Raw genomic sequence first — 71,053 nt, 5'->3', positions numbered from 1 at the left:
TACTTCGACAGCCTCCCACATCGAGGAATGTGTATGATGCTCTATCTGTCGGATAGTATTTAATGTACCACAGGTGGCTGTTTATAACAGTCCTGTACGTACATGAGCATTTACAGGAAGTAGATCTTGTTTTGATATTGATGATCTTTTTCCTTTGACTTTCATTGTCAGATTTGTCACCTTGTGCCGTTTTGCTTTGGCAATAACTGTGCTGATTTCTTGTTTTCATTGTTATTTTGGCTACTCAGGAAAACCTTAGAGGATTAAACCTGTTCACCGTAGTGATTGTTGTTGCTATCGTTTTAGTTATACGAATTTGTAGCAGCTACCTCAGGGAAACCTTTAATTTTAAGGATCAAAACCTGTTCGCTGAATTGTTGCTGTTATCGTTTTAGCTTTACGAATTTGTAGAAGCTACCTCAGGAAAACCTTTAATTTTAAGGATCAAAACCTGTTCGCTCTGTTGTTGGCTACTCAGGAAACCTTTGAGGATACACCTGATCACCGTATTTATCTTTATATATTTTGTGTAAGCGTTTTAGCTTTGTTCATTTCTTAAACTGCCATTGTTTTGCTCTTTCATATGTGGATATTTCTTCACACTGTGTGGTTTGTTTTTTGTTTTTCGCTGCTGAGGTCTTATAGACTTGCCTCCCAATTTCATGAAATGGTTGATATAGGTGCTGCAGTCATTTTCAATTTGTTCTGACTATTGTTATTGAGAGCTTATAGTTTTCACATATTTTTGAAGAAAGGCTATAGCTTTTAAAAGCATAAATAACATCAAACAGTGTCATCGGTAGCGTACGCATCATATTTGCAGTAAGTGTGCAGGCTCTCGTCGTTGGGGTTATTTTTCTCCCTAGAGGCTCATCGAGTTGTTTCTCGTTTGGAAGTTTATAATTTTATTTTTACTTCGCAAGCGCTAGCGATAGATTTTGCAAACTATCGAATTCATTGTAGATGGAATTGATGCAGTAAATCTATAGTTTGCTTTCTGTAGACAGAGGCTTCTGTAGGCTTGTCTTGTAGTCATAAAGTGTTGAATTTTTTTTCTCATTCTTTTGGTACTGTTATGCTGGAAATATTTGAAACTTTTGCCAGTGACAATAAATGTTAAAGTTTGGCGAATGCATGAATAGTTTTTGGCGTTGATGCCTCCCAGTTTCATACATTTCATTAAGTATTTCTCTCTCAACGTTTGGGGTATATATTTTTTTTCTTCGTACAAGCTAGGCAGCCTTTGTGAAATTTGCAATTTTATTTTTGCATCTTGCAAATTGCATGTATGATTTTATTTAAATTTCTTTTGTGAATGTGGCATAAATATGTTTTGAGCAGCTAGGTAACAATGCTTGCACCAAAAATATTAGGAGCACACTTCACTCACATTTTATCTAGCTCACAGCTTTGAGGTAATTTTCTCCCTGGTGGCTCTTCGGATTGTATTCCGGATTTTATTATACTTCGAAGTAGTGAGAAGCATGCACACTATTTAGTCAATTGACAGAGACATTGCTCATGCAAAAAAGTGTTATTGCTTCGTAGGCTCAATACGCAGTGCGTATGGTACGGAGTCCAGGGAGATTCTCTTCTGGCTCGATACCGCGTGGCAGACGTGCTGCTCACCGCGTGCAGCTCGTTTGCTGGCGTAGAGGGCAACATGGCCTCCCAGCATGGCGATCTATTGCACATGCAGCGCTACAGCTTAGTGGCTGGCGCAAAGTTGGCAACGTGGCCTAACGCAGGCAAGTGTCCGTCCAGCGATTTCTCACTCAGGTCTCCTTCACCTCCTTGTGCCCCTGGTCATTCATGCGGCTTGGAGGTGTGTTGTCTTGCAGCGTCCAGCTCGCCCCTGGAGAAACGTTGGGCTTATAACCTGTTGGAGGGATGATTTGCGCAGAGTTGTTAGGGCAGTACAGTACGGAGTGAGGACAAAAGTAGAGTGGTCTAGGCGGCCGTAGTGGAGAGGAAGTCTTGAGTGTAGAAGGAGAAGACGCTTGTGGTGGACTTGGTAAAAGAAGAAGTGATGAATTATAGAGTCTGGTGTTCTGGTGGGGGGGGGTACTCTCCACCAACCAGTCCAGTTATGTACGATTTCTCTATATGAAATAGTACAGTTATATTCCACTAGATAGTCATCATCACATCGGAGATGCTTACTTCGACAGCCTCCCACATCGAGGAATGTGTATGATGCTCTATCTGTCGGATAGTATTTAATGTACCACAGGTGGCTGTTTATAACAGTCCTGTACGTACATGAGCATTTACAGGAAGTAGATCTTGTTTTGATATTGATGATCTTTTCCTTTGACTTTCATTGTCAGATTTGTCACCTTGTGCCGTTTTGCTTTGGCAATAACTGTGCTGATTTCTTGTTTTCATTGTTATTTTGGCTACTCAGGAAAACCTTAGAGGATTAAACCTGTTCACCGTAGTGATTGTTGTTGCTATCGTTTTAGTTATACGAATTTGTAGCAGCTACCTCAGGGAACCCCTAATTTTAAGGATCAAAACCTGTTCGCTGAATTGTTGCTGTTATCGTTTTAGCTTTACGAATTTGTAGAAGCTACCTCAGGAAAACCTTTAATTTTAAGGATCAAAACCTGTTCGCTCTGTTGTTGGCTACTCAGGAAACCTTTGAGGATACACCTGATCACCGAATTTATCTTTATATATTTTGTGTAAGCGTTTTAGCTTTGTTCATTTCTTAAACTGCCATTGTTTTGCTCTTTCATATGTGGATATTTCTTCACACTGTGTGGTTTGTTTTTTGTTTTTCGCTGCTGAGGTCTTATAGACTTGCCTCCCAATTTCATGAAATGGTTGATATAGGTGCTGCAGTCATTTTCAATTTGTTCTGACTATTGTTATTGAGAGCTTATAGTTTTCACATATTTTTGAAGAAAGGCTATAGCTTTTAAAAGCATAAATAACATCAAACAGTGTCATCGGTAGCGTACGCATCATATTTGCAGTAAGTGTGCAGGCTCTCGTCGTTGGGGTTATTTTTCTCCCTAGAGGCTCATCGAGTTGTTTCTCGTTTGGAAGTTTATAATTTTATTTTTACTTCGCGAGCGCTAGCGATAGATTTTGCAAACTATCGAATTCATTGTAGATGGAATTGATGCAGTAAATCTATAGTTTGCTTTCTGTAGACAGAGGCTTCTGTAGGCTTGTCTTGTAGTCATAAAGTGTTGAATTTTTTTCTCTCATTCTTTTGGTACTGTTATGCTGGAAATATTTGAAACTTTTGCCAGTGACAATAAATGTTAAAGTTTGGCGAATGCATGAATAGTTTTTGGCGTTGATGCCTCCCAGTTTCATACATTTCATTAAGTATTTCTCTCTCAACGTTTGGGGTATATTTTTTTTTTCTTCGTACAAGCTAGGCAGCCTTTGTGAAATTTGCAATTTTATTTTTGCATCTTGCAAATTGCATGTATGATTTTATTTAAATTTCTTTTGTGAATGTGGCATAAATATGTTTTGAGCAGCTAGGTAGCAATGCTTGCACCAAAGCAATATTAGGAGCACACTTCACTCACATTTTATCTAGCTCACAGCTTTGGGGTAATTTTCTCCCTGGTGGCTCTTCGGATTGTATTCCGGATTTTATTATACTTCGAAGTAGTGAGAAGCATGCACACTATTTAGTCAATTGACAGAGACATTGCTCATGCAAAAAAGTGTTATTGCTTCGTAGGCTCAATACGCAGTGCGTATGGTACGGAGTCCAGGGAGATTCTCCTCTGGCTCAATACGCAGTGCGTATGGCACGGAGTCCAGGGAGATTCTCCTCTGGCTCGATACCGCGTGGCAGACGTGCTGCTCACCGCGTGCAGCTCGTTTGCTGGCGTAGAGGGCAACATGGCCTCCCAGCATGGCGATCTATTGCTCATGCAGCGCTACAGCTCAGTGGCTGGCGCAAAGTTGGCAACGTGGCCTAACGCAGGCAAGTGTCCGTCCAGCGATTTCTCACTCAGGTCTCCTTCACCTCCTTGTGCCCCTGGTCATTCATGCGGCTTGGAGGTGTGTTGTCTTGCAGCGTCCAGCTCGCCCCTGGAGAAACGTTGGGCTTATAACCTGTTGGAGGGATGATTTGCGCAGAGTTGTTAGGGCAGTACAGTACGGAGTGAGGACAAAAGTAGAGTGGTCTAGGCGGCCGTAGTGGAGAGGAAGTCTTGAGTGTAGAAGGAGAAGACGCTTGTGGTGGACTTGGTAAAAGAAGAAGTGATGGCTGGTGGGGGGGGTTACTCTCCCTTAACCAGTCCAGTTATGTACGATTTCTCTATATGAAATAGTACAGTTATATTCTACTAGATAGTCACTATCACATCGGAGATGCTTACTTCGACACAGACAGCCTCTGCCTGCTGGTGCACTCTATCCAAGTGCTCGTAGGATCTGTTTTACTCTAGTACTCACTATTGCTTTAATGAAAGTAAGTCTTTTATTGTGTTGACACACTTAATTCTGTCCAGCATCTGTCTGGCCTCTACCGACTCTCGCCGACTCGGCGTCTGATCGCCATGCTGGCCAATAGATATTCCCGAACTAGACGTCAACACTTCTAAATCAGTCTAAACGGACGGACATGATGATTTCCAAGAGCCCCAAGACGGACAAGCGTCGCCAGTACCTCTGGATCGCGTACAACGTCGTGCTCTATGCTGTCATCGTGGTCTCAGGCGCCATTCTGTTCATGGTAATGGTTGGTATGGTGAAGGTCGGAGGTGGCGACAAAGACGTTAAGGACGACTGGATCGAGGTCAACTCGCAGATTCTCAATGGCGTTTTCACGTGGATGGCGATCACTAATCACCCGTTCTTCATCTACCGATTGGTCAAAATCCTGCAAGTTTTGGGTAGTCGGTGCTGGAACTGGGTCCCTGTCCTGGACAAGCGCGTTCGAGCGGCTCGGTACTTGAGTCGCCACTTCCCGCTCGTATTCGTCGACACAGAAGCTGTCTACAGCCACAAAGTCGAGAGCACGGAGGCACAGGGTGCTGCAGCGGACGATGGCGAAGTGTATCTGCTGACCGAGCACGAGGAGACGGAGACGCTCGAGGAGATCTCGTACAACCGGCGAGACGCCGAAAACCTGCGCAACACGTTCGTGATGCTCAACTGGAATTGTCTGTTCCAGTACCCGATCACTGCAGTCATGTGGGCATACGACGCCGACACGCGCCCTGGATTCGTCATTGGCGTCTTCCTGCCGCTTTCGTTCCTGTGCAACTTCGGGGGTCAGTACCGCATCTTCAAGCTCAACAAGGATATCAAGGCACGACGCAGTAGGAGAAGCAGTCTCTGCCCATAACTAGTGCCTTGTAGCTTATGACACGTGATCGGACATCATTATCAACAAAACGCTTGCAAAAAGCAATTGTAAATCTCACGCGCATTGGCTGGAAGAATTTTACTGCTTCGCGACTTCAATTATTTAATTAGCAGAAAGCCACTTGTCTGGTCATATGGATCCTGTCCTCGCTAGGAAATCGTGCTGTTAGTAGAAAGTAATCAAACGGCTTTGTCGGTGCTGTGTACTCAAACTGCCAGCTTCAGTATATAAAGCACTCCATCACCGATTTCTAGTCTCACAAGGCTAATAGATGCTGCATTTCCTTGCCTACCTCGCACTTCCGTTTCCGAATTCAAGCTGACAATGGCTTCCCCCGAGCCGGCTACTCCAATCCTCGGTGACACGTACGAGACAGTACGAGAGCAAAATCGATGCAAGAATGCCGCGTTGGCCGTGTATACATGTAACACAGTCCTGGAAGCCGTGCTTGTCGTCGCTCTTGGGATTCTCCTGGGCGTGAAAGCTGGCCTCCTCGATGTGGGCGACCAAGCTGCCCAGGATGACTGGACAGAAGTGTCATCGCAAGTTCTGAATGGAGTCTTCACGTGGATGGCCATCTCTGATCAGCCTTCCTATATCTATCGCTTGACCATGACATTGCGCGTGTTGAGGGCAAACCAGACGGAGTCGGGTATTCGAGCAGCTCGGTACCTGAGCAAACATTTCCCCGCAGCTTTTCAGTGTAATGTCGGCAGTCTTGAAGCTCAGAGCGCGAACATGAACTCGGTCAGAATAGAAAATGTTGAGTGCATCAACAACATTTCATTTCTTCGCAGCGATGCCAAGTACCTGCGAACGGCTTACATTTACCTCAACTGCGGGTGCTTTTTCCAGTATGTTATGTCGGGCTTTATGTGGGGCTACGAAGCTTCTTCGCGTCCTGGATTTGTGCTGCCTGCTCTGCTTCCACCAGTCGCACTTTGCAATGCCGTTGGCCAGTATCGATTGTATACACTCAACAAGCGAACCGAAAAAAAAGGTGCACCATTTCCTGGAAACCTGTCAAGTACGCGCAGCTCAGTGACATCTCCTCGGTCATCTCTTTAGGCGATCCGCCCGTAATTATTGGTCTCAGTTCGACACAGCCTGTGTTCGTTCTGTTGCTGTAGTTCCGGCTATTTAGTGTATACCGCTAATAGTTTGCTTCCAATCGAATGAAAAAACTGCAATACCGGTATTTATTGCGTTTGTACTCAATCAATTCCCTATTTTAAAACTACTGCTTTAGCTAAAACAAATACTGTAGTACCTCAAAGTTTAATACTTCGAAGTATTAATACTAGTAGTACTAATACATAGTGACGAAATACTATATATACAGATTAGACCGCACAAGCATGTATATACCGTAGTTTCGGAAAGAAAACAGGCAGCATCCCGGTCTTTCTTTTCGATTTACTACCGACAGGACTAAGGACAAATAGCTATTACAGCGCTTATTGCGGTATTTTTTGGCCTAATTTTTTAATACAGAGCACGATAATTGTACCCCATTATTTAAGGTGCCGCGCTAAATACAAGAACTTCAACGAGAATCACCTAGTGAGCTACAAAACTATTTAGAAGCCATTCACAAATTAGTACATGTATTATAATTGTTCATGCACCCACTTCAAAACTGATGCGGGAAAAACTCTTTACTTCACTGTAAATAAATAATATTTTAAACCTTGATGTCGATCCAGAAATTGCAAATCGTTGGTACTGTAAACAGCATCTCGAACACTACAATCGGCAAACTTGCTCGATGAACAATATCCAGCGTGTGCATGTTTCTCAAATGAGACTGCGTAAAACAAAATGTTACTTATGAGCCTAAGTACGAATCGCGATTTAAGCACTCTAAACGAAAGCGGGGCGTCTCCTCTATCTTTTGAGCCCTTATAAGCTGCAGAAGGCTTAAAACGGAAGAAGTTGTGGTCGCTCAAAAATATTATCTTCATTTATGGGCCCTCGAAATGACGATACATTTAGGAGTGTTGCGAGCTCAATATTTTTTCAATTTTAGAGATTTAAGTGTTATTTAAAAGCTCCTGTTAAAAGCAATTGAATAAGGGTAGTTCTACAGTTTCTTCGAAGGAAGTTTACAATAAATGTCACTGTTTCGGTTAAGTGCGAAAATCAATTGGCCAACTTTAAGCTCGATTATCTCTTGTTTGACGCAGTCTCAAATGCGTCAGTACTTAGATAAATGACTTCACTTCCAAACAAGCGACCAACAACTGACACTTACTGCGTCATCCGCAAGCCACTGAAATGGTCTCTCGCGTTGATTCGCCACCAGCACCAGTTCTAGAATGTGGATACGAGCCCATTGCCGACTCAAAACAGCGCTGGAAAGTGGCGTCGATGATCTACCACGGTGTGCTCATAGGTGTCATCGTCGTCGCTATTTTGACTCTCGGCATGGTCCAAGCTGGAATTGTAGACGTGGGAGACAGCGACGACAAGGACGATTGGGTAGAAGTGTGTTCGCAGATCATCAACGCTGCATTTACGTGGCTGGCAGTCACGAACCAGCCGTTTTATATTTACCGATTTGTGATGACAACGATTGTGTTGAAAGCCAGTGGTGGAGATCAGAACGTGGGCATGGAGTCGGACATTCGCGCTGTCGGCTATTTAAGCAGGGTATTCCCACATGTATTTGTAAGCAAACGTGCTATTGCCTGCGAGATCAACGCAGAGCTTGACGAAATCCAGACTTTGTCGGACGAGAGCGATATCCGGGAGGTCGTGGATTTTGTATTCTTTCGCAACGACGTCAAGTACTTGCAGAATACGTTCAGCATCTTGAATTGTGGCTGCGTGTTCCAGTACGTCATGTCGGGATACATGTGGGGCTACGATGAATCCTCGCGTCCTGGATTCGCTCTACCAGTGTTGCTCCGCCAGCGATTCTCTGCAATATCGCTGGCCAGTATCGACTCTACCAACTCAAAAAGAAGTGCGAAGGTCGACAACTCAGATCTGCTACGGTTACCGATGAGCTGTCAAGTGCTTAATTAGGTACGCAAGATACATCGTGTAGTAAAAGATCCTGCTTTACGATCAGGATCAAAGCGAGCGTTGCTGACCTGCGAATATCAAGACTTCTCTCAAACATGTTGTTAGTAGGTTATATAGTATTGTACGTTTCATGCATTTTGGCGGAGACCTTGCTTATCTCAACGACTTATCAAAGTTGGAACAGCGATTTAGTCACTTGACGAGTAGCATATTTAAGGGGGTTGACGACTTTGAGGACGAGTTGGGCTCAGATAATAACGAATGGCGGACATTCGAACCGCCATTCGCTGTCTAAACTCATTAAAGTCTCTGATATCAACTGCTCAAGGCTCTGACAAGCATGACCAAGTCAAGTGATCTTCGTTGGCGGGCGGTATCATTGATACATGTTTACGACGTTGATATCGCGCATGTTGCAAGCATTCTCGGTGTATCGAAAAGGTCCATAGAGAGGTGGTATGGGTGGTTTCTCAATCGAGGTACTGTCGAAGGAAAGGGTCGGAAGCAACGCACGTCAAGATGGCCGCAAAACGTGTGCCATTTTGTTCGTGAATATGCTCAGTCTCACCCGTGTTTCTACATCGACGAGCTGCGGTCAGCACTGAGAGCTCGCTTCCCTACACTGAGAAATACATCCGAAGCTACTATCTGTAGAGCCCTCCGCTTCGACCTGCACCTCACGCGCAAGTTGCTCAGCAAACGGGCAAGGGAGGCAGCTCCGACGGAAATTGCGGTGTACTACAATAAGCTACTTCCATTTTACAATGGACCAGAGCAGCTCGTCTTCTTGGACGAGACAGCGAAAGCCGGTCGTGACTGTATGCGTCGGTACGCGTGGTCGCCGAGGGGTACCCCTGCCGTGGTGGACCTGCCGTTTAGACGGGGTGAGCGTGACTCCGTGCTGGCTGCAATGGATACAACAGGGTTTTTTGCTTGGGAAATGACGTGGGGGACGTTCTCGCGCAGAGAGTTCCACAAGGCTTTTAGTGAAAAGATTGCACCATTGCTAAATCGGTGGCCTCTTCCTAGAAGCATTGTAGTTCTTGATAACGCAAAGATACACATGTATCGTGAACTGGAGGAATTAGTACACTCAACGGGTGCTCTACTCTTCTTTCTACCTCCGTATTGCCCACAATTAAATCCTATAGAGGTGTCATTCTCTCTACTCAAGCGATGGATCATCAACCACGCCAATATGGCATTCCAAACTAACCCCGAGGCCGTATTAGAGGTTGCATTACGAGATTGCACTCGTTCTAACGATTCTATAGGTAAAAATTTGTATCGAAAATGCGGATATTCAATAGATTTAGTTAGGTATGTATTTGACGATAGAGCAGATAGTACTAGATAAGTTATACTACAGCTTGCCTTCCATCATCGTCTACTCCGTCTTCTTCTATGTCTTCAGTGAAGTCGTCCGCTCTGTCATCTTCTAAGTCAGCATGATCTAAATCAACTGCGTCTTCGGGTACGGCAACGGTACGTACTGCTCGTTTGCGAAACGGCGGCCGGAGATCATATCCTGGTAAACCCAAAACTGACCGAACCTCTTGGATGTTTAGGTCGATAGGTACTAGCACGCCGTTAATCATGATATGGATACGACGAGTCTCCGCATTTGCTGCGCTTGTCGCCGCCGCAACTTCGTGCTGGTGTTGTCGAGCGCGAGCGTCAATGTAGTTTAGCTGACGGAAGGTCTCGTTGTTCGGTTGAACAACTGGAGCATCGTCATGTTGCCGCGCTTGTACAGTTGCCCAGTACTCGAGCGATGCTGGCCCTGGGGCCTCTCGGTTTTCACTTCTCAAGGTCTCCGCTATATTGCGAGAGGCCTGGGCCATACGGACAGCTGTTGCCCGATGGATTGGGTTTGATTTTTTGACCCGGTTGACGTACATGAACAGAGCTAGCCGCTGGCTTGGACTCTTTCTTCTACCCCACACCTTCCGCAATAGCTGTGAGAACGCTTCTGCGTCCTCGGGTAGACGCTTGTAGTCACTTTGTCGGGCGTTCACAGTGGCTTTAATGTAGACGCCAGCATCCGCTGGCCAAGTCACAGCCGAGTCGTCCTTCACCAAGAGTCGCAGCTTCTCCTTAAGTACTGCGTACCCTTCTTCAACCGAAAAAGTCATAGCACGTCGCGATCCGTGAACCGCTCTACAGTCTGTTAGAGGCTCTCCGATCTTAAAAGTCACCTCTGTGTCGCACTCGTGGCGAAGCTCGCGTAGAGCAGCCTCCATTCTCTAGTTGCTCTCGATGATGAAACTTTTCGTCTGAATAAAAAAACAACGAGTTGGTCGTTTTATGGAAAGCGATTTATGTAAATAGCAACAACGACTTAGACAGCGAATAGAGCGCGCAAAATCAATGAAGTGGACAATACTTAAGTACTGTATACCAATGACTACGCAAGTGTCAGACCGTTAAACATTGCTGTTAGCATTGATACAGCTGAAAGCTCAGTTTGAGAAGTTCAAAAGAAGCAGTGTTTTAATTATAAAAAAACTAAGTACATTGTAACATAGCTTAACAGCATATATATATGTATTTTACTAAACCTAGTTTTTCTAAAAACAATTATACGTTGTAACACATGTATTTTACAGTACTACGTAGTACTTTGTAAAACAAACAATGCTTATGCTCTTTTACCATTTAAGGTTAACAACTTTTGTAATTTAAATGTAATCTAGCGAATTCGACGGGGTAAGCAGCAAAATCTAAATATACATTGTGAGAAAATATGCATTCTTAAATGCAAATCTGAACTACATAGCACAACACGAGGGATATATCTTACTTAACAATTGGAGGTGAGCACAAAATAAATCGTGTTTGAATAATTCGAGATCAAGTTGCGGAGGACATCGTTGGGTTACTAATGAAAGAGAAATGATACTATAACAGTAGGTTGACGCCTCACTCGCTGTTCGTCTGGACGTGATCCAGAACATGACCGGGTTCCAAACTAATAATGTAAATTAATGTCTCTTTTAAATGATGAAATGCCCCGATACGCTGTGCCACAACGATCCTTTGTTAATTAACTGTATAAACAGCCTCAACTCTCACTTCATTTCCAAAAAAACAGACAGAAGCTCACATCGAAATACCAATGTACCAGCCGAATCGAGCGCCGGCATCAGCTACGCCAATCCTCGGTGATACTAATGGACATTCCACCAACCCGGGTTGGGAGCGGAAACTCGCAACGAAAATATACAACACAATTCTGGAAGCCATAATCGCTATCGCAGGCGTAATTCTCTTGCTAGTCCAAACAGGATTGCTACCGGTGGGTGATAAAAGAGCCCAAGGTAGGTGGGTGGAAATTGCAACTCAAGTCAGTCTTCATGTGGAGGTCCATTACAAGTCATCCGTACTACATCGTCCGTCTGGTCATGACGTCGCGTGTGCTGAATGCAAGCGGAGAGCATGGTGACCAAAAACTGGGATTGGGTATTCGTGCTGCCCGCTATTTGTGCTCGAAATTCCCGGTCGTGTTTGTCCACAGAGAAGCCGTTTTTGACCACGACGTTGCCTGCATTGAGTCCCAACGTAGTGACACGAAGAACATGAAACCGTCTTTCGAAACCAAAGAAATTAGTCGCCTCGGGAACTTCCTGTTCATTCGCGACGAAGTCAACTACATACAGAACTCGCTAGTCATCTTGAACTGCGGTTGTCTACTTCAGTACCTCATGACGGCTTACCTGTGGAGCTACAATGCACTGACGCGTCCTGCGTTCGTGATGCCCGTGCTGCTACCACCGACGATTCTATGCAGTGTCATTGGCCAGCATCGCCTGAAAAAGCTCAACAAGAGGGGCGAATGCCGACGAATGATTCTTACTGACGGTGTTCCAGTATTTCGGGAACTCTCGACTACGCGAAAGTCAGAATCGCCACTTTAATTGTAGCCCCGCGTGCGTATTGTGTATATTCATGACTTTTTTTAAAATAAAAGTTTGAATACAGCAGATAATTTATCATCGCCGCGTCCCAACTCTTCTCTCATATTCTCTTTCAGAAGCAAGATGGCCAACGTCCGCGAGTCAAGCCTCGAGCTACTGTGTATCTGAGTATCCTCGTATCTTTGCTCCAGCCATTTCAAAGCGGTTGGTCCACCTCGCAGCTGAATTTGGCTCAGTTCCACGATACTACAGAGTGCAACTCCCGCCCTGTGGCTGCAAACACTTGTCTTATGTTTCCTGGCCATTCGAAGCTGGAATGGACTTTTGCAGTCAACGCGTGGATTTTCGGTGCGATGGTGGGCAGTCTATCGTGTGGCCGATTCAGCGATATGTGGGGCCGCAAGAAGCTGCTGTTAGGTAACTGTAGCTTTATCATTGTGGGAGCGGTAGTCCAGATGAGTGTGTCGGACATTTGGCTGTTCACTGTGGGTCGTCTCATTGCTGGCATTGCTTCTGGAGTGGCCACGGGGACAATCGGAGCCTACGTGAACGAGTTGTCGCCGCCATATCTTCGCAATGTTCTTGGACTGGGTCTCCAGATCTCAGTGACGTTCGGTATCATGATGCCAGCCGTGGCGTTCTTCTTCGCCAATACCAGCACTGGCTGGAGATTTATTGCCGGGTTTCCGCTGGTACTAGCAGCATTGTTTTTACTTTTAGCTCCGTCTCTTTGTGTGGAGAGTCCTGCGTGGTTGTTGATGCAGAACCGCCAAGAAGAGGCCGAGCATGTGATTGCTCGATTGTATGGAGTGGAGAAGGTTCGTGCAGTGTTAGAGTGGCTTGAGACAGAGGACAGTGAGGAGGCTCTGATCAGCGGGAAGCAAATGGAGGAATCCATGTTTGACACGAAATATCGACGACAACTCGCTGGAGCGATGCTACTGTCGTGTTCACAGCAACTCTCGGGAATTAACGCTGTATTCTATTATTCGAGCAGCATTTTTGCAGATGCTGGCATCTCCGATCCACGAGTGGGAACGCTAATTATCGATTTTATCAACATCTGGCCGGCATTCTTTACGGGATTTTTGGCTGTTCGTTTCGGGAATCGCACTATGATTTTGTGGGGATTGGCTGGTATGTTTGCCATGGCTGTTGGTATGACGCTGGCGTTTCTAGTACATGTGCCAGCATTGTCCGTGTTTTTCACGGCATTGTATGTGATCATATTTGGCGTAACGTTGGGCCCACTAGTGTGGGTCATGACGGCAGACATTTTTCCAGATTCTATCCGTGCGAGCGCTTCCTCGTTGTGTATTGGCATCAACTGGCTCTGCAATCTTGTTGTGGGGGTGTCGTATCCTTACTTGGCTGACGCTCTGAAGGACTACAGCTTCGTACCGTTTGTCGGATTGTTGGCTCTGTTTTACTGCATGGCACTACAGCTCGTGCCCGAGACGTCGGGCAAAACGAGTGCAGAGATTCAGGTGGAGTATGAGCGACGTCATCACCAGTGACACCAAACATGTGCCAACAAAAGCTTCTCAAATCAACAAACAATATAAAAGGTGTCAATTATGCAGCAGCAAGAAGGTTTTTTTTGCAACAAGATTTTTTTGCAACAAGATTTTTTTCGTGGTGGTTCAAACGGCCTTCTATTTGGGATATTTTATCCTTTAGAAGCCTTACTATAAAACGCTATTAACCCCTTCAAACCGGAGGATTTTGTTGCCTTTTTTCTAACCTACGCTGTATATACATGGTACGTTTATATGAGTTTCAGTATACCCTAGTGGAACGGAGTACTGTAGGATGGGACGTGTGAGAGTCCGTACCAGAAGGGGTTGGCTGTTTCCTTTTCTCCATACATAGGTGCCTCTATCCGGTATATCTACAGCTACGCATTAGCTATGTACGCTGTTACAGATGCGTCAGAGAGAGTGTTTTGCTCACATAACGGTTTTGGTTGCAGAGCCCCTTGTGGAGTCGGGCGAGACCAGCGGATCTGTAGAGAAATTATCTCTAAAATTTAAGAAAGCGTGCAGCAGAAAGGGGAATGATTTATGCATACTTTAATCAAGTATCTTGTTATCATCCATGCAGCAATCAATGATGACGATCGCAATTTTGAACCAAATCGAAGCTGCCAAATTTGGGATGACCTGTCTAATGGTTGTCAAGTGTCTAGTCTACTCCCTGTCATCAATGAAGCGTGAGCAAGTGAGGACAGTCAACTTGCTTGCACATAAAAAGAATGACCATAGATCGCACAGAAGTCAGCAACAAATTCACTTATACAAATTACTGCTTCACTTACTCAGAATCCGAAGAATCTTCAGAGACTTCAGAGGCCCTGGTGTCCACGCTTGGCTGGTGACTTCCCTGGAGATCCCGTCGTCTTTGATCCACGCACGCGGAACTTGCCCTTCATGTTCTTCGAGATTGCCTTGCCATTCTTGTAAACCTTGTGTCAAATATCCCAGCAATTCTGGACTCCATCCACTTCGGCCTCACGCACAAGTAGATCGGCCCCACAAAGTCACCGCTGTCACAGAAGTAGGTCGTAGTCGCCCCACGTTCGCCTTCCGTCCTCATAGCGCACACCTTGCAGTTCTTCCGCACCCTCTTTCTCTGTCCAGAGTGGTCACGCCAGTCCTAATTCTGCTTTGAACTGTGGCCTGTAGGCTCTGCGTCGGGAGCGACTTCTTCTTCTGCGGACACGTCTTCATCTGTATGTTCAGGTTAGACTAACTGTATATACACCGTAAGATATACAGCATACACCCTTACCTGGATTGAAAGTGTTTTCTTCGTACATGTCCTCCATGGTGAGCTCAATGAGCTGCTGATGCAGTCTGCACATGTACTGGACATGCGTCATGCCCTTCACCTTTTTAGTCTTGGAGTAAGCACGATGTATGATATACCCATTTGTGATAGCCATATCTACAAGTCCCAGAAACAACGACTTGTAGTACTTGCGGTAAGTTATAGACTGCTGGACCGAGTAACGCTGGAGCCGGAGTTAAGCATGGACGTCAACTCCGCCCATGAAGCGATGGTAATCCTTGATTACCTTGGGGCACGCAACTTCATTCTGCACACCACGCCTCTCTCTGCGTGCCACACAATCAAGCGTGAGGTTTCCACCAACAGAGAGAAAGCGAACAGGCTTGCTGTCCCACCAGCAAATTGCAGCCAAATTATTCATATGCTTTGAGCGAGCAAATGTCACTGACCCACGCGGAGTGTCCTTTGGTCTTGTTTTTTTATTCTTAGCCACCACTGCTTTACCAAATCCGCCGCGATTCGTCATAATTGTCCCAATTGTATAGAATCCCATGATCAACAGCTGTACCGCCAGAACGATAGAGGTATAGAACCACAAGTCTCATCGTCTTGTCACCAGGTTTGCTTCCAAAAACAGCTCGCAAATTCCTCACAACCGTGTCGCGATGCGCATTTTCCTCGTCAACACCACTTCCATATAAATCAATCACTGACGCATAATATACAGTATATGATACAGGTTAGGTGTAACATGTATGCATAATATACAGCATAAAAAACAACGTACGATCCTTAGCGGCGTGCCTCGTGTCGCTTCCTCCCTCTATTCTTGATGAATCCACTTGCTCTTGTCCATCGTCACCTAACATCGCCGGACTTTGTTTCTTCTTATTACTAGGCGCAGGGTCTTCTCCACTTGTATGAGAAGACGAGGCCTGGCTTTTATCGGGCTCTACATATTTCAGCACAGCAAATACGAAGCATTGTAGCATATACAGATTAGCATGAATCGACAGAAGGTTAAATATTCCTTGTAGCATACCTTCTGGTGACACCAGACTTGGTGCCGCAAGTTTTGGAGGTGGTGGAATTTTGGAAGCGCTTGCAGAAGATGCACTTGTTTTCAACGCTGTATCACACTAAAGTAAAATATACAGAATTACACATACAGGTTAATGATAAATTGATGGAGTGTACCCAAGCACCCGTACCTTTCGGACTTTCATGCGCTGCTGACTGGGATGAAGGTGTTCGCACTGGCGACGTGGCCGTCGCCATTTTAGTAGGGGACTAGACCTTCTAGCTGGGGACTTAGACGACGATCTCGTCTTCGTGGGCGGCTTGCGCCCAGGCGATTGACGCCCAACAGTCGATGCAAGTTGTGCAGTAGCCGCTTTAGCGGCTTCAGCTGCTGCTGTAGCGCGGACTCGGTCGATAGCTGACTGCTGACGCATTGTACATGCGATATAAGCCATTAGAATACAGATAGCATGACAATACACAAATCACTTACTTTTCAAAGCGTAGTCCACCACGGCTTGATCCCCAAGGACGTAGTCGAGGCCATCAGTGTCATTAGCACTACCACCTGGCACGATGTACTTCCATCGCGTCTCAATCCCGCGAGAAGGCGGTGCCTTGGGCGTCCATTCCAGTTTCTTAAACTCCGGCCAGATAAGACGGATGTGATTTGTCCCACGCTCTTCCTCGGGTACTGCCGCTGCGTCTTCACGTGGAGCGGTGTCACGCGTCCCCACCATCACTTTTCTCCTCCCCGCGCAAAATTTCAACTGACTGGCCTGGGTGATTTGGCGCGAAAGGTTCCTCTAAAATTCAATATTTTATCTGAATGATTGTTTCAAGCTGTCAGATCGCATTCCAAAAATCGAGAAACTGGAGAGTAGTAATGTAACCCCTACCCTATGTAGAAAGGCGATTTACCTCTTTTTTAGCTCCAAACCGTTATATAAAATTTGTAGACCGAAGGATGTGCAAACACCAGGGCCATAGTGAAAGCAATATTTCCTTATACTGTATATACAGCATAAGCCCTCATAACCAGGGCATCTTTCCGAATTCTAACGCAACTTATACAGCTACCAGTTTAAAGGGGTTTACGGTTCTCAATGTAGTCCGTCTTTCTGCTTGACAGAGGGTTTCCCTTTTGTTGAATTTGTTCCTCCGTCCGTTGAAGATACTCTTCGAATACACTTCGGTGGGTCATCCTGTTTGTAATGTCGAATACGTATGTTGCATTTTGGCTCATTGTAGCCAGTTTCTTGGCTGCTGTGAAGGCCGCCAGCTTCGATATTCTCCACGGTATCCTGAAGAAGGAGGCTAGTGCACTGGGATTACAGCAGTCGCTGTCATCGGCCTTATCTTCTGAGTCTTTTCTGAGCATGCTGGAGGCTCGTGAATTGATGGTATCGATCATTCTCTAAGGCTCATCTTGACGACAGATGGCTTGTCCTGCTTGTTCGAGGACGAAAGATCAAGCTTTGAGCGGGATTGCCGGTGGTTAAATGTGTTGCTACCAGCTACATGGAGCTTCCACACGTCTTCTCTTTCTTAAATGGTATACTATCCATCCTCCTTGGGACTCTCTTCCGGGAGGATTTTGCGCGTGGTAACGAATACGGCAGGTTTCCATATGTTCCATATCCCTTTCAGGATGAACAGATATCATGATTCTATGGCATAGTTCCAGGCACACACCCCAATTTCCGCTTTGATGGTTGCGCCTTCCATGGCTAGCTACCGCCATGACTTAATACGGGCTAGCTCCCCAGACTATGGAGACTGTTTCACTTTTCGATGTGTGTATTTCGTTGAAAATATGACGAATTCTTTGTCTTCATAGTATGACTGGGGTTGTTGTTGTCCATATTAACAATAATATCTCCAGTTCTTTGTCGTGACATTTTGTCCATCGAGTTATGCATTGCTGAGCTACTGACAGGAATTAATGCTGTCGCTGTTGGTTACTTCCTTGACGCAACGTGTTGCAGTAATGCCTTCGTTTGCTTAAGGTACAGTGGTCACGGTAATGAATCTCATTGAAATTGTTTTGTGTGGAGTAATTGTTTTATTTCACACAGCATTTGATCTCCGTGAGAGTATTAATGAAATCCCATTAAAAAGTGTTTGGTAAAATAAATCTCATTGCTATTATTTCATGTAGCCCTATAATTAACCTCACATCTACATGTCGGCATAAATTATTCCAGAATTTACAGTTACAGTTAGAACCGAGGGTTGGAATGTCACCGGACTGTGCAGTGGCAGAGAGAATTATTAAAAAAAACATCATGAAATGAAGAAGGCTTAGACACAAGTACATGCAATCATATAATTTAGAGCCACAGCCAATTGGTACTTTTGTTGGTATTATAAAAAAGATACAGTGAAACTAATCTGAAGTACGAACATCAGTGTTTACAGCCGAGCAACCAACGGATGCCAATTATTGGGACAGAACATTCCACAGAACATACATCACCACAGACCTAACTCTAAAAGGGACAATTGACACCCGATGCACTGTTGCTGTGGGACTTAAACTCACAATGCAGCGATTGGCTAGGGCGATCATTAACCACTGCACCATAAGCAAGCCCGATAGTGAGTACAAGATATCACCCACAACTGAGATTAATAATGAACTCTTAAAAATTTTGTTCACGTCAATTATTCTCAACAAACTTGAGTGAGAATATTTAGTGTATGAGATTATTTATCAACTCAGATTAATTACCGTGACCACTGTAGTCGGAGCTCCAAGCCATTGATCAAGCCATCTTTTCCAAGCATGCTGTGCTTTATCGCAGCTCCATACTGTGTGGTCTATCGTTTCAGTGGTGCAAGGACATGTAGTTGAGGACATTCACGGTGGTCAGGCCATTTATCCTGGCGCAAGTTGAGAAACCCAAGAGCGATACGATACATTGTCCAGTTTTTGAAGTCTGTAAAAATACCTGGGTGGACCACAGTTGGTAAACAGTTTGTTGAAGCGCTGCAATTTGCCAGGCTGATGCACTTTTTTTCTTTTTATTCTTTCGAGAGTGGGCTGAAGGTTGTATCGGAGTTGTGTTTTTAACACCTTGGTTCGCTGTTTACGGATCGTGATTCCCAAGATGGCTGATTTCGCGAGCTCTGGTGCTGACCAAGGATATAGATCAGTTCGTGGTGTTTGTTTAAAAGCGAGACCTTCTCGGTTTATCCAAGTCACTAGTTCTTTGTAGTCGTAAGTCTTTTGGTACGATGCTGACGCTTTCATAATGCTCCAGGTCCACCCGTCTTGGTTGCGTTGTAGTTGTATGTCCAGATTGCTGCTCTCTCCGCTCTTTACTTTAGCTGTTATAATGTCGTCAGCTTCCCCATAAGCCCATTCTGAATCATGTTGCATACGTGGGAGACTGCTAGGTTGTAGTGTTTGGGGCTTCACTGTCCAGTTTTTCAAAGGTAGGCTGAGCATGACACATGAGCACCGTCTCACTATTTGGCGTGAATGTCTCTGTGTATATGGTTGTCGGTGCAGTGGTGGTTGTAACACGGCGGCCTTATCGCTCTGCAGTGGGTTCAAATTCTCGATAGTAAAGGCTATATCTCTGATTCGTGCTGGTCGCAAAGATGGATAGCTCTGTAAGCGGAGAGGGTGGCCTTTTTCGTCAGTCACATTTGCGTTATCATGCCATGGTGATTCAAGAAGGACGTTCGCGTAATCATCTGGGCTCCTACCACCCGACATCATCTTAGTCCAAGACACATCGATTAATCAACAGCAAACGGTAATAGAGATGACATAACAGTGGGAAACATCGTGGCAAACGCTAACCACGGAACACCCACTCAACTACTGGACGGTGACGAACGCTAAAACAGCTGGGATGGGGATTTTAGTATCACCAACTATGAATTCACACGTAAAGCCGTGGAATAAAAGTGGATGGACATTAAGGTTGATGGCAGTTAAATACCACGACTGGTAAATTATCAGCGTATACGCTCCAGCAAAATGAGCAGACCAAACGCAATTTTTCGAAGATCTAAAGCCATGGCTATCCCACCACCAATCCATCATAATAGGGGGGCTCTAATTGCGTAATGAGACCAAGCAAGGACCGAGTGGAGCAACAACGAAAAAGTACCGGTTCCTGCAAGAGCGAAACATTATTTCGCATTTTAGATGCTCAAGATATGACGGACACAGTAGACCTCCAGTTTGACCTTGACGGGAACGATGAAATACAAGACCCGCTCCATCATTTTACCTTCTAAAAAAACAGCGCTAGTAGCCTAGATCGATTCTACGTCACAGGAGAGCCTTTCCATATACTGCAAAGCATGAATGTTCTTGGCCCTGCTCATGCCTCGGACCATCAGGAAGGCCGCATTAACATTAGCACAAGAAAGACTGAAACAGAACTCAGAGCTGGAAAAGTGTATCCAATATCGAGTGGCCGACCTCATCGGGTTCGGGAAGCCATCGAACGAGGATTGATCCCGCTTTTGGACGATTACGAACGAACAACAGACCCAGTTGGCAAATTTGACGCTCTGATAGGAGATATTCAGTCATTGCTCAAACAAACTTGAATAGACGACAGAAAACAGGCGTTCAGATACTTCCGAAAACTTTAAGCTGACACACATGTTCCAAAAGCAACGCGGCCAAAGACGATAGCACAAAAACAAAAATTCTTCGCTGCCAAAGAGTTGCAAGATCGTTTGGGAAACGACTAGAAAACTCGTCAGAGGAGGTGCGGCGTTTATTTAAGAGGAACTCGGATTGGCAACGGGATCAGTTCATATCGCACATTGATCCTTCGCCAGGCCACTTCTACGACGACTGCTATCCAATTAAAGAAAGAATGGCTTCCGAATGGAGCCACGTGTTTAGGAAATCCCATGCATCAACATCACGGGAAAAAATAAAACAGCTTTGAATTTTGTTTTGCTAATATTCCCCAACAACGAACCTTATCAGACCAAGAAGCAAGATCGATGACGAATCTCACATCGGAGGAAGAAACGGAGCGGGCTATTGCAAATTTAAAGCGCCACAAAACAGGAGGGACGACGGGTCTAAGTAACGACTTCTATAAGGACTTTGCTCCATTGCTTCTTCCGAGTCTCACCAAGCTTTTTAATGCCATCCTCGAAGGACAAGGAATACCAGCTTCATTTTGGAAGGCGACAGTGACACTGCTTCGCAAAATGGAGGCTCTGCCGACGCGATGGACTATCGTCCGATTGCTATCCTGAATACAGCATATAAATTGTTCGGCGGACTCTTGGCTGAGCGATCACATGCACTACTGCCCAAACTTATTGGCGATTCTCAGCAAGGCTTTATACAAGGACGCAATATTGGCAAAACAGTGACAATTTTGCGTTTTATTCTTGCCGCGAGTGAAGACATGGACGCAGCAGACTGGGCAAATGCAGCAGCGATCCTGTGTGTCGACCTTCGGAAAGCGTACGACACCCTTGGCAGACAGTATAAGCTGCAAGTACTACGAGGATATGGATTTACTGACCAGTTTATTGAAGTAATTTGGACTCTTCACGAGGGTACAATTGCCAAATTTTTGGTTAACGGTAAATTATCATCTAAGTGGGAGGTGGCATTCGACAAGGATGCCCGCTAACCCCTCTGCTATTTCTTTTAGCAATGGATCTCCTAAGTCACGCGATAAACAACCACCCTAAACTGCAGGGGATTGCAATTTGAGGAAACCCCTCCTGCCGCCATTTATTTTCAGCGTTCGTAGACGACAGCACTGTCTTTTTGAGCTCGTTGCACGAACTAGAATTCGCTAAACAAGTGCTCGACGAATTTGGTGATCTATCTGGACTGAAAGTGGAACCAAACAAAAGAATTCTGATAGGTCTTAATCGATGCGGCACTCCAACTAAATGGAACAGATTTCCAGTACTCTCGCCAACTGCTTGCACACGACAGCTGGGGTATTGGATTGGCAACAGAAATACTAATAGTGAGAATTGGAGTATACGCATTGAAAAAAATCAACGACGACTACGGATATCAACAACCATTACCAACTATGTGGCTCAACGAGTAACACTGCTCAACGCCATAGCACTACCAGCAATTTTTTTCACAGGAAAGCATTTTATTCCGTCCAGAAATAATTTACGCAAACTAGTAAATCTCCAAAAGCAATTCGTCTGGAACGGAAAAGCTAGCGCGGAAACATCAACCACAACTGCACAACTGAACCCAGCTCTAGTCTATACACCACCAGATCAAGGAGGTCTTGGATTACAAGATATCTCTCTGGCACTGCGGGTGACGTGAAATAATCTAGCAGAAAGATGGCTGCAAGCCAAGCCAGATATTTACTTCGTGGCATGACATGCTATGGCCCACCCAGGCGAAGAACCATCACAACTGTGTTGCCAGTTCCGCCCAACATCAGCAAGTATGTTATCATTATGTGCTAGGAATCCCGTGGTCAGCCACAAATTTCTGCTCAGCTTCTAGGTAAACTGGCATTATGGAATTCGCAGTCGATCAAAATGATACTCAAGAACGATCAACTTAAGAAAATGCAACAAATGAATATATCAGCTCCGGCAACACGATCATTTTACTGGATATCTGGCACACAACTACGATTTATAACAGCATCCTGTCTTCTTCTCCACCCACTCATCCAATTTCTCCTAGATTTCGGAGCGAATCCTCTCAAATTTTGGGTAGCTATAGCAAATGGTTCATGACTAGAGCACTTCGTTGATCGATCTTGGATCGACTCGTCCAATATTGCTGCTATGTTTGTGAGTTCTGCGTAATAATCTTCAGTTGATTGTCGTGATGGTCATGTGGAGTAGCGCTAATCACGACGCTGTGGTTCCATTGCCGCCGGCCCACTTGGCATAGCAGAGATTGTTAACGTTGTTTAGTAGTGCCCAGCAGCCCGTTGCGTCTTGGCTTAAAATCGCTGGATGAATGTCGGGGTTGCCAATCAGAACTTCAAACAACTGCATAAAATGTTTAGTTGGGGTTACAGGCGGGTCGTTTTCAGCTGCCACCAGCATTCGAATTTCTGCCTTGTAGATGTATGCTACTACCAGCATTCTAGACAATTGCTGAGATTCTTGTTCGCGGCATAGCTTAAGTAGCTCTGAGTCACCATAATTCTTTTCGTTTAGTGATTTCCATAGTTCTTTCGGGAGTAGCTCGACCTGTTTAGTTTTTTTTGAAGCTCTATATGTATCGTTTTTATCCATCCTTCCGCACATCTTTTTTATGGAACAGATTTGGATCATCGGCCAGTTGTTCTAGGCTATGGATGAGAACAGTTGCTCGGACTGATGTCGTCCCAAATTTTAAAGATTGCGTCCGACATTGAGCTTAGAACGTAGTCAGGGGACGCCAAGTCTTGAAGATCATGAAATAGAAGGTCTGGCTCTCTAGCAGTCACATTTTTTCAAGGGGCCAAATCAGTAGGAATCGTAGGGAGCGATACTATAGTGTTAGAAATTCATTGTTGCGCGAGCTGATTCCAATCTTGTTGGAGACCTTTTCGACGTAGTCGACAGATCTCCAGTGTTGTATTAGAGCCTTGAAATTGACCAATTCTTGTGCTTGCGCTTGACAGAGCGGGTTTGCTACCATGCTCAGCGTCTGGGCTCATATCCGAGGATTCTGTTGGGGTCCAGCTCGAGCTCGTCTCTGTTTCCGTTCCGGATGGACTTGGCATGAATGTCGACGTGATCCCATGTTCTGTAGCTGTGCTTGCCATTGTACAACGATTTCAATCAGAATGTTCTGGAATTTTGACCATTTTTCTACTTCTTTCGCGTTTGTGAGATCCAGCTCACGAAGTTCGTCTTCTCCAATTAGGGAAAGCCTAACTGGCCCTTCGCCATGTTTTCCCGGAAATTTTCAAGCTCTGCAGCCGCCGTTTTCTTATCATTTTTGGTCTTCATGATGATCGACTGCATCGTATCTTTTGTCGGTGGTACTGTCGACTTCCATGGAAATTGCCGCTGTACTCACCAGAGGGCTGTGTTGGAACCAAAGCCAGCTATAGTGTCTTCCGCAGAACTTCAGTACCACCGGGATGCTCCCCATTTCTTGTTGACGTTTACAGTCCTCCTGGAGGGCCATTGGGATCGTCAGAGTAAGATCGTTCTTTCGCTGTGTAGAATTTCATTAGCGCAGACGATGTGGGTTCTGCTGGCTCAAACACTTGGTAAGCTGGGTCCTTGCTCCCATCTCTAGCAATCACAGCAAATATGGGCTGGTGCAATATCTTGGCCATCATTCGTAGAGTAACTTCACCCCCCCCCCCAAGCAAATTTAGTTGGTATAGTTGCTTCTACTTTCGAGGTTGACCGGGCTACTTCTTCGAAGTACTTCTTTAGTTTTGTCTCTGTTTGTTTTGGCGTGAGCTTTTTTGCTTTAGGGTATATGGTTTCGTCGTATCCGTGTTCGATCCAGTCATCAACGCTCCCCAGGATCCCGAGGATTGTCTGTCTAACGTTTTCTACAGCTCGAATGCTCCCATCCGGACCATAGCCTTGGTTCAGGAGAGCCATAGCGACTGCATAGTACTGGCAATTACCTGTTCGTTGGGTCGAAACGAATTCCAGACCACACGCCTCCACCACGGTATGAAGTTGCCGTTTCTGCCCGAGTTGAATTCCAAGACAGTTTTTCAATGCTGTAGGGTCAATGCTGTAGGGTCGACGTTTCGTTTGCGTTCCGAGGCTAGCTGCTCAATTAAGAGCTGACATCCATTTCTGCCGTACCGTGTCGAATCTTGTTTCTGCAATGGATATGCCGAGCTTTTGGGCTTCTTGTCAACTTCACTTCTATCACGGGTTTGCTCCGTGGTTATTGTTTCGTTGGCCTGTGGACGCCGCTGAATACGCACGTGAGGTGTGTTAGAAGGTTCCTGGTTTGGCGTGATTTCTGTTCGTTTGGCTTCTTGCCGTGTACTTCCTCCATCGTTTCTTCCCACGCGTCCTTCCTCTTCTTGTTGCCGTGGCGATGGTGTTATTTCGCGCTTCGTCTCTGATGGTACCCAGCAGCTATCTAGCTCTTTGAAGCTCGTTACAGTAGAAGCATGCTTAGGCAATGTCTCGATGTCCCATGCCGAAACAGTGACGCAGTAGTAATCCTGTCAGTATGTGTCATCTACTTTACATACCATACGTAGATGACATTTGGCATCACATGAAACACACGGTGGTGAGGCCGACTTACTAACATGGTGCACAAGGATCTTAGTGCCATTCCAGTTGATGAATTGGTTTCCGTCCAAAAATTGAGAACATGTGTGGCACTTTAAAAATATGTCCCATGTATCTGTCTGCAGCACATTGTTGTATCCCGTGCATGGCTCTTGTCAAGTCGTGTACGTTCCGCTGAAGTGTGCTTGCAAAAACGAATCAATGGCTGCCTCATCCATGAAACGAGAGATACTGAGGAGTCGAATATGGTGGCGATCACGTGCTGCTCGTTAAGAATTCCGTCTGCTCCAATCTGATTCGGAATGTACCTGTGACGGGTGGCAGGATGAAGGATTTTCTTGTATCCACGCGATTTGTGCTGCTACAGACGACGGGAAGCGGGTATCGAATTGCTGTACGACTCTACACGGACGTCGATAGGACATCATCGCGACACGTACACCTTTCCGTTTAGATAATGGCCTACAAGCGTGACACTAACAATCGACAGTGCACTATGTATCCCGCATCTTCAGGTGGAACCAGCACGTAGCGTAGGCTTAAGCCGAGGTCCTAGCCGAAACATAAACGAATACAAGCGTCAAATGCTCTGACTCTGGAGCTGAAAGAAATTAGCCTGATATTTTGCAGAAATTTGTCCACACTTGCATAACTTTTATCTAAAAATACATCTTCTCATTTTCCTTTTCTGATTGTCATTTATAAATTACAATTTAAAGCAGGAAAATGGACAATGTTTCTGTCCAGGCTCATATTAAGAAATATCTGTTACCGCAAATGAAGTCTCTAAACGCGCAAACCTTACGTCGTAACTCACGACGTTATAATAACAGTAATATTGTATAGGGATGTCCCTTTTTCCGTCGATACTTATGACTTCTCCTCAGCGACAGCGCATAGAGAAGTCTAATCTTACGACTTCCACTAAAGCCTGATTCAAGAGATGTACCACGCACGCATAAAAAATTACATAAAAAACAACACTTAAGGTACTACATGCAAAACCTTGTTTTCTGGTAGTTTCAAACGTCAGCTACACTCGCAGTTTCGCCCTCATCATCAGCATCGTCCTCCTTTTCCCGCAACAACTCACGACGTATCTTCTTGCGTGCTCCGAACTTGACTGAACGTCGAAGCACAACTCGTTTTCTTAGTGACTCTGGGATAGATTTTCCACACTCAAAATCTTCATGCCAAACCTGGAAGCAGGTTTTCGCGATACCATTGTACTCACATCAGGCTTTCGGGCAAAGGAAAAATTTGGCGTCACCGCCAGAGCAGTCTTTGCAAGAAAATGTCGTTTGGAAAGATTTTTTTTCTCTCGCCGCGAAGAAGTGCCAATACCTTACACACATGCTGTCTGCGTTTTTGAACGCCAGACACAATCACCCAGTCATCGTACTGTTTGTAGATGTGCTGTAGAAGGCGGCGACGTTTTCGTCTTGAAGGAGCGGATGACGGCGGAGCTGCTGTGAAATCCAAATAAATATCTTTCGGTTTTAATTGTAGGAGCTGGTTTAAAGACAGCTATTAACGAAGCGCGAGACATTGTTGTAGTTCTAGTCATCCGGCATACCACCTGGTGCGTAATAAAAACATTCACAATCGCTAGATCTAGAAAGCCTAAAAAAGGACTAGTAGTACTTTCGAAATCGATAAGCCATTTGAATCGTGAAGACTGTGTTAACGGTGTAGAGGTGTTGGAACGAAGCTTGGACTGAACGGAGTGACTTCTGCACTTTGTGCGGATACCGGAGTGAAGACACTTGAGCGGAAGAAGGAAGATTCGAAAGTGATTGATTAATCGGGGCTTACACTGTCCTCACTACCTAGGTCATCCAATCATTCTGTACTCCTCCAATCATCCTACTCGCCCAATCATCCTACTCGTCCAATCATCCTACTCGTTCAATCATGGGTGGCATAAACAACGTACCATAATCACAGCGGGATCGTATTGGACCGGTTCAGGTTGACCGGTTAATGTGTACAACTGGTACATAGTACCAATACCAGCAACCCTCAATACGCCCCCTCAATGCGAACACGCGTGGATGCCGAGAGCAGCTGCTAGGTGCAGGTGACGAGGCCCTGGGAGCGCCTTCGTCATGATGTCAGCCAGCATCACAGAAGTCTCGCAATACTTAAGCTTCACTTCACCACGTTTGACTTCATCGCGGATGTGGTGGTACTTGATGTCGATGTGCTTGGCGCGGCCGTGGTTTACAGGGTTCTTCGTCATCTTGATGCACGACTGGTTGTCTTCGTGTATCTTGAGGTCGGGTCCAGTCTCATTGGCAGCTGCTAAGATCTCGCACAGCAGGCGATGAATTCACTAGCCTTCTTGAATTGCCAGACAGAGCGCGATGTACTCCGCTTCGCTCGTAGACAGCAAAACACTTGACTGCTTCTTGCTGACCCAGCTCACTGGCGCACCCATCTGCATGAACGTGTAGCCGGAAGTCGACTTGCGGTCCGCGAGGTCACCAGCCCAGTCTGCGTCAGAGTATCCGCGAAAATTGATGTTGTCACCCGGCTGGTAGCGGATTCTATGCGTCCTGGCGCCTTGCAGGTAGCGAAAGATGCGCTGGACCGCAGCCCAGTGTTCTTCTTGGGGATTCTCCATAACGCGCGACACATAGCCCACCGCGTACGCAATATCTGGACGCGTCGCGGTCATCAGGTGCATTAGTGCACCAACGGCTTCGCGAAACGGAGCTTGTACCTTGGTCGCCGCGTCACTTGGAACTAGTCGAGTGCTTATATCCACCGGACTCACGGCAGCCTTGCACTCAGCCATACCAAAGCGCTTCAGGATGTCATCCACATAACGCCGTTGGCTCATCGTCACGCTGCCGTCTGGGCTGGGCTGTCTACCAATTCGATCCCAAGGACGAACACACACCCGCTGTCAGTCATTTCGAAGCGTGTCTTGAGGTCGCTCTTCGTGCGTGAGCTTCCGGTGATCAGGACATCGTCGGCGTAGACCAGTATGAGCACACAGTGGCCATCAACAACTTTGATGTAGAGGCACGGATCAAAGGCCGAAACTTAAAAGTCAATAGAGCATACGAACTCGTCGAAGGTCTCGTTCCACACGCGCGAAGCTTGTTTTAGACCGTAAATAGCCTTCACTAATTCCAGGCAGTCGAAGACACAGTCGAGCTCGACACCTTCGGGAACCACGCAAAACACGATCCCCCCCCATCACGCCGTACAGGAATGCCGTCACCACGGCTAGTTGGTCTAGCGGCAAGCCACAGTACTTGGCCAAAGCGATCACCATGCGCAACGTCACGTACTTGACAACCGGAGAGAACGTCTCAGTGTAGTCGATGTCGTACTTTTGCTTGAAGCCCTTGGCCACGAGGCGTGCCTTGTACTTCTCGATCGATCCGTCCGCTTTGCGCTTGATCTTGAACACCCACTTGGTACCAATGGCGCGTTGTCCGTTCGGCAACTTAGCAGCACGGAACATTCCTCGAAGTCGCATCGGCTTGAGCTCAGCACGAATTGCTTTGCGTCAGTGCACTTGATCGGGGCCGCTCACCGCCTCTTGGACAGTCGCCGGCTTCGATAAGTCCACAGCAGCTTCGACTGCGTTGGCACTTGCACGCCAAAACACGGGGGAAGTCGATTCTTCATCTTAATCTCCAGCTTTTTCTTCTTTGTTTGCGTCTGCTCGATTTGAAAACGAATTGGTCGGCGAACTTGCTTCTTCCAGTCCGGGTCGATGACGCGTAGTTCGCGGTTTTGTGGCAGATTCATCTTCACTCGGGCGGCTCTTGCGCTTCCCCGCCTGCTTGTGCTCGGTCAGGCGCGAGCCGTCGTTGTCGATGTCGGAAGAGTCGAAGTCCAGGTCGTCGACATCTTCATCGGAAATTGGCGCTGAAAGTCCTAAGGCGATTCATCGAAGTTGACATCGCGACTGATAACAACCTGCTCTGCCTCGATGTCATAAAGTCGATACGCCTTGGATATTTCTTCGTAGCCTAGGAACAATTCAGCACGAGCCTTAGGATCCCACTTGACCCGTTTCCCCTTCGGAGTTAAGATGAAAGCTCGACAGCCGAAGACGCGCATGTGTTTCACACTCGGCGCGGACTTGTACAGAATCTCGAACGGAGTCTTGCACTCGATCTTTGGTGACGGCAGGCAATTCTTCACGTAGATAGCCGTCATTGCCGCTTCACCCCAGAAACACTTGTCTAGCTTGGCATGATGCAGCATGCTGCGGCCGATCGTGACGATGGTACGGATGGCCCGCTCTGCCGTGCCGTTAGTCTGGTGCGCGTACGGAACCGTGGTTTGTTGCTCGATGCCTTCGTCTTCGTAGAAATCCTTAAGCGCGTTAGTCGCAAACTCACGAGCTCCGTCGTGTCGCACGAACTTGACCTTCTTGCCAAACTGCTTCTGCACCTTCGTGATGTACGTCTTGATGCAGTCTTCGCTTTCTGATTTGGCACGCAGACAGAAACCCTTCATGCATCTGGCTTCGTCCACGATCCGTAGCAAATACTTGCTGCCACCAAGCGAGGCTTCCTCCATGGGTCCGCAAATGTCGAAATGAAGCAACTCGAAGGTGTCGTAACGACGCTTGCCACGGTTGCTAGGGAATGATTTTTGGCCCATCGTGCCTTGCTGGCAGCTGCGCCACAGACTTGGTCCGCTAAGCTTGGAAGGTGCTTTCGGGTCCTTGATCATCTTGTTGTCGACCATCTTGCGAAGCACCTCGACTGGAGCGTGACCCATACGCGCATGCAGGTCGACCGTCCTTCCAGTTGTCGCCGCATTCGCTGATCGAAGAGGCGTGCGAAGCCAGTAGAGCCCATCTACGAGATCCGCCGATGCCACCACTTGATTCGAGTCCTTGCGTGAGATGTGCATCTCGGTGCCATCGAACACCACTTGGAACTTTCCGTTCTTGTTGATCTGCGGTACTGAAAGCAGATTCTTGCTCATGTCAGGTACATAGAGCGCGTTCTTGATTTCGATCTCGCGCTCGGCGCCGTTGGGCAGGACCACTCTTTCCACGATGGCCCCGACACCCTTGATAGCCGCCTTGTTCCCGTCGGCCATCGATAGTTCGCCTTCATTGCGCTTGGTGAGATTGGCGAACTTGGACTTGTGGTTACAGATGTGGTGCGTGGCACCACTGTCGACTGCCCACATTCCAGACACATTCTTGTTCCTCGAAACTCCACATTCCAGGGAAATTGCGAACGCTACTCGATCGTAGTCGTAGTCGTCGTCGTCGTCGTCGTTTCGCCACTGGATGTTGTTAGCTCCGCGTCCACGGCCGTTGCCGCCGCGTCGAGCACCTCGACCCTCACACTTCTGCTTGGTCCAGCACTTGTCAATCATGTGCCCCAATTTTCCGCAGTACGTGCATTCGCGAGAGTCTAGGTCGGTGTTGAACGCCCTGGCCGCATTTTCAGTCTTCACCGTCGCCGACTTCTCACCTTGTCGCTTGATGTGCTCGTTTGTGAGCACTTTCACAACGTCTTGCGACCGCAGATCTGCGTTGCTGATCTCCAGATTGAGCACGATGTTCTCGTAGCTCTTAGGGAGACTTCGCAGTAAGCAGATCGACACGTCTTCGCCCTTCATCTTAGCGCCGATGCTGCTGAGCTTGACGCTGATGTTGAGGACCTCGTTGCAATGATGCAAGACATTGCCGCCTTCCGACATCTCCATGCTGAAGCGTTGGCGCTTCAGGTAGATGCGACCAGCCTTCTGCGACCCACCATACAGCGTCTTCAAGCGCGTCCACGCGCCCCACGCTTCCTCGCAGTCATCAACCACGTCATGGTAGTCCGCGTTCATGTGGAGCAACATCTGTCCGAACGCAATGTTGCTCGCCTTGACGTAGTCGTCCTTGGTCCGGATATCCGTGAAGCTCGGAGTCGTTTCCCGGTTCACTACGTGCCATACCGACTTGGTCAGAAACACGCCACGCATGTAGCGGTTCCACGTCGCGTAGTTGTCACCGTTGAACTTGTCGATGGTGAACTTGGTCGAGGCGTCATGGGCAGAGGACATGGTGCTTGAACTCATAGCTAGTTAACGGTGTAGAGGTGTTGGAACGAAGCTTGGACTGAGCGGAGTGACTTCTGCACTTGGTGCGGAGACCGAAGTGAAGACACTTGAGCGGAAGAAGGAAGATTCGAAAGTGATTGATTAATCGGGGCTTACACTGTCCTCACTACCTAGGTCATCCAATCATTCTGTACTCCTCCAATCATCCTACTCGTCCAATCATCCTACTCGTCCAATCATCCTACTCGTCCAATCATGGGTGGCATAAACAACGTACCATAATCACAGCGGGATCGTATTGGACCGGTTCAGGTTGACCGGTTAATGTGTACAACTGGTACACAGTACCAAGACCAGCAACCCTCAATAGACTGCAAGCGGAGTTGATCGTAAATGTCAACTTCGCCCATCTAGCGCTGATAATCGGTCACTAGCTTGGGACACCTCACGGTAATCACCCCAATTCGCTTCACGCTGCGCTGAATGGTGTCCTCCTCTATCGATGCACCCGTGGCCAATTATTACATTGGCTATCTGTTCTACCAGTGGCAGGCAACCATTGTAGGCGCTGCCTCGCAGCGCGAGAACGTAAATGCTCCTCTCTCAGCTTCAAGAGGTCGCGTTCGACGGCCTTCAACGACTTGGCTGTCAAATCCAATGCGGTTCGTCATGATTGTTCCGAGTACGTAGATAGACATGCTGAGGAGATGTAATGCCAGCGCTACTGACGAATAATACCGATCAACAGCGACAATTTAAAATATACTGGAGCATTCTCCAAGTAACACTTTCATGTTGCGTATGACGGCAGCCGCGCCCGTCTTGTTGTCGATACTATTGGAGTTTCCGTCAGTTGATTCTCGATCTCCAACATAAACCTCAAACGTATAACGGTAGGTTACGACGCTAGTTTTTCGAATTTGCTAGAGATGTCATAAGTTATGACTTTCAAAAAAATGGCTTAAGACACACATGTGGCAGTAAGCTGTCTTTGAGTCGCAAACTATACATTAGTTGGTACCGTTCCGATGAGGTTTATCTGACATAAACATCCGGGTAGTGTTCCGCCGAGACGTTGCTGGTAAAACGCCTTCATCGAACAAAACCACTGCTGGCAGTGTCCAGCCGGATTGGAAGCGCTGTTGCAGGACATCTACAACCGGGCACAGCTTCCACATTTTGTCGGAGCATCGTTGTTTGTGAAGAGTAGATCACGTAGAATTGCTGTACATCTCTTACTTGGCATATACTTGCCAAAAGTACCAGCCGGTAAAGCTCCGTCACACGCCATCGCCCAGTGCCTCAAGAATCGTTGCTTGAAAGGGCACAACATTATGTGCAACAAGCGGTCGATCACACGCAAAATTTCGCACGTATCGTACGCCTTCGCAGCCATTAGACACCGATGTATCTGCAACAGCGTTTCTGGTGACGCGATACGGTTGCTACGTTTCTGACTTGCGCGTACTTTCTTAGCTTCGGAATCAATGGTCTGGGCTCGACCTTCGGATTCAGCTTCGGACAGCATTCGCTGGAGCGGGCCAGCGACGGCATCCTCGTCTGATAACTCGATCGTACCTGGTGACTGCTGCGCTATGTCCGCGGTCTGTGCAGCCCCTTCTGTATCCGCTCCGGCCATCGCCTCGTTATCATCACTGTTACCATCAAACAGGGCATCCAAAGAAGCGCGGACAATATCAGAGAGCAGTCAATTTGAGAAGGACGGACGTTTTCATCCGACACCTCTTCATTCTCGCTACTGCTTTCGTCCAGATTGATGAGCCCTGAAGAAATCACATACGTAACAACCGCGTCGTCGCCTTTGGACATGTTCACAGCTAGGGCTTGTTTTTAGAACCCTTCAAAAAAAGCTTACAAGTGAACATGTTCGTACCTTCAACAAGCTCATGCGAGTCAACGTTCCAAGCGTAGTATATCCACTCCGTAGCAAGCAGCGTCGGTCTCTTTGACGTCCACTCGACCGCTCGGAGCTGCCGTCAAAGTTGTCTGAAGTCTACCGAACGGGCCACCGCAGTATCCTTTGTCACTGTACTTGTTCGCAACCTTGCCATCTATCCACTTGCATGCCAGAGCCCCAATTTCCAAATGAACAGGTCTGGCGCCGTGGAACCATACAACACTCGGGTACAGATCAGCTTTTTTCCGCATAACCCTTTCCACTGTCCATTTTGTGCACATATACATTTGACCTGTGTGACCTTATACGTTTTGGAGCTTACATTATACTTGATAAAAGTAATGGGACGTTTTGATTGAGCCATTCCCTGTTGTTGGTGTCTCAAAAGTCGTAACTTACGGCTTTGTGATTTTTTGATGTCGTAAGCTACGACCTTGGTAACAGAGGGATTAAATGGAGAGTAATGGGATTGTTTTTACAGATAACTATCTGTGTACTGTGTGTTTCCACTTTGTATGATATTTTTTAAAGATTAGGATTAACCCGCCCTTTACATTGTTAATTGATGCACTTTTAAAATCACTTGATACTTGTTGGGGCAAAGGCTTCTTAGCAACGTGCTAATATCGAGGCCCCATCATTGCCACTCCTGGGTGTCAGCTTGTGTAATGTTTATGTGCATAAATGTACCAAATCGACTGCTCCCATCCTAATTGTGTTTCTTTTTACGCTGGAGGATGTCTCTCACAGCCATTTAACACGTAAAATGCTTTAAATTAAAGAAAATTATCTTGTATTTTTTCGCAATTTTTTTAGAATCAGATTAAAATTGAGCTCTGTATGTCCGACCAAAATCTGTCCCTTAACCCCTTGAGCCCGAGGGAGTACCGTACCCCCTTGTTGCCTAAACCCTAGGCGCTCTAACGTGTTTTTGCGGGTAAGGGTTAGTATGCAAAACAATATATAGTTTGGTAACGTGTATATGTGATAGATCCATGCTAAACCTAAACATCGTGAAAATCATCTTTCATAATGGTATTGTCCAAACTGACGCCTGAAAGTATACATGTTTGCACTAATACACTGTATGATGAGCAGCAAAGTGGGTACATAATTGTGACAGAGTCGTTCAATTGCAGAGCAGAGCCGTGTCCGGTAAGTGCATAACAGCGCCATCACAAAACATGTGCAGCAGACCAGAATTCTGTGATATTAGTAATACAAAAATCAAAAGAAAACGACAGACGCAATTGATTTTCAATCCGTCACCGCTGCGTTGGTTAAGCGACGTGCGCGCTTCTGCTGGCGGGAGCTGCTTACAATAGACTCCTGACTGGAAATCGCATCGCTGGCACTGTCTAGGGCCGGATGTTGCGCAGGAGCCCGTGCACGAATCGTCCGTTTGACTTCGCGCTGCGGAGCAGGCGCCAGGGCCCCATTGCGCCACGACTTGTGCCAGATGTCGAAGCAGGGGAGCAGCTCGACCTTCAGGGTGTGGCGGTTCTTCTCGCACAAGAAGACTCGCCAGGCCATAGGTTTCTTAGACGTTGTTTGTAGCTTGCACGAGCTACAGTAAGTCGACGAATCACCGCCCCGACCGGTCCCAGTGCCTTTTAGCAATGAGCAAACTTTGCAGGCCCTTGTCCGTCGCTTCCGCCCTTGATTGTTGTTGCCTGGTCTCCACTCGTCGTTAAGTAGTGGCTTGTGGCTCCCATGGCGGATTCTAACAGCATTAATATCCTTTGAAGGCGTTGCTTGAAAGGTCTCGCCGGCAATAACGCCTTCCCAGTCTTCATCTCTAACCTGGCAAAGCTCCAGGATAAGTTGTTTCAGAAACTTGACATGTCTAGTTTGGGGAGATTGAAAGCTGCTCTAGCAGCATTGAAGACAATGTAGGAGTTGATAATCGCTAAATCAACGAGGCCTAGTAACAGACCCTTGTAGTACTTCTTGTATTTGATGCATAGTTGCAACGCGTATCTGTACCATGTACCATACACGATTAGACATTTTAAACTTGTACATACAACATAACAGACTTACCGTTGTAGACGTAGCTGATCATGGCCATCGACGCCGCCCATATACGTCTGATAGTCACAATGCGCGGGCAGACCACTTCGAGCTGCTCTCCGGTCAACTTGACCCGACGTACAATACGATCTGGCTGCACACTCCCGCACGTACTCAGCATGTGAACGGCCCGTGTGTCCCACCAACGCAGCACACGCATCACTGGTACCAACAAGGACTCAGCCACGATGAACGTGCCCCGTTCAATGTTTGCTGGCCTGTTCTTTGGAATCTTTGGTGGTTTCTTCCTGTCTCCAGCCTGTTTAATTGGGATCAGCTTTGTACTCAGTCCTTGGCGGTCCGTTCGAACCGTACCAATCGAATATAATCCCAAGGTCGGGAGCTGCATTGATAGCGGCACAGAAGAATAAAACCGGTCCATGACAACGAGTCGCATTTCTCCATTGGGTGGTGCAGTAGGCCTAAACACTTGTTTCAGGTTGCGCACGACGGCAGCAGGGCCAGACTTTTGGTCACCGGAGCTTCCCTGGCGCGATCTCTCTTTTTTTCACAATACTCTTCAAAGCTGTATCATACAAGATAATATAACACAAGTTAGTATCATACACGATAGCAATATTTAGGAACCAAAAAAAGCATGTGTGCCCGGAGACACGCCTGCTACTCACCGTATACAATATGCTGAATTGGTGCAGCACAGCATGAAGAGCTTCGTGCCCTACTTGTGGGGCTTGTCCTTGATGCACACGCGCATCCTATTGAACGTGGAGCGGGACGGCAACATCGCTTCGTCAAACGCCATGATGGTCGGCGGCGTATATCCAGATGCAAACCGGTCTTGAAGTGCGTCTACGACAGGCCTTAGCTTCCACGCGCGATCTGTCGCAGCTCTTGGGTCTCTATTACTGCTGAAATGCAGATTCCGGGATATATGCATGAACCTGTCGCGCGTCATAAAGCGCCCAAAGCATCCGCGAGGAATGGCGCCTTCCTCTCTCGTTTTCCAAAGGTTTGTTAGCTTTTTCTTGTTTAAAACTACGGATCGGGTCAGCAATAAACCAATGAAAACGCACGGCTCTCGTGCCTTGATAATTGGCACCCTCCGGACTTCTTCACGGATTTCTTCTACCGACTTGACTTTGAACTGTGGATGCTTCAATTCACGAGCGAGTTGCTTTGCATGTGTTCCTTGTACACGTTCATCAAGACTAGCTTCGAAGTAATCGTTGGATTCAGCAGCAATTTCCTCCCACAACTGCGGTTGTAGGAAATAGAAGAAAGCTCCGGATGGGGTTGAAGCTGCGGCCAAGGCTCGTGGGGTAGGTCCGGACGCACCATTGTACAACTGCGGGTAGTCCTGTCGCAATGCTTCAGGCGAACACGACTCGTAAGGCTCTTGTAGATAGGTATAGGGTGTATGCGTCGATAAATCTGACCAGCCATTAACGCCGAGCTCCTTCAAATACGCATCGGGTACTACACCCGAAGCAATGCCATCCACACCACCGAGTGCTGAGAGTAATTTGTCGTCAAATTGCATTTCATGTGGCGCAGGCTCTTGTACCACGTCATCATCAATGGCATCGACAAACTGATCGTTTTAGTCTCCATCATCGTTCTCGGCGTCTGACTCAAAGGTTGCAAATATGCTGGGGTCATCGTCGTTTACAATCTGATTCACATCTTCACATACAACATTTAGCAGCGATACAAGTTAGTATTCCTGTATATCATGTATATACACGTTACCAGACAGACCATTATGCCGCGTGTCTTCCTTCGGTTCCACCCCAGCTTTCCCCGGTTGACCCACACTGCTTCTAGACTGATTAGATTCTTTGTCTTCCTCAACTTGGTCACCGGGTTGGTTGTCGGCTTCGGAATGATCCGACGCATTGCTGCACAATTCGGTTTCTTCAAAGTCTGGATCCAAGTTTCTTTGACTAATTGGAGAGTGTTCAACACAATAAGACGCCACATACAAAATTACTTCAGTCCCAACGTGTATCATACCAGATATTACCTCCTGAGCTTCCGATGATATGCTCACTATTGCCGCTCGGAGAAAGAGCTGTGGCATGCGGTGAATCAGCTTGTAGTGGGCTCTTTGGTGGGTGTAGCAAGATCCAGTGGTGTACCGGAAGGCGATGATGGGGTCTTGTGTGACGGACTTCCGGTACATAGACGAACTAGGGTGGTCTCGAGAAGTTGTTGTTGACCCGGTGCAGGTGAATGTAACGAGGGACTGCGATCGGATGAAGAATAATTTGAATCTAATTTTCAACATACACGATTAGCAAAATGTAAACGTGTATCATACAGCTCACAGTACACGTACGCTTCGCTGTCACAGGTTTGGCAGCTTTCGCAGCGCTTCGACGTCCGACAGCGTTCGCAGATCCATCACGTCTTGCCTACTTCTTTGCTCGACGAGCCGCTGCTCACATAACACAGTCAGTACAGATCAAATACATCCAACAGAATATTCAGAGCAACTTAGGTCAATCTTGTCCAGGTACTTCATCAGGGCCTCCTCGTCAATAAACACGTCCTCTCCTTCGACATCCTTGATCGTCTTTCCAGGCTTTAGGTAGATAAAGTCGACGGAAAGGCCTGATGGCTTCTTTGAGGTTCAGCTATCCTTTTTTCATTTCACGCCATCGCGCCCGGAATGCCAATTTGGGAATGTGGGGTTCTTAGCTTGAGAGGGGAAATCCAGAAGTGAGCCGCAAATTTGTGCGGTGGCAGATGTCTACCTATGAACAATCATATGTAATTTGCTGGTTTGATCTGCACGCACTTTCTATCTGTATCTTCTATGTTGGTGTGTAGTATCTGTTGGGAAAGCATGGAATCATCACCTACCCCTATTTGAGTTGGAGTTTGTAAAGACCTATTCAAAAAACAAATGTAATATTTCTAAGCTTGTATAAGAAAACAGGCCTTATCTTATATGGCCCAGACTCTCGGGTTCAAGGGCCTAATATAGAGTTGGCTTGACCGGATATGTGCACTGACCGGAAACATGCTTCAGACGGATTCCTTAGAAACACGCCTGGGTCCAAAACATGGTTTTCCCTCAAAGAAAACAGTTTTAACCAATTCGTTTCCAGTATTTGGACGTTTTTTGCCCATTCAACTCACGCTTTTTTGCATCTTTTCTGTACCATTTCGTAAGTTTTTGTACTTTGTGTTCAAACTTTGAGCTGAAACTATAATACCATTTCAACCGATCAATATTATGGGCGGGTATTCCTGTCGCGCATAATACTTTTATTTTATATGAAGGGTACTGTTCTAACACCGGGCGGATTTCACTGTTGCTGTCTGTATCCGCTATAAAAATATTGCAATTAAAAAGAGAGATTGCATGTTTGTTAGATATTGCAATTGTACCCTATTGGAGTGGAATATGCAATTCTTAACTGCAACACTGATTTGTAGGAATTGTTGCTATCCTGCGTGTGTGTCTCTGATGGCCTTAGCTACAAGTTTTGAATCCCAGAAATCTCGGCTCGTCTTCAGGAACATGATCCTTTCTATCCTAGTAGCGAAGAAGTCGTTGCGCGAGAACGGTGAGTATGAATGGCGTAACACCTGGTTTTTGTATTTCAAAGGAGCATATTGGAGTAGATGCCGCGAGATGCTATGCTGGCTGCTCTGCCAACACTATCTGCTTAATTTGACCGTGCTAAAGAAGCGATGGCTGTCAAGCTACAAGTGACGTTGAAGTGAAATACTGTATTGCAATTTAAATTGAAATGCCCGATTGCATGATCCGCCGATTGCAATTCAATGCACCATACAATCCGGATTGAGTGAGACATACTGATTAAGTGCTACACTCGTAAATTGTAAAAAAAAGGGCAGCTTACAAAAATCCATGATAATTGTACTCTTTACATACAAAAATGCTCCAATTTCTTCTACAGATACACGTATTAGGCTAGAACCATTTTACGCGTGTCTCACTCAATACGGTAATCTGCAATTTGCAGTTTACCGTATTTTTGGATTACGCTGAGGGCGTAATCCAATAATTCGAGCGGGATTCCAATCGATGTGACCCACACCACAATTGCTAAAGTATTCAGACTCACAGTTACCGTAGATGTGCGGAGCAGGGATCAGATTGTGCAAGTCTGCGGAGATTTTTGAAAGTGCTTATATATGACAAATTTAACCAAGTCAAAAAGAAGTCACATTTATAGGTCAATGGAATCAGTAAACTCCTTCGAGAAATACTAGTACCAGCACTAAAACCTCAGGAGTCCAGCCCTCGAGTAGTTTTTTGCTCCCGGATTCCTGGCTGGGCGTTATTAATAAGCTGAGAGCTGTATGGTAATCAGTACCAGTATTATAATCCAGATCAGTATTTCGCTCAGATGACGCCGTGAAGTACTGTACTGTATGCATTATGTACAAGTGTACAGAGCATGGGCTAACAAGAGTGTATGTGTGTTTACATATCTTTTTAAAATAATAGAGTGCGTACGTAATTTTATTTTAAAAGTCCTCGCCTAAAGAGTAATACCACCTCTCAGTTGTAATATCTTCAAAGTACTCCTTCACAAACTTGAGTTTTCACAATATTGATTGTCGAAGGCGGTATCTTCGATTTTGTATGCAATCGAGCGGAAAACGTCAACATTGGCAAAATGTTGACTCACAGAAGTACTATTTTATCAATGCATCTCAAAAGGATCATAAAAAATTGGACTACCGAGGCATGTGAATATTTAGTCAGCAACTCGCACCATCAAGGAAACGTCGTAAACACGAAGTGGCCAGCACCAGCAGCATCTCAACGCCGTCAACAATCAGAGCCAGCATAATCTCGCCGGCGTCCATATCCAGATTCAGCAGCAGCTCGGCATCTCGACGCCGCCAATAACCAGCAGCAGCAGCACCGAGACGTCAATCCCACTCAGCGGCAGTCCTTTTACAGGCGAGGTAGCAGTGGCTATCGTACGCAGCAGCATCTCGACGCTCATGACCAGCGCGGCCAACAGCATTGCAACGCCCAGTTTGGTTAGACAGACTCAGCAGTAACGTTGGTCCGAACGACCACTAGCATCGCAACGCCAGTGTGGGCTAACTTCAGCAGAACATCACACGGGTCGACACTGAGAAGACACTGCGCGAAGCAAGTCACAGAAAGCCTATGTGAATGTAATGTGCAATTTTTCAAAATAGCTGCCAGCAAGATAACATGAATTTATATACTGCTGACGACTTTGAGGCATTATTATTGGAGCAATATTCTAACAGATAAATTACTTGAATGACAAGAGTTGGTTGCGTGCTGCGATAGCCATTTAAATAACGTGCAGCTTAACAGTGTCGAAGCACTTTATAGCATCTTCGAAACAATACTGAGTGGCTCGGCAAGCAAATGTCCCCCTAATTGAAAAAAAAAATACACCATTTATCTACCAATTTGTTTCAACTCACTTTTGTTGTCCGACAGCTGTCCTACGTTTTTCCTGGAAAAGTAAATGTACCATTACGATGGTACAATCAGATCTCAGCCTTCCTCTCTTTCTTTGCTAAACACCTTTCAATTGTAATACATGTAATACATCATGTATTATACATGGAGTCCTTGGAAAATTTCCCGTCTACAAACTTTGTAGACGGGGAATTTTCCGTTAAATCCGTTTACGTCCCCCCCCCAACCCTACTACAAAGTCAGGGCTGTTACAATCCCGGGAAAACATTGAAGCAGTGTATTATTACGTATTGGATGCGCCCAACTGACCATATTGAAGTTCAATATGACCTTCAATGAAGGTCGCGCCCAGCTGAGAAAGTACAACCTTATTGAAGCCAATATTAATATGCACCACCCTCACCATCCTAAAAAAGGAGGACGGGTGTCATTTACATCTTAAAGACTTGCTCCGCTCCGCGTCGCAAAGGCCGCTGCGCTCCTGCAATAAAAAGATTGTCTCACCTGGAGAGTGCAATGCTGAGCATTATGCTCGGCTCGCTGGAAAGCTCGGCGCTGGGCCCATCTCCGCAAATACCGTACGGCGGGTACCCCGCGCGGGCTTGCTGCGGGCCGCCGCCTGCGGCTATTAATAAGCCCGCTCGCCTCAGTGGGTCTTCTCCGTTTTGATTTGCACGCTTTTTCACCCCCTGCCTGTCAGTTGGGCGCAATACTCACTCCCATTATTATATGGGGGTATCACGGTCGAGGACGATCCCGAAAATGAATTAAATCCTACATGTAGCCCAAACGCTTAATGATGAGGATATATGTAGATGTCATGGCCTTCCAATCTGCAAAGGGGTTTAATTTTTACCTCCGATATCTACAAAATTCGACACATCCAAACTTTGGATTCCAAAGCAGTCGGGTGGAACATTTTGGATGGTATTAATACGTAGCGTACTCCGTCGAGTCTCGATTCGAGAGGATTGGTATTCCCGTTGCTCATTCCGCGTATTTCGTAAAGACTGTAATGGACAAATCCACGAAGCAGTCCAATGAGAAAATCTTGATGATGGCACAGCAGCGGCTTCCTGTGCTGTACAGATGATCGTCATACTGTAGAGGCACGATCTCTGCCAGCAAAGAACCTCTCCATTCGACAATTTCCCTTTTCCAACTCTCAGACGGAAGCACCTATTTCTCAACAATGCGGCTGCTGTACGTTCTGATAGCGGCTGCAGCCTCCCTTCTCGCCAACATCGAAGCAACGACCTCTGCAGACAGTGCGAAGATGATCTCGGTGCAAGTGAGCAAGACAACCCGGAGGTTTCTAAGAAGTCCTAAACCCTACGAAAACAACGAGGAGGAAAGGGCTCCCACAAACATCCTTACGCTAGTTGACGACGCCGCAAAAGCCCTTCCGTCTGCTGATGAAGCCGCAAAAGTCCTCCCGACACTCGACGACTTGTTTAGGATCCAGAAGATGGATGAAGCGCCGAATACAAAGAAGGCGATGGAGATTGTCAAACCTCTTTTTGACAAAATGTCCTCGTATCCTAAGATCAAGGAGGCCGCTCTCAAAGAAATGGAAACGAACCAGAATCTGAAGTCGTTATGGAGTCATTTTATTCTGTCAAAAAGGGTAAACTTCGACGTCAAGGAGATTTCTAAGCAACGCCCTAGCGCCAGCTAAGATATATCAATAGACAGTGTGTAGTATGCACATGTTCAGGCAACACTCAAGGGATAACACTCTCGTTTTCTTTTGCACTCTTCGGTTTTCGTTTCTGCATCTACCATGGACACTTTCGCCTAAAGCTGAAAGGAAAAGCGCGTACGTACCAACAGTTCGTCACTTGGGGTCTTGTGCTGTGTATTGTGTGTGGTAAGATTCTAATCAAAACAGCTAAGTCGTTATGCGCATGAAGAGCTCTGGAATTTCGATGAAAACTGAAGCTTCCACACGAGTATCGTAGATGAGCTGAGCAGCTACTTACGAGAGTCTGCCATTCTGGTGGGTAACTACATATACATGAGCTGGATAGAGGGAGTGGTCATCCCTGAGGAGAGACGTCGTGAGGGAAGGAGGAAGAACAACAGCAGATGACATGTATGGCCTTCTGTTGCGGATATTAGTCGTCGTTAGCTCAGTCAGCCGAAATGTACACAATACCGGTGTACCTTAAGGCCCTGATTTCTCGGTCGGTGCCTCGGTCTGGGAATACACCCCGCAGATCGCTTTAATTCCACCCCACCACATAGATATGTTGACAAAGAGGTCGTTAAGCCCTGACATAACTGCTGCGGCTATGTCGGGTGATTTCTTCGTTTTTGGAAGGCGTCCATTGACTCAGCAGCAGAAATAAATGTTGTACTGCATAATTAAATAGTATGGCTCAATTGATGTAGTATTTAATGTAAGAAATAGTTATGATGTTTGTCATAACATATACACATATCGCAATAAAATCCTCCTTTTACTCCCATCCCCAAGGACCCACCCAAAATGGAGTAAGCGAGGTTACTCTGGTCGATGTAGAGTGTCCCCTATGCGCGATTGCACTTGAGTTAATTATTCATTTTATGTGCTGGGGCATTTAGTACAGGACAAAATCACACTAAAATCTTTCTGGATACTGCTGTTTGAGGTTCGCCACTTTCGTTTTGGAAGATGTCGTGCGCAAGATACGCGAGGAAGACGAAGAAAGTGACGTTCTTCTGCTGTTGTGTGATACATACTTGAAGCGCGAAGCAAGCCTGCGCAGTGTCCGCCGTGACGTACACGATGCCATGATGCAGAGCGCATGGCGAGCTGCTATGCGCACTCGTCATTACTTGAATGCAGCCTGTTTGGATGTGCCCTGTGTTACCGCGTAGATGGGGTTCGACAAGAACGGCCTCGGCTCAAACTTCCTGAATGCTACTAGTCTGCCGAGGTACGCTACGAATGTTCAGTGTGTTATCGGGCTAGCTATATACCGTCACGTCTACACAGAGCTGCATTTAAGCACTTACTGCGTCGGCTTGCTCGCTACTACTACATCCCTCCGGTCAGAAGCAGAGGTCGGCCGCCCAAATTGCGCTACCATCATCAGGCGCTGGGTCTCGATCGGTGCTTCTATGTCGGGTCAAGGGAGAACGGAACGCTGTACATTTTGCTCGGGGTGCCCCCGACAGAGGCGGAGGCAGGCCTAACGAGGCGCTGTTACTATTTACATTTGCACGAGCAGCAGCCTTCTAACTCCGACCTTCAAAACCCAATGTACAATGGATAACTACACTCGGTTCTAGTCACGAGTACTATTTGCTTTGCCGCCGATGACTGCATTATCTGGGCCAAGCAAATTTGTCCTGAATCCCGGAACGATTCAGATACATCGCTCGGGTTACGCAGAAAACGTCAGTATCCTGTGTATTGCCCTGAAGATCGCGTGAACGTGGTGTCAGTCTCCGCCTTCCCGTGCTCCACGGCAATGACCGGCAGGATCCTGACTCCACTGAAGGACGGAGAGATGGAGAGGATTGAACCGTCTCTTCGGGGCTCAGCGAGGACGCTGCACAACGCCATCACTTCAATGAGGCTGACTGCAGAGTGGGGAACGGGCAGCGTGCAGAAGGTCTACAGTCGCTTGAATTTGCCGGGGCTCTACGATCAGAATCTCCGTGGTCGAAGACTCAACAACATGTTCCGTATGGCTAATTAGTGCGTGCAGACGGTGGGTATCTCGGAGATACGAACAACTTTACGGGTGCGATGGAGATGACGTTGTAGATCTCGCTGGGTGGTGCAGATTGGAAGAACTTGGACATGTTCGTTTGTATGAATATCCTTTACCCAAGAACGAATACAAGTGCAGTTATCGGACATTTACGATTCATGTTGATGGTTGGTTCGCTACGGAGGGTCGTTTTCAAAATGCAGCGCAGCAAAATACACTTGGCCCATTCACGACGTGCGCCCGTTCGCGACCTCGCCGAACAAATGAATACGACTGATTCACAAAACGCATCAACCCCCCCCATTTCAGCAGCGTTTACGGCGACATGAGCTGGGTAGCTCGGCCTCTCAAGCCGTTGGGTCATCACCAGCCTGAATCCTTCATTCCGTGGGCGACGCGCTGGATCCACGCTGACGTGCTCGAACTCGCCTAAGTACTAGCCCAACACCTCGCCCGCATCAATGCCCTCAGCAGCGACAACAGGTAACCGGAGCGTATGCGTCTTTCTCGCCAAGTACATCTTAGTCGATTCCTCGAGACTGTTCCTGCACTTGGCGTCGTATGAACAGCAGCTTGGGGTGCAGTACAGCTGCATCAGCGAGTTCCTGCATGCCCATGGCTCCGAACAGTCACACCAGCCGTAATAGGGCACTGTTGGGCATACGAACCCGGTCGGATTGTCTGAGTACGGAGGTGAGCGATGCGTGCTGGCCAGTCTGTTGGTCCGAAGCGGTCCCGAGAGCATCTTTCACGCGCACGTGGTGGTGGTGACGTCCTTGGGCTGGACCTCATCAGTCCAGCGATGGAGAGACAGCCTCACGACGGTGATCCCGGCGTCGGCGATACGGTTGAGCAGCTTCTCGACACTCTCTCTGGGAACTACGACGATCGCGCAGGGGGATCCGAGGCTTGGAGCGAAGAAGCAGTGCTGGCGGTGTCGCCAATAGATCTGGAGATGACGTCGGCGAAACCGTGCGGCGGCTGCGTGTTTGGTGGATGTCTGTTGCGCCTCCAGTTCAACTGCGCGCGATGCAGTCACGTCAGGCTTCGGTTTTCGCGGCGGGGTATCTGCCAGCACAGATAGTGTCCCCGTAGAGCTGAATTGCGACATGTTTGGAGCCGTGTTTTCCTTCTCGGTCGACGAGTCGGCGATGCATCGCTCGCGCCAGTATGAAGCCGAGTGAACCATGCTCTGGATGTGCAATTCTCGTCAGCTAAGCCCCAATACAAGGCTTCGTTAGCGTACCTTCTCAACAAAAGAGGCGCTTTGCTCCCAGCGGATGAAAAAAGTGAATGCTTCCATCAACTTGGTGCAAAAATGAGATATGCCAGATATATGCAGTAGGAGTGATTGTGGATTAAGTCTGAGCGATGGTCAGCATTTTCAATACAAAACCGAAGATCTGGCCTTAACATGGCTACAGAGATTAAACTCAGGGGTAGGGAAGGTTACGGAGACGATTTTTATGCCTCCGCCGGTCTATTCGACGCTATGCACTGACATACCTGCTGCAGCTATATCGGGTGATTTCTTCGTTTGTCCTTTTCGCCGTGAGAGCAATTATGCCTTAGCCAATGGAAGACTCACATTTTATGGAGAAATCAGGGCCTAAGGGAAAAGGATTCTTAGACTGAATTCGTCAAGTAAAAAGGACAAAGGCATTGAAATGCACTATACCAACTTCAATATAAACGTTTAAGATGGCTACGTTGCATTATTAGGGAAAGGGCAGTCGTAATTCCGGCCTCACGGGGTTTGGCATTCTGCTGCAGATAAGCCGCCTGCTTAGGAGACACCCTGTTGCTAATTCGGACCAAATTTTGTGGTCAAACATGCAGACTTGAGCACCCGACACCACTGTGAAGGTCACCAGCGAGACCAAAGATGCAGCTCTGGTGTGGTGTACGTTAGTCGGAGTAATAAAATATAAAGTATATGCACTTTAGTGCTGCACGAAAATGTGTTTGTCCATTTCGTGCACTGCCCGAAACAGCTCTATTCATAATGCCATGTTTGCATGATCAGGAAGGGTTAGGGCTGTTATTTAGTTGGTTAAATACTTAAATAGCATTTCATGCAGTTAAATGCAGATAATAGCTATTAAATACGAATTTAATACTGCAACACTGAACGCAGATGATACAAACATTTAGATGCAGAGTATGCATATTTACAAGGTGCGCAAAAGAGCACAACCATAGCTGCGGTGATAGCCGTCAAGAAGACGTGGATCTGCGAGATCTGCCAGCATTCGAACAGCGATCGTAGCAGTGCGAGGCCTGCCACACGTCAAGTGATGACAAAGAAGCCGAGAGCCAAGGATCTAAACAACAACTAGGAGACTGCCTTTTGGCCGAGCAGCTACATGACGATCATTGGCACGGCCACGTGCCTGACTCAGACGAAGCTGTCGCGAAACCCGACAGTGACTCTCACAAGAAGAAACCGAATAAGCGACCTAGAGACAACGACTTGGACTCCGAAACAGCCGAGTCTTAGCTGGATACGAGCAAGCTCAAGCGGGTCTTGCTTCAGGAGGCCAAGCCGACCGAAGACCAGGCCTTTATGGCCACCATGATAATCGAGATATGCAACTAGAGGTCGCGAAACCAGCCCAGTCCCGTCGGCCTCGGCCAGCGCTAATATGCTCGCTAATCGACCTGCCAAGATGATGATTACTAAGTATCTTACCAAATGGAAGGAATTCACCTACATGCACGCGTCGTGGGAGACTAAACAAGTGTTGCTGGATCTGGATCCACTCATGAACAAACACTAGAAGACCATGCGCTTCCATGAAAAGGAACATCTCAGGGTGCAGTATCTACATCGCCAAACTGGCGATATGGACGATAATTCTCTGGTGGTTGTTGATGAGTAAGAATACTTAAACATTCTCATGACAACGTACGAAGTGGCGATCAAGGCCATTGCCGTGCTATCAAAGATCCATTGGTGGTGTCTAATAGCGGATGAAGCGCACATACTTAATAACCAGACCTCATGCTGTGAATCGCTACGCAGATATCACTGTGTACTCCGTACGGGTACTCACCCAAGAACAAGGTCGAAGAGTTACCGGTGCAGAAGCAACGGTACCGTGCGTTTTAAGAAAGAAACACATCCTTCTTGAAGCGTGGCAGCAACCCTCGCAACGTCATGGTGGAACTATTCAAATGCTGCGGCCACCCTCACCTAAGCAACTGAAGAAATGATAACATTCTGAGTGCAAAGATATTGGGACATGCAGTGCGGAAATTGAGAGCGGCAACGTCCAGAACACCATGAATTTCCCGGCCAACACTACGTATTGCATTAGAGCCAAGAATTAGAATAGGAGGTCAACACGAATGTGTTATTGCTGCGCTTTGTTACAATTATTCCTCTTCAGAAGAGATGTCCACGCTGACGATTGCATCCAATAAGTATTCAAATTCGGCGTCGCGCAAGTCAAATAAGCATTCATCGTTATCTTCATCACCGTTATCGTCGCTGTCACTGTCACTATCGCTGCAGTAATCGCTCATTGTCGAAGGTGTCTGGTATAGTGGCATACTGGTTGGCTTAGAATCACCGTTGTTCGTGTAGATAAAAGCGAGTTTATCAGCAGTGTTAACTCAAAGGCTATTACGAAGCTTGGTCTGCGTAAATCCGTGAACACTCCACAGCCGTTCGCTTGCAGCAGATGAAGTAGGAATACTGAGCACCTTTTCAGCAAAGCGGTACAGTTTGGGGAAATCTTCGTCCATCAGCCACCAATGCAGAGGTGTATCTGTACCAGCTTTCGTCTTCTCTTCAGCAGTCCTGGATTTCTTCATGCCAATAAAGTCCAGTAGCTCCAAACACAAGCTAGCTGGACTAATATTCGGGGGCAATCCAAAGCGTTCAGTCAGCTTAACAGCATCTGCAACTGTATCGCGCATACTGTCGCCAGTGAAAATAGAAGTGTCCTTTGATGGGTCCAGTAAGTATGCGATTCTTGTTGAGTTGGAAGGTGGAGTGATGAACTTCCAGCGATCATCGATCGAGGCAAGTGTTTTGGCCTGCACAGATGGGTCGGTGAGACCGGGAATAGGAGCCGTGTACACGTCTGTGTGCTTTAATCGCTCAAACTCGTGCAGAATCATCGAATTGGAACCTGTATCAGTTTCAAAATTGGCGAGCGCGCGCGTGACAGGCTTGGTCAGCCGAACAGCGATTCTTGCACTAGCCCAGAACTGTTTGCCCTGCAGTATGTCTACAACATCGTTGAGGTTTTGAGCAGCTGCTGCGTCAGCATAATGCAGCATGAGCTCAGTATCGGCGAACGCCGCCTTCAACGGCGACTTGTTGCGAACCACGCTTTTTATACACTTCTCTTGGGCATACCATCTTGTAGACACCGGAGCCGACACCTCACCAGTCTTTGCTCTCTTTGGAAGAGTCCGACGCTTGGCACGAACTCGGTCCAGAAGGAGGTGTCGTGTCCGTACAAATGTTACCAGCTTCACAGCTTTTTTAAGACGTTCGCAAAAAAACTCAATTTTGAACATATCTTTCAGTAGCAAATTCATAGTGTGAGCAGAGCAACCATTGAAGACCACATTTGGGTGCCTCAATTCAACAAGGCATCCAGCTTTCTTCATATTCGCAGCATTGTCGGATACTACGGTAATCACCTTCCCGACACCCGCGACAGCTTCCACCTCGGAAATAACGCGAGAAATCTCAGATGCCATAAATTCTCCAGTATGAGCTTGACCTCCCGTTGTACCAGATGACCACATCATCGGCCGCATTTTGGGAGACATGATAACGTAGTTTACGATGCTTTCTCGATTAATGCTTGACCAGCCGTCCGTGATGATAATTAGCCGTGGTTGACGCTGTAGAATCTGTCCCAAACGTTCCTTTTCCGTATTGTAGGCTAAATTCAAGAAAGTAGTTGCAAGACCTTGGCGCGTTGGAAGCTTCATATTCGGGCAATAGCGAGTGAGAGAACGACGCAGATGCGGGTTATCAATCACACGAAACGGTATTCCTGCCGTGTAAAACGCAAGGGCAATATCGAGGTGAAATGCCCGCTCTTCTCCCTTGCCCACATCGCGCTTTGGAGGGGGTACGTGGACAGATCCACCATAACTCAGTCGGCGAGCCTTCGTTGGAGAGAAGAAGCCTTGCGCTTCTTATGCAGCGCGATATTAGTCCACTTCGTTTTTGTCGCCGCAGGAGCGTGTGGACAGGTCGAGAAGTGGCGGTATAGGTGTCGAGCTGGCTGGGCGTGTATGATGACCTCAGTGCAGTAAATTCAGGCGACATCCGGATGCTGTTTAGCTTCGGTCTTAGGGCGAAGCGTTGTAAACTCTATCCAGATAGGATCTCCCTTACGTCCCATTTTGCTTGTCGATTAGCTTGCGAGGGTTGGCTTCTTGGCTTGCGCAGTAGAAGACTTCTTAAACAATGAGCTCGACGACAGCAAGCTCATGCAGAATGTACGAGGTATCTACTCGAGGGAACCAAAGAGGTCGCTGTCAGGGGAGCTCTGATGGAAGTGTACGTCATGGAAGTGCAAGCGCGCACAAGTTGTCCGGGCCGCACAACAAAGCTCCAAGCTGCTTCGCCCAAGTCTGATCTAGTTGAAGTGACTGCCAGAGGCGAGGTCTGGTCCATTTCCCAGCTGTCAATCAGGAAGCAATAATTCTAGATAGAGTGAGGACTGTAAGGAGATCGGTGGTACGCGAGCGGTTTGATGGTCTCCTCTGACGTCGGTATCTATGGGAAAGTCAGGCCGCTTGCATGTTCCTTGTTTTTATTCTCATTTTCATCGCATGTGCTTTTTGGAAAGTGGTTGAAATGCGTTCACTTACACCGAAGTAGATACCTCGGTGTTGTCCAACAGACGAGTATTTTAACGGTATTTAATTCTCATTCGTTAAATACGCATTTAACCCTAGTTAAATATAAAACTAAATATCAGCACTTGGAAGGGTACTCCAATGCGAGAAAACAACTGACGTAGTACACGTAGTCGTTTAAATCGACGACTACTCTTTTTGAAGATCTCGTGCACTTTCAGAGCACGGCCATCAGGCCAATGAAACCAGGTTATAACGCATAGTCAGCACTTCCTTCTGGAAACCGTAATAACAAAAGTCAGTCAACGCAGCACGTCGAGCGAATCAATGACTACCATTGGACACATTTGCCTTCATAGGCTCATCTGGCCGAGAACGTTAGCTTTACCTCCCATTAGAGGCTGCAAAAGGTTAGCCGTATCGGTTTAACCGTACGGATATGGCTCACCCAACCGAGTTCATGGGCATTAAATACCCACCTAATAAAATTGAACCAGTTTTAGCTTTTTTCATAGTTTTTTAGGTGATTTACGCTTGTCTTAGCATTTTTTTTACTAATTTGACACGTAATTCTCGGTTTGCCGATCGCTTTTTTTCGGCCGCCCATGTCTGTCCGAACGGGGGCCATGGTCGCCCGAAACTCGATGACAAGGGCTTTCGGACGGGTATAATTAAGCGAAATTTTGCGTTTGGGACTGCTGCCTCCCAGTCACGATGGCTTACGAAGCAAACACCACTAAGCAGAACAATTGCCAGCAATATGGTTCCATATTTTTTTAGATCGTCGTCTTGAATTTGCTGTAGCAACAAGATTCTTGATAGTGACTACTGTAAGCTTCAATATTACGCAGTCAAATGCATGATGCACTTTTGACTATAACACCCGCAGTGCGTGGCCATCAGCACTAGTCATGAAATGGGTAGCTAGCTATTAACAAAGTGTCCTTTCGCTCAAGGAAAAGCAACACTGCCATGACGTGCGAGGAGCATGACGCACAGGAGATATACTCGGTGGTTGACTCATCAAGCCTCATTACTCCAGACAATGCCTGCTATTTGCTCGTTATAACCCTCAGTGGAACTCAATAGCGAGGCAGAATTCACCCTCACCTGCGTCAAAGCTTGTACTTAGTAGATAAGATCAAGTTGCCCGACAAACTTTTATTCACGCTCAGCTATTCTTAAGCCTCACCTGATCAGCTCAAAAATGGATAAGGCGGGGATTCAGCGTACAGCCATTTGTTGTTGAAGTCGAGTGGCGAAACGCAAAGGTCGGCGCTAATTGGCCTACTGAGAGGGCTCCGAAAGAAACAAAAGCGCTGATTGGACCTCTAGGTGGGCTCCGATTTTTCCGTAGCCGTTTCAAAAACACTTCAACAAGTCACGAATGGCTGCTTTATCTCTTTGTTTGTGTGCGAGAGGTCACGGGGGCGTTGCTGAATCGCATGCCACTCGATTGCAATGCAGCCAGCCTCTCGCTCGAGATTGTCTTTTTGGCAATCATTCTCGCATTTTCCTCGTGGTGGGCAGGTCAAAACAACTTCGTCTAATGGATGTTTAGGTAGTCATTTCGTTGCTCATTTTCACGTTCGTGAGCTGCGGCGTCGTGTACGATGTCGAACTCAGCCCGCAAGGACGGAAGTTGCACTCTAGACGCTATCGGTAAGGCAAGTGTGACCCCTTGTGGCCTCAATAGCTGCTCATGATGGTGTGTGTTTGGGGAGTAGAGGCGGCGACTATTGACGGGTGTCCATGGTGTTGTCTACGCTGCATTCTATATGGCCCGGTATAACGTCGCTGCCGGCAACGTTTCATCGGTGCGCAATCAACTTGGCTTCTCCTCTGTCTACATGGGCTGGTACGTCTTGATGATCTACCAGAGTTTGTTTGACATGCGCTAATGTCGCGACCATAGGGTTCTCTCTGCAGGGTCTTGGGCGTACGCCGTCAGCTCTCCTTTCACGGGGCAAATTACCGATTATATTGGCGGAAGAAAGGGCATGATCCTTTCGTGTGTCGGAGCAGCACTCTGCAATCTAGCACTCGGAGTCATCTTTCTCAGCAACGGGTCGCATGTTGTGAGGCAAATCTTCTTCATTGTTTTCTACGCGGCGAACTTCCTCATGCAGGGCTTCGGTACGAGCGCTGTGGTAAAGATCAACGCGGCTTGGTACCTGGCAAGTGAACGAGGAGTGTTTGCTGGTGTTTTCAATACAATGTTGACGAGCGGATACTACTTGTCACTGGGCACCGGCAGCAGCATTATCGAGTCTTTGGGCTGGGCCTACGTCTTCATTATTTCGGGTGGTGCTCTGCTCGTGATGTCAGTCATCGTCATGGCTTTCGTGGAGAGCACACCTGATGACACAAAGTATACTTCATCCGACCGTCTTCCGACCCAGATCGAGCCTCAATGAGTGTCATGTGAAGATGGAGTAATAGAGGAGGATCTAACTCCCCAACAGCAGATGAAGCAACTCCTGAAGAACTACATTTCTTGGATACCTTGCCGCGTTATTTTTCCTCTGCTGGACTCGTGACGGCTTTCTCAACTGGTTCCTCTCCTTCTTCGACGATGTGCGTTCGACGCCGTTAACATCGAGTGACACGGCTATCATTGGAGGCGCCTGGACTATTGGAGGGTTCGTCGGAGGCATCCTTTGCGGCTGGATCAGTGATGCTGTGTTTAAGTCGAATCGGGTCAAGCCAATCTTCATATTTTCTCTTTTGCAGGCTGTCGTACTCGGGGTCATCTACTCGGTGAGTGCGACGTGTAGCGTAGTTCCTCTCGAGCGTATTTATTCTAGGCAACTACACGCTGCTGAGCTACACGGTGCCCACGGATCTCCCCCAAGACATCGCTGCTGGGGCCACCAGTATTATGCACGCTGTTGGGTATTTCTCGACTGGTCTCTCAAGTGCTGTAATGGGCAACGTCATCGATGGTGCGGGGTACATTGTATGGGCAATGTCACTCATTGTAGCGTCGGTGCTGTCAGGTATATTTGTCAAGATGGGATCACATTTCTCGAAGGCCAGCATCATCAAGTCGCAGCACAAGACTGAAGAAACTACACCCACGACTGAAGCGTCTGACGAGCTGTTGACATGCTCCTTGTCGTCTGACGTATCCTTTATAATAGTGGAGACACCCAAGCCTGCCAATGACTCGCCACCTTATTGAATCTGCTACAATTGTACTAGCATGCTGGGTGTTCTTAGTTTTTTTGCGTGAGTTTTCCACATTTCTTGGGGGTCAAACGGGCAAATGCATTTTTTTTTAGCAATCCACCGATAAGGGGCAAGGAAAGGCGGGTATTTCTTGTCTGCTAGCTGCTTCCTCTTCCAGATATGAAGTAGGAAGAGCACATACCGGAATGGTTTTTTCTTCGCTATGCAATAACCCTGGATGTTGCTGTCTTTCGATTTTTCATCATTTATCGATTTTTTCCAGAAATTTTTGTCTAAGAAAACTAATAATTGTGAAGGATCGATACAAAGTGCATGTTGTATCAATTTTTTTTTAAAAGAAGAACTAAAGTTTTCATCGGTTAGGTCCAAAAACTGCGTGGGACATTCGAAGTATTGAGCTACTTCGAGGTAAGAAATCAAGTTTCAGCGACTCGGTTTTTCTAAAATTTTGGAACGTACACAAAGAAATGCGCTGAGCGCGTAATAAATTAAATCCTCAAAACGTATTGCAACTTTTGTCCGGAGCGCAAACAGCTCGTTATTCTTCGTTTTTGTTTTAACGAAGTCGTCACGTTTTCATGTCGGCTAGCGTCATTCCCACCCCTGCATTTTGTCCAGCGTGTGGGCATTGTATTGTGATTTTTCGAAAACCTGAGGTTGTAAAAATGTTTCTGCAAAAAATGACACTTCCATGTGCTGTAGCTTCAGATGTTGACGCCTGAGTCCGTACTTCTGTAGTACCAGAGCCCTAGGGTCTTATTTAACGCATATTTCACGGTGCTCACCAGACACTCACAATAAATTGAAAAATACGGAACTTTTTGTCATTACTGGTGGCTACAAGTTACTTCGACCGCAGTTATGATTCAGGATTTTTCCTTAGCCAAAACTTGGTTTCAGAGAGGCCCAGTAAGACGGAGTGTCTTATAATTTCCCTCACCTCGTAGTGTGTCAATTTCCTTTTTGTATTCTGATTGCAAACTTCACACTAAGGCCAGCTGAGACCTTTGATATAGTCACAAGTGTTCCCGTCGCGAGACGAACAGTTATGGTATCCCCTGTTTGTACACACAGTGCCTCAGCGTACAGCTAACTTCCTCCCTGGGTGGAGCGACGGGCGTAGTTAACCGAGGCTCCCGAGTCAATCAAGACTCTGCACGGCTTCGCAAAGCCCTTCACGCTCGCTTGAGCGATCAGTAAACTTAGCTTGCGCACACTCGTCACGTATAAGAGCCCAGATCCCTTCGGGGCTGAGCCCAGCTGACCTCCTCAAGACACATCAGAGCTCACTTCTTCCTCAGTAGGCCACCCCGCGCCTACTGGGAGTTGCCGTTTCCCGGTGATGACCCGGAGGCCTGTCTCGCCGGAGCTTCGCGCTTTTTACGCAGCGGAAATAAGCCCGCAAATACTTGGTACTTCTGCACACAAAGCATCGTCGGATGCCGGCGCGTTGCTCCGCTGCAAGAAGCTCCGCTTCTTCATCTCCAGCGTAGTTGAGGTCCCTCGGCTCTTGACCGCAAGCCCCACGTTATCACGGTCGGGTCGACTTAAAGTTGCGCTCGGCATTCAATGCCACTCCACTGCCTCCTTGAAAGAGGTAGGCGTGCACGGAATACTTCCATTCGGGATACGCCCACGCGAAGCCCTTCTATTACGACGGTCACTGTGACCAGCTCAGGTAGAGGGACCGCCGCCATTCCGGCGATTAGAGTCCTCAACTCTTGGACATAGTCCAGCAACTTCTTCTTGCCCTGTCGGGCGGCGAGAAACTTCGACCAAACACGGCATGCCTGCACAAACACACGCGACAACTGTTGTTTCAACAGCGTCCAAGTGGGGAACGCAACGTCCACAGACGTATCGCACGTTAATGTCTACTCACGAGCGCGACCTTCAAGCTTCGAAATGGCAAATGCCGCACGTTGCTGCATAGACTGAAGCAAGGCCGATCCCATGGCCATCTCGACTATACGGGTCCCAAGAAGGACGCCTTTTCCGTCCCTCCCTTCTAAGCTCTTCACGCTCAGGAGGAGCGGATTTGGCCTCACCGACCTGACACGCGTGACCAATGTTGTCGCCGTTGCGGTACTCATCTTTTCTTGAGCATGCTTTAAGGGCGCGTTCTCGTATCGATAGAACGACCCCAGCCGGGCGGTCGCTGCTTCTGGACCTTGTCATGCAAGGTAAACCATGTCCTCGGGGCCAAGCAAGGACATGAGTATAATAAGCGTGTCCTGCTGCGCCGGGGTAAATTTGTGAACACCGGGTGTTTCACTCTCGCAGAGGATACAGTGAACCGGCTCGGGCGGGATTGACTACAAGTGCTACCAAGTGCGGCGAGGCTGCCGTAGTTTTAGCGTCAGAGAAAGACGTTCGAATTAAAGTGTTCGAAATACAAAGTTCCTTATCCCAAAGAACTTTAGACAGCCCTAAAACCAGGGCTGAAGAGCTACTCGAAATAACTTTTCTACATAAAATTTTAAAGTGTTTTACTTACGTTTTTTGTGGCCAAGCCGCCTAGGATTAAATGTTTGTTTAGCTATCTAGCCTAGTAAAACCTAATCAAATACATTACGTGTGGCTTTCAGCCAACGCACTGAGAGACATTGTTAACTCTCCAGCTTATATACGGGTCGTTTTCTTACCTCTCCGGGTACACCGTACCATGCGTGCCCCGCACCGTGTAACCCCGTTACATCTTCGACGGACGCGTCAGAGAGCCCGGGACAACAGCACTGGGGCGCCTTGCGCCAGTGGGGCTGGCAGGAAGTGACTTTCAACTTTCAAGGAGTGTGGAAAGAGCTAAAGGCGGCAGGATGAATTTCAAAGCCCCACATGGTCACAGATTCAACAACAGGTACTGAAATCTTTTTCCGATGACGTCAACGGACGACAGAAAACAATCTACTTGGTAACGATAGAGCATGCGCTTCGAGCCAGATATTAGCATGGCCACAATAACGAATTTTTATGAGCACACTGATGGAGCTACAACAATGCTTACGCACTGAGATCCGTCACATATTTGCGCTCTCTACATTCTCAACGCTTTTCGCGTACGTACCAATTTACTTCTGAAAGCAAGTTACTGTAAAAACAAATCGCTATGCTGCTTTAAAGGCGTCTGTATCACTCACCCATTCACGTTAGAAGAGTTCGATAAATTTCTGGGTCTGAATTACATGCTGAGGACGTGATTCGGATGGAACGTCGACTATCCAGGATATCGCGATGAGCCTTAACCGATTTAAGCTGCTGGGAGGCTGTTTCAGCTTTTGCGCAGACACGGAGAGCTCGGAGACGCGTGATCCTGCTGCTAAAATCCGGCAGCTACCGAGTCTGTTGAAGTGTACTGGTGGACACTATATCAATGATGGTCAATATCATTCTTTAGACGAGGCACGCGTTGCGTGTCGGTCCCACTATGGACGTTATCTTATCGTACTCAATCCCCAGAAGCCTGGGGGAGAGTACAATTTTCGCATGTATGTGGTGTGCTGCTCCACAACCTGAATAGCTCTAAATTGTCGACTGTATTGCAATAACAGTGGCATAGCGGATCGACGTCAGAACGTCATGAGCCCAGAAGAAGTTCAAACTCTGCGGCGGAAGGATTTTGACCAGGTCAAACAAGTGTGAAATCTTGTGCTAGAAGTGGCGAGACACTTTTCCATTCACGAAAGATTATTAGCATGGACAGCTACTACACGAGTGTTTAAATGATCCTGGAGCTTTTCTTAAAGGAGCTGTATGATTGTCTGAGACACCAGCCGCCATTTCCCAAACGCACAGTCTTTCAGAAAGATAAATCCACCCCCCCCGGGGGGGGGGTGATAATCAACACGCCGGTGCAGAAATACTTGCTGCCTCATGGTGTGATAGAAACTTCTTAACCAAGGTAATTAGCGCCGATCCGTCAGCTACAACAGCTCGTCGCGTTGGTCGTGACGAACAACCGTTTCCAGTACCAGCCTGAATTTTGCAATACAACCAGCATATACAGGGGGTGCACCGCCTGGATCAGCTTCATGCGAGATTTGCGCTAGTTGATGGGCATTCGTACGAGGAATGGCACAAAGAAAAAGGAGTGGCACTTCTAACCCTTGTCGGACTAACGCATATTTGACAAGGCTCTTGCGACCGACATGTCGAGCGACCGCGATCCACTCAGAGCAGTCGTTAACGAGTAGCCGTCGGAGCTGATATTGACAATGGAAGTGTGGATTATGGTGTAAATGTCATTCATCATACTGATGATGACAAGGCCTATTGCTACACAGATGTCAGCATAGCTGGATCGAATAACACGACACCAATCGTGGTTTCTAGTAACGTAGACCTCCGTAACGGCGGTGGCTCATCCGTTTCTGATAAGCAGCAACCAAGCAGTCGAAGTAAGGTAGTTAGAGCGAGTGCACTGTAGGCACAGCGCCTATCCCGATTATATGGGAAATGGTTTGCTACTTGACAATCACTCTTGTTGCGAGACGCTGTCTTTCCCAGGCTTCTCTTAAACTAAGCCGAAGTCCAATAACATCCGTATCGGTGCTCCTACGTGGTCTCTTCAAGCTAGGCTCATGCTTAGGCTGACTCTGTGGACACCTTCCGCGGAACGTAAACGTAGATGGGTAGTTGAGCTCCCGCGTCCTAATATGGTTGTTGAAGCTGCTAATTTGCCCAATACAGACTCGTGTATGGTGAGCGATGTCGAAGATAATAGCTGGAAGTGAATACAGCCAAGGAAGCGCCTGGACATAATGCTGAGCTCTGCGTCAAAACATTTACATTCACTGTTTTCTGGACAACAGAAAGGCGTTTCAGATAATAGAAGGCTTCTGGAAAAAGGAGTTTGCGAGGTTCAGGGGCGCGAAACAGGAACTTCTTCTGAAATTCAAAGAGAGTTCTTGTGTGAGACAATGGTGATTGCCGTGAAGCTACCGCCTCTGCTAGTATCTCTCCTGTTTTCTCATCCGTTTTTCCCGACCTTTGACCCAAATCCGCGGCCGCCAGGACACCATAAATATCACGTACGGTTTGTTGTGCTTCGCACAATGTCAACAAGTAATAGCGGCGATTAATCAGTGCTGCTCCATTATTTGGTGATAATAAGTACGGAGGAAACCGCGCCAAATCCCTGCCGTAGGTTCGCTTGAGGGCACGCAGTCGCCCTTCTAGCTGTTGGTGTGTGTTTACGCCGCATTTAGAGCGCAATATCGTTCCTAACGACCCCCTTCACTTGGCATTCATGCTCGTGCGCAAGCACTGAGAACCTCTTCTCCTCACTGTCTATGAAGGTTGTGCGAATTGGACAGATGAATCATGTATCGTACTTAGCGTAAGTATACTCGGACGAAATAGTGGACAATACACTTAGTGTAAGTTTATTTTGACGGATGGAGAGTCTCTGTGATGGCGTTCAAATATGCATTTGCATTCTGGAACAACTTGCGTTTCAGGAGAATCCTCTAGCTGCTCATGATTTTTGTCCGATAATAATAGTAATGGGCATGTGCATCTGATCACGCGGTCATTTATTTTGATAGCTGGAATTGCATCGTCGAGAAGCATCTTGCGCGATATTTCCCGCGTTACTGTGACTGGGTTCAGCTCAATGATGCCGTTTTTGTGGTGTTGTGATTTCCTCAGAGTTGCGAATAATCATCAGTCAACAAAGATGCGACGCCGTGAAGATGCTCAAGCGACGAGCACTCGTTCACAATATTGCTGTCTAATCAGTGCCAAATTCGAATGAGCATTATATCTCGTAAAAGGAGGCAAAATGTATTCTTCTTTGAAAATACAGCCGTAATCTATATCGGTAGTGTTGGGCCGTTCTAAACGAGCCGTAGTTTCGGGTAGGTTTGGTCGTCTTCCATATGTTTCTAAGGGCCTCAGGTTCAAATTCATATACTACGCTTAGGGCTATTTACAGACACTACCTACACCCAGCATCGAGGGGGGTTGGAGCGGGTGTCCGGGTAGGTTTGACATTTTTTTATTTTAACATTATTGACCACAAAAAGATATGTACTCTATGCATATGGGAGAAGTCTTGTGGTGATGCGCCTCGTAGAAGCGCCTCGCAAAGTAGCCCCCCCCCGGCTTGCCCTTAGTCTGCAGCTACGCATACACGGCCTACACATTATTTGCAAAGGCGCGGCGACATGCGTTGCTAGCTCAGGGTCGGCGGTCCGCGTGTACATGTACTTGACGGAATCTTGAAATGGGCTTTTTGCGAAAGACAGAGCGGGGCGGATTCTCACCCCAGTCCACCAACCACCAGCTCCATTCTTAACGACAACAGCTGCGATCGTCTAGACGCCAAATTACTAGCCTAGAAAGCTACCGCTTCGCTAAAAACGACCCCGAATCGTAGATGAGCGCACGTTAGACGACCAGCTCATCACACACCTAAAAGAAGGGTTAGTATTTCCTTATATAATATAACTGCTTCGGTTTGCACAGGTAGATAACGAGGTGGCTCACGAAATGGTTAAGCTAATTTTTTTTGTAGCCGTGAAGATGATGTTTGGCAGTGTAGTACGCACGTCGTTCTTTCATTTGGCCGGTCGGCATGTTGCTCTGCTGGAAAGTAACATCCGTGGCGTAGCGAGCGCTTGGGTAGTTACGGAACGTGTTGCCTCCTAGCACGAGCGCCTCCATCGTGAATTTGCCGGCCGCGGACACCACGTACTTCTCGTAGAGGTACGGGACACAACCTCCGCAAACGAAAGGATCATCTTTTGAAATGTTCCCGTCTTGATGCGGAAGACATTTGCCACCACGGCCCATTTCCCACAGTGCTTAAGGAAGACCAGGAACATGAACAGCACGTCCTTGGGTTGCTGCTTGCTCGTACGACCACGTCCTACATTCCAGTGGTCAGCCACGTGCGCTCGAATAGAATTCCACAAGCGCTCAAATTCCAGCGGCGCAAAGTTTGTCAGAGCGGCAATGTTCTGGGTATCCTCCCGCAGAAATTGGTGGTATATCGGAGACGGCGAGTCGATGTCATCGTTGTCGACATCTAGGCGCACAGAGGATACGCTTTGGCGGTGGGATTGACGGTCAGCGTCGAGCTGAGTGAGAATGGAGACTCCTTCAGCACCTCGGGAGTAGCCGGTTTAGGTCCTGGGGGGTGCTTGTTTGGGAGGGTGTCATGGTGATAGGTGTTGTAGACTGTAAAATGAGAAATGAGGGGCAATCTAGTGGAGTGGTCAATCCACCACCAAGTACCTTATCGTGCGCGCGAGATCGAATGAACAGTGATTCTGGAATCTTCTGTTGAAGTATAGATTTCCTAGTATTATTGGCATACTTTTTGATATTCGTTCATTCGGTGGATTCCTTCGGTGATTTGCATAAATTTCCATTTCCATGTTCAAACTTTGCTCAATCGAAAGTGAAAATGTGGACCACTAAAATGAGGTATTTGATATACTGTAAACCCTGTATTTGTCAGGTTGAAGACAAAGTTTTGCCGGGGGTAATCAATAGACTACTGGTTGGTTAGAATACGTTTCAGGAAATCTGATAATGCCCGTGCGGGGGGTCTATAATAGGGAGGGGTTATTTTAGGGAGGGGGTCCCAGGTTGCTCAAAATTTTAAGGGAAGGCACATGTGCAGGTGCAAGACAAATTGGCGAAGCTGGAGTGATTGATTTCGTGACTAAACCGTCCTCAAAAACTACTTGAGCTTGTTGAGCTTATTTAGTGTACTGTGCGCAATCTGGACTGCTCAACTCAGGGCCCACGGTCAGCAAAATGACAAGCACGACGCTCTGCTGCACCTACAAGTTGAATCACGTATACTTAAGTACTACACAGTTACATGTAATACTTGTTAAATGTAAGGTCCCGTTAGCCACGAATGCTATCACTCCAGTTTCGCTAACTTGTTTTGCACAACGATGCACCGCTCGTCGTTGCGCACGTTTAAGGACATTTTGCAGCACGTAAGTGTGTCTGACTGTGGTAATTATCTCAATATTTTTTGTGAGCCAAGGATTAATGGCCTTTATTTTACAGTAAAACCTATAAATTTTAAAAGATAATACATTAAACTTTTTTTCATTGTGTATTTTGCCAAAACAAGGTGACCTCACCTCGAACTTCGGACCAATCGAACATGAACGTCAAGGCCTACTTCGGTGTAATTCTTGCCGCAGCGATCGCCTTGTCAACCAGTGCGCAGAGGTCCTGCGCGGGGCAGCCGTGCGGCTAATGGAGTCCCAGCGCCAGGCGCATGCTGCAGCAAACCGATTTCGGCGAATGCTGTCGCCAGAGCTGTAACTTTGGTTCACCGTGCAAGGCTTGAGTGAGATGAAGTCTAAGCTTAAGCAATGTTCTGCGAAGCTAACGGGGATCTGTAATGTAATCCGATATTACTTTTTATAACTCCGACATTCCGTATATTAAGAATTTAATGTCAGCATTTTTTGTGCATTTAACTCATACCCCGGGGGCTATTAGGGTCAAAACGATGATGAAGCTTTCACAATATTTTGTTTCGGAGTCCCCTCCAAAATCGTGAAGTTTCCATCAGAGCAGGTCGACGTCTCGTCAGATGCATCGGTCATCGTGGTAATTGTGACTGGTTGATGAGGTTTTGCTGTATTGTCCTTCGAGAAATGTGATCCCAGCTTGACAAATATACCTGACAGCACCGACGCTACAATGAGTGACATTGCCCATACAATGTACCCCGCACCATCGATGACGTTGCCCATTACAGCACTTGAAAGACCGGTCGAGAAATACCCAACAGCGTGCATAATACCGGTGGCCCCAGCAGCGATATCTTGGGGGAGATCCGTGGGCACCGTGTAGCTCAGCAACGTGTAGTTGCCCAGAATAAATACGCTCGAGAGGAACGTGAGAGCTCCTAGTACCGCTACGCTGCACGTCGCACTCACCGAGTAGATGACTCCGAGTACGACAGCCTGCAGAAGTGAAAATATGAAGATTGGCTTGACCCGATTCGACTTAAACACAGCGTCACTGATCCAGCCGCAAAGGATGCCTCCGACGAACCCTCCAATAGTCCAGGCGCCTCCAATGATAGCCGTGTCACTCGATGTTAACGGCGTCGAACGCACATCGTCGAAGAAGGAGAGGAACCAGTTGAGAAAGCCGTCACGAGTCCAGCAGAGGAAAAATAACGCGGCAAGGTATCCAAGAAATGTGTAGTTCTTCAGGAGCTCCTTCATCTGCTGTTGGGGAGTTAGATCCTCCTCTATTACTCCATCTTCACATGACACGCATTGAGGCTCGATCTGGGTCGGAAGACGGTCGGATGAAGTATACTTTGTATCATCAGGTGTGCTCTCCACGAAAGCCATGACGATGACTGACATCACGAGCAGAGCACCACCCGGAATAATGAAGACGTAGGCCCAGCCCAAAGACTCGATAATGCTGCTGCCGGTGCCCAGTGACAAGTAGTATCCGCTCGTCAACATTGTATTGAAAACACCAGCAAACACTCCTCGTTCACTTGCCAGGTACCAAGCCGCGTTGATCTTTACCACAGCGCTCGTACCGAAGCCCTGCATGAGGAAGTTCGCCGCGTAGAAAACAATGAAGAAGATTTGCCTCACAACATGCGACCCGTTGCTGAGAAAGATGACTCCGAGTGCTAGATTGCAGAGTGCTGCTCCGACACACGAAAGGATCATGCCCTTTCTTCCGCCAATATAATCGGTAATTTGCCCCGTGAAAGGAGAGCTGACGGCGTACGCCCAAGACCCTGCAGAGAGAACCCTATGGTCGCGACATTAGCGCATGTCAAACAAACTCTGGTAGATCATCAAGACGTACCAGCCCATGTAGACAGAGGAGAAGCCAAGTTGATTGCGCACCGATGAAACGTTGCCGGCAGCGACGTTATACCGGGCCATATAGAATGCAGCGTAGACAACACCCATGGGAAACCAGTTCAATAATCGTCGCCATCTACTCACACAGAACAGAGAGAATCATGAGCAGCTATCGAGGCCAACAAGGGGGTTACAGGTGCCTTACCGATAGCGTCTAGAGTGCAGCTTCCGTCCCTGCGGACTGAGTTCGACGTCATACACGACGCCGCAGATCACGAACGCGAGTATTAGCAACAAAATCACCACCTGGACATCCATACTGGGAGTTGTTTAACTTGTCCAGCAGGAGTGGAAAAAGAGAATGGTTAAGATCGACAGCCCTGCCTCGAGCGGGGAATTGCATTGAAATGGAGTGTTCTCGTCATGCGATGCTGCAACTTGTATGAGCACTGCTGGCACATGCTCTTTCTGGGCAGAGTCTCCACAGCCACAACTCGTTGAACTGCCTGAAACGATTTCGGAACCCAGCTAATGGTCCAATCAGAGTTTAATCTCTTTTGGAATCCTCGCGAACAGCCAATGACCGGGAAATACCGTTTCGCCAATTGACTTGAACGCTGTTACAAACAAATTATTAATAATAATGATCATTCGTTACGTCCCTTCTTCTTATACAGACAAAAAAAAACTCACAAATGGCTGCAACCTTGGGTTTAGGATCATCCAACACGTCCTTACCTAGTATTTTGCTGTCTAGTGAACCAGGTTTGCGATCGTGAAATACGAGCGATCAATCCGAGCAGTTTTCTTCTGTGCGACACGCACCTTCGCACGCACAGCATCAAATGCATCTTGTTGGTTCATTTGCAGGGAAAAGACAGAAGACCTGAAATAATGGCAAAAAAACGGGTCTAGTATTTTGGTAGCGTACCCAGCGGAGCGTTCACGCTTGCATACAGAAGCGTTAAAAAGCTCCCTATCGCTTCAGTATTACCCTGACGGCCTACTCATTTGAAGTCCGCGGTACAGTAGTCCCTTAACTCCACAGAAACTATTGTATGCGACCGGAAAGACTCCAACAGTGTATTGTTGTATACATGTATACATTTGGAACTAATCATTGCTGGGGATGACTACAGTAAGTACGAATTGACAGCAATGGTTCAGTCATTTTCGATTTTAACGCAATAATGTCGAGTGAGCTGCTGACGTACGAGTTCGTGTGCAAGCTGTCGGAGCTGCCTTCGGGCTCTAAGAAGTGCGTCGAATTGCCGGCGTCGCATCGTAGCGTCATGTTGCTCAACGTACGCGGGCAGGTCTTCTGCATGGACCAAGCCTGCTATCGTGAGTTTCGTGGGGGGGGGAAGAGAGAGCTCCATTCTGGTGGTGATGCAACATACTGAATCTGTCATTTCTTGCAGACCACGGCGGGCCTCTAGTCAATGGCGATATTGAGGAGCTAGGCGGTAAAGTCATCCTCAAATGTCCATGGCACGCCTTCCGTATCGCAGTGGAGACGGGGGAGGGGCTCTACAAGGGCGTGGATATGACCATGACCCCGTCAGGTAAACTACAGCCGTCGTCGCCCAGAGTGAAGTCCAAAGGTGTCAAGCAACGCACCCACTTCGTGGAGATACGCAACGATGGCCAAGATATCTACGTCGCAGACTCGTCTGCTGTTCCAGGTACAAAACTTGTAGACGACACAAAAAATGCGCTTGTATTAAACCTGTTTCTTTGCCTCATTCTGTAGGCGCATCGATGCTCGGATCGGACGTGTACGCTTTCCGCACTGTCGCCATCCCCGAGGCCGCCAAGAAAGGAGAAGTGCGGATCCACTCGCGCTTCGAATAGTCAGTCAGCAATGCCAAGCACAAAAGTCACTTCAGACGACCCCGTCGCGCTTTACCTTCGCGGGCTTCAGAGCAGCGACTTGGTCACGATCCGAGCAGCCTCGGCGCGTACCAAGAGCTTGGGGCGGATGTATGGCTTCTGACTCAGCAACCAGAAGTTGGCGTCCTCCATCGTCACTTGGTTGTCCATCTGTCGTGGTGCGTACCTGGCCGAAATGCTCTCGTTCACACGGCCCTCCACTTTGACGACACCGCTCTTGTCTTGCTGCAACAGACGCTCCTTCAGGTCCTTGACTGCCAGCTCTTCCACGTCCATCTCGGCTTCGTCTCGCTCGTCTTGGTTGAGCTTACTGCGATCCACTTTCTTGCGCTTCTTGGCGCGCTCCCTCTCGATCTGCTCTTCACGCTTGGCGTCCTCCAACAACTGCGAGCGTCGCGCCAGATCTTCTTGTCGCAAGCTCTTGAACGAGTCCTCGCAGCTTACACGCAAGATATCCGTCGCCGTGAGCTCCATGTGAGCTCCGGGTGGTCGGCCATGAGCCTTTTGTAGAGCTTCCAGAGTCTGCGCCTGCGAGTCGCCACGCTGCTTGGAGACCTCCACCATCTCCTCGATCACTTGCTTCAAGTATACGTGCAGCGCGTACGCCATCACGTCGCTGGTCTGGCCGCCAACCTGGACCCCCGACCGTCGGCCGGCCTCGCCGACCTGGGCGCGTAGTTTCTCGGAATTAAATAAGTCCTTCTCCACCCACTCCTCCTTCACACACGGCAGCTGTTCACTCATCCGCACACGACGCACTCCTCCCTCCATCATGATGCGTCGCTCATTGCCCAGCTCGATGTTCGTGTGTGTCAGCACATCAGCTTCCTTGCGGATATCTGCGACACTGGCTTGGGCGAGCTCTTGACTGACCAATTCGGACGCTGCAGCACTCAACGCCGCCACCTCAGCAGCTGTGGCCTTCCCTCGACTCGTGGAGTTCGTCCGTGGCTTCTTTAAGGGAGAACGCGGCGTCGGCGACACAGCCGTGCTGTTGCGCTTTAACGCTGACGGCGACGAGGTCACAGCTGGAGCGGTAGTGGTCACAGTGGGGACGAAGGGCTTGACAGCTGGCGGCGACGCTACTGGGACGGGAACTGGCAGTATCGGCAGGAGTCCGATCTTGCACATGGGGCAGTTGGCAGTGTTATTCTTCGCCACACACGTCTTGTAGTGGCCGTACACTTGCTTGTAGGTCTTGGCACGAGCTGGGGGGTTCGGAGAGCTCATCTGCTTCATGATAGTCTTCGACTCGACGCACTCTTCACCCACAGGACACGCCGCGGTCGTGCACTTCTCCACGTGGAGAATCAACTGCAGCAGTCGACCATACTCTTGCGTCATGTTGGCCGTAACGTTCTTCTGCTGGGGCTTGGCAGCAGCGACAGCGGCAGTCGACGCGTTGGTAGGAGTCGACACGGTGGAAGAAGGTCCGAGCGACGGGCTGTCGGTCCTCGGGAGCGACGCGTTCGACACTTTCCGCTTCAGAGGCGCGTTCTTGGGCGACTTTGTCTTGACGTTTTTCTTGCCTTTCACAGCAGAAGACAGCGGCGTGTTGTCATCGTCGTCGTCACTTCCGACGCCGCGTCTAATGCCCGCGGCTTGCGCTGCCTTCGCCTTGGCTGCCAACGTCGCTTGATTCTGGGCATAACTTCGCCTTAAGCCGTCGCAGAACGGGATCGAACAGTGGTCTGTGATCCCCACGGCGCACTCCTTCGCGTGGTACTTGACCAGTCCTTTCAGCTGCTCGCAATGCGAACACCCGTTCGTCCCTCCACACGACAAGCTGTGCTTGAACACACGACGCACGTCGTCACACTTCTTCACCTGGCACACACCGTGGCCCAGCGAACAGGTCGCTGCGTGCGACAGTAAGCGCTTGGCAAACATGATCTTCTCCAGCGCTTCATTTCTGGACTGGGCGACAGCGTCAAGCGGCGACGTCGTTGTCGTGTTGGGAGCGTTTCCTGTGGCTGCTGCAGGCTCCGGCTTCACTCCGGACATCGCTGGCAGCGTGCTGACTGTCCCGGCTGCCGGCTGAATCGACGTCGGTCTCGTAATCTGGGCGGCAATCGACGCCGGCATCGCTACAGGCGCAGCTGCGAGTGTCGGCGGGGCAGCAGCGATAGGACGAGTGTTCGGCGCTATCGCCGTGACTTTCGGTGACGCAGTGGTCGTCACAGCTGTCCTGGCTGCAAGCGGTCTGCCCATAGATCCCGGAGAGGCTGTCGGAGCTCCTGGTTCCGGTTTAACAGCGCTTAAAGCTCCCTAATATCAAAAGATAACGTTAGAAAAGAGGTGCGCACTGTACCTGTGTGCTAATCGTGTCCTACCGGCGTGCTATTGGTGGGGAAGGTCCGTGTCAGATCCATCTTCTGGATGACGCTGGAGAAGATGGCGTCGCCTGCGATCCGCTTGATAATATCCACGATGGATTTGATGTCGTTGCCGTTGCCCTTACGCATCTCTGAGTGCAACGCCGCGTACTGCTCGACGGGCAACATTTGCTTGAGCAACGCGAACATTTGCTGGAACATTTGCTGGCCCGAGCCGGGCGACTGCTTAGCAGGCGTGGCGGAGGGTACGGCCGGTATAGCGGGCGAAGGAGTAGGCGCTAGAGGCTGTGGCTGTGGGCGGATGGGCGTCGCGCCTGCAGGAGGCGTGATTGGCTTGGATACAGGTGCTAATAGACCTCCCGGTGGCGCTACAGCCGCGGCGAGAGGGACGCCACTGAACGAGCGCATGGAAGCTGTGCGTCGAGGTGTTTCAAGACGAAGAAAGCGTTGTTAGAGACGACAAGAAGCACAAACAGATATATGAGACGCATACGCACGTACTGTTCATGTCGTCTTCATCTCCAGAGTCGTCTCCGCCGAACAGGAGGTCGTCAATGGGCGCGCTCATGATGCACGCGTCAATACCTTGCTTATTCTCCTGGAATAAAATAAGTTTAAATTGTGTCTGCTTTTTTTTACAAAAAAAGAAAAGTACTTTGTTTAAACAGCTTGCCGTGCCTCACCAAAGTATTATTACTCCAATAAAATACTACTATGTTTAGTAGTATTTTAGAGACGATCACATTTTATTATAATATAGAGGAATCACCATAGGGTTTATACCCAATTTAAGGTACAAAGACACGATCGTTAGCCGCAAATTTTTGCCGGCTTGCCCGCCCAACACTGCAATACTGCGTACACCTTCGCCCACCAAGGCTCCACCCACGTCGCGAAACAGGCTATTGAATAAACAGCGACGGCAGATCAGCCGCCACTAAACAAAAAATCCATCATTGCGCCAGGCCCAGCTTGCGTTGTGGGCTCAAGACGTGTTTCAGCTACAGCGCGCTTTATCACAGGCAGCGATTAGAAACATCCTGAAGCACAACCTACTCGAAGTCGTGTCATTGGGAGCTCTGACTGCAAAGTCGCATCGCTCGGTCCGCTTTCCCGAGTTAGACTCAAATTGGGTCGGCTGGCTGGCAAAAATCGCTTTACTATTTCATTTTTAGGACATTTGCCACCACTTATTGTGGGAAAATCAAGCATGTTTTCACTCTAAATCGACCTTGATAGAACGGACAGTCAGTACCTCTAAATAACAATATCCGTCATTTTTGTTTTACTATTCACTAATAAGAGGATAAAGGTCAGTTTATATTAAGTTTGTGTTGCTAACGGTCACTTTCGACCACTTGAATTAAGGGAAATTACAGATGGGGATATCAAAACAGAGTAAAGTAGTACCGTGGTGGTGAAGAAAGATAATACCGGTATGAAGGAGTTTTATGAAAGTATCCGGATGCCATAATATCCGGATGGTTACAGTCATGTGCTATGCACAGGTTACTAACAACCGTATGACTACATGTACCGTGCGTGATCACGTAGATGTTGTTTATTCGAAAGGCCAGGCCTTGCCGAGATTGAGGAGGAAGTAATCATCGTTGATAGGGACCTGAACGCCACCGAAACTCTGGTCGTCGTTGAGCGCCTCCTGGGCTTCGGGGGTTAGCTGGTGCCACAAGACGAGGTTCTGGGCGCCGCCCTCCTTGGTCGTGCTTTCCAGTGCGTTGTCGACGTAGTTGATTTTAACGCTCTTGCCGCTGACCGTACTCGCGTCCGGAGGCACTTGAGAGGAGTATTTGCCAGTCGAGTCAGACGTGGTGACGGCCAAAATGACCTGGTTCGTGACGTTCGGGTTGTTCGTCCACACGATGACATGCTCCCAGTCGGGTGTGACATCGGGGAAGTACCAGGCGTACATGATTGCCCAGACCCTGCCGAACCAGGCGGAGCGACCATAGACTTGCGTGCCCAATTTCGAGCCACGACATGCCGCATCGTCGTCTTTTTGGAGCCCCTTGCTGACCTGGCCGGCTGCGTTCACTGCAGGATACGGGTGGCACCCGTTGACGACGTGGAGCTTGGGCCTGAACTTGATGGCAGCCTTCTCAGTGATCGTAGAATCCGACGGCTGCGCCATCTCGAACGGCTCCACCTTGTCGTACGCGATCGTCGGCTCTTTTGAGGCTGCATCCTTGTTCGGCGACGGCGTTGCCGCCTCTTGGACGGAGTCTTGAATGGTGGGGTCAAGCTGCGCTTCCGGCATCGTCGCCAACGGCGTCTGAACCGCTGTAGTCTCCTTGGTTTTCTGGGCTTCCGCGGCAGCAAGGTAGACGGCGACGACACAGAACAAAGTACTGATCTTCATTAGAAGGCTGGATTCTTTGACGGATCGAGAAGAACGTGGAGAATTGAAAAGTGATCAAAGCTCGGAACAGCGCGGAGCAGAGCAGGCTACTGTATTAATACCTGTACCGGTACACGTGAAAGGGACACACGGATACGGTAGTATTAATACCAACTGGAATGGGCGAACAGCGGGGAATAGTCGAGTCGAATGCTTTTATCCGGCACTGTACATGTTTTAGTGATATTACTTATGATAAATTATTAATAATACTGTACATGAACATTGGTATTCTGCAGTGTTCGGTACATGTATATTTCCCCTGTCAAAATGAGTGCGTTCGTATGATCGCGGGTCACGGCTCGGGAGTCAGATGCTCATCATTGCTTTTCATTCGTTGCAATCTTGTACTGTAACGAACAAGTACCGTACGTGTATTATACCACTGGTACTTAACTGGGTAAGGCTTGCTCAGCAAAGGCCAAGAGCTATTAATAATACCGGTTCTGTTGAATGTATTAATACTGTACTACCTTAAATTTGGTATGTACTGTACAGGGTTAATAATGGCAATGCCAGCATAAATCATATTTTTCCGCCGGACTGGATATCACAGCACCCCAACGGTACATGTAGTAGGTATTAATATAAGGCTGTAAACTATAATAGCGTCCGCGGAGCGGGGGCCCAGAGCGCTAGTACAAGGCTGTAAACAACATGTACATGTATCACGAAAAATTCTAGAGATACCGTAAAAGTGTAGACTCAAAGTGTGTTTTCCGGTATGCCGAAATGTGGGATCGGTAATTCGATCTGAGACATGTATTTCAAATATTCAAAGAAATCGAATTTATAAAAATTTGAGTGCCATTCATTTGTAAGAAGGATTCGCGTGGGGAAGACGGAAACTTGTTCCGTTTGTTAGACTGCTTATACTGATGTGTGACGTGCTGGGGCTATACGGCAGAGTGAACGCGAAGAAGATCCCGATGGGCAGGTGGAGCGGGGTCACATCCTTCTCCAAGGTCGAGATCGTCTATTAAACCTTCGCGCTAGCCACGAGAGCCTCGAGAGAACTAGAGAGCTGCCAAATTCTCAACCGCTCTGGCAAGCGACGCAATCTGCTGCGATAAAGCTAGTGGAGGAAGTTCTGAGCGAAGAGGCC

At 47.7% G+C, this 71,053-nt stretch overlaps 8 protein-coding genes and 1 pseudogene across 8 annotated transcripts; 5 read left to right on the top strand and 4 right to left on the bottom strand.

Annotated features, from left to right (window-relative positions):
- Window positions 1-4,584: 4,584 nt before the first annotated feature.
- Window positions 4,585-5,403, top strand: PITG_00778 (uncharacterized protein; the record flags this gene model as incomplete). The annotated part of the gene is made up of 1 exon (XM_002909300.1): window positions 4,585-5,403. The coding sequence occupies one exon, from the start codon at window positions 4,601-4,603 to the stop codon at window positions 5,324-5,326; it is 726 nt and encodes a 241-aa protein (XP_002909346.1).
- Window positions 5,404-9,735: 4,332 nt separating this feature from the next.
- PITG_00777 (uncharacterized protein) lies at window positions 9,736-10,620 on the bottom strand (the record flags this gene model as incomplete). Its single annotated transcript, XM_002909299.1, has 2 exons — window positions 9,736-9,805; window positions 9,926-10,620. The coding sequence occupies 2 exons, from the start codon at window positions 10,618-10,620 to the stop codon at window positions 9,736-9,738; spliced, it is 765 nt and encodes a 254-aa protein (XP_002909345.1).
- A 2,027-nt stretch (window positions 10,621-12,647) lies between these two features.
- On the top strand, window positions 12,648-13,811 carry PITG_00776 (solute carrier family 2, facilitated glucose transporter, putative; the record flags this gene model as incomplete). Its single annotated transcript, XM_002909298.1, has 2 exons — window positions 12,648-13,112; window positions 13,185-13,811. 2 exons carry the CDS (start codon window positions 12,648-12,650, stop codon window positions 13,809-13,811), a joined length of 1,092 nt encoding a protein of 363 aa, XP_002909344.1.
- A 28,135-nt stretch (window positions 13,812-41,946) lies between these two features.
- On the top strand, window positions 41,947-42,432 carry PITG_00774 (secreted RxLR effector peptide protein, putative; the record flags this gene model as incomplete). Its single annotated transcript, XM_002909297.1, has 1 exon — window positions 41,947-42,432. One exon carries the CDS (start codon window positions 41,947-41,949, stop codon window positions 42,430-42,432), a length of 486 nt encoding a protein of 161 aa, XP_002909343.1.
- Window positions 42,433-52,071: 9,639 nt separating this feature from the next.
- On the top strand, window positions 52,072-53,118 carry PITG_00773 (Major Facilitator Superfamily (MFS); the record flags this gene model as incomplete). Its single annotated transcript, XM_002909296.1, has 5 exons — window positions 52,072-52,151; window positions 52,209-52,616; window positions 52,780-52,975; window positions 53,027-53,041; window positions 53,101-53,118. The coding sequence occupies 5 exons, from the start codon at window positions 52,072-52,074 to the stop codon at window positions 53,116-53,118; spliced, it is 717 nt and encodes a 238-aa protein (XP_002909342.1).
- An 8,841-nt stretch (window positions 53,119-61,959) lies between these two features.
- On the bottom strand, window positions 61,960-63,621 carry PITG_00772 (Major Facilitator Superfamily (MFS); the record flags this gene model as incomplete). Its single annotated transcript, XM_002909295.1, has 4 exons — window positions 61,960-62,760; window positions 62,818-63,247; window positions 63,305-63,439; window positions 63,509-63,621. 4 exons carry the CDS (start codon window positions 63,619-63,621, stop codon window positions 61,960-61,962), a joined length of 1,479 nt encoding a protein of 492 aa, XP_002909341.1.
- An 872-nt stretch (window positions 63,622-64,493) lies between these two features.
- PITG_00771 (uncharacterized protein) lies at window positions 64,494-65,157 on the top strand (the record flags this gene model as incomplete). The annotated part of the gene is made up of 3 exons (XM_002909294.1): window positions 64,494-64,647; window positions 64,725-64,988; window positions 65,057-65,157. 3 exons carry the CDS (start codon window positions 64,494-64,496, stop codon window positions 65,155-65,157), a joined length of 519 nt encoding a protein of 172 aa, XP_002909340.1.
- Window positions 65,158-65,223: 66 nt separating this feature from the next.
- PITG_00770 (uncharacterized protein) lies at window positions 65,224-68,603 on the bottom strand (the record flags this gene model as incomplete). Its single annotated transcript, XM_002909293.1, has 4 exons — window positions 65,224-67,464; window positions 67,530-67,945; window positions 68,034-68,130; window positions 68,589-68,603. The coding sequence occupies 4 exons, from the start codon at window positions 68,601-68,603 to the stop codon at window positions 65,224-65,226; spliced, it is 2,769 nt and encodes a 922-aa protein (XP_002909339.1).
- Window positions 68,604-69,096: 493 nt separating this feature from the next.
- On the bottom strand, window positions 69,097-69,828 carry PITG_22669 (annotated as a pseudogene; the record flags this gene model as incomplete).
- Between the last annotated feature and the right edge of the window lie 1,225 nt (window positions 69,829-71,053).

This window comes from Phytophthora infestans, genomic scaffold (genome assembly GCF_000142945.1).
Source record: "Phytophthora infestans T30-4 supercont1.1 genomic scaffold, whole genome shotgun sequence".
Taxonomy (NCBI): Eukaryota; Oomycota; class Peronosporomycetes; order Peronosporales; family Peronosporaceae; genus Phytophthora; species Phytophthora infestans.
The sequence above is the reverse complement of the archived record's forward strand: the minus strand, read 5'-3'. Positions and strand labels throughout refer to the sequence as shown.